The sequence below is a fragment of the Aythya marila genome, assembly GCF_965140915.1.
Source record: "Aythya marila genome assembly, chromosome: 1".
Lineage (NCBI taxonomy): Eukaryota > Metazoa > Chordata > Aves > Anseriformes > Anatidae > Aythya > Aythya marila.
Window position 1 is genome coordinate 147,297,509 of NC_139042.1, and position 71,013 is coordinate 147,368,521.

Below are 71,013 nucleotides of genomic sequence, written 5' to 3' on the forward strand. Positions count from 1 at the left end.
AGGAAAACCCCTAGCTACATGGGTCATTAGGGAGGCTGAGTGGGAAGGGCTGGTTGTTCCCATACATCTTTGTATGGCTCCTAACCCTGGTACGTGCATTGACAGACGGAAACCACCCCCAGGTCCCTTCTGCCATTCAATTCCCCCAGTGCCTCCCCTGCCTCTCTGCAGCCATCAGTTTGTTTCCTGGAAGCAGGAGCAAGAGAGTACACCATGGGGTTGTCCTGCTGCAGTGCATCTCACGGAAAAAGAAGATTAAGGCAAAGCAGACGACAATAATTGCAAAATAACCCTGCTCTGGAATCAGGCAAGCTGCCAGAGAGCTCTTATGCAAAAAAAAAAAAAAAAAAAAAAAAAAAAAAAAAAAAAAAGTTAGGAAAAAAAAAGTTGGAGAATCAGTTCACCCAAACAAACAGCTTCCTTTCAAAGTCAGAGTCTGGTGCACACAGCACAGGCACACATGCAGATAGGTACTGCTCTTCTTGGGCAGGCTTTACAAATCAAATATGTGATACCTGTTTGGTGTTAGCATCGTCCTTGTCACAGTCTCTGGCAGGACCTTAGTATGGTGCAAGCCTGAAATTTGGCACTGTGGAAGAGTGGGAGATGCTCTCGGTTTGGGTCATTACTTTAGTTTCCCAGGGTCTGTCTCCCCAAGCAGGAGGAAAGACAATGTTATCAGAAGGTGCTGCCTGCCGGAGCACAGGGTGCCCTCTGGACGGCAGGGCCTTGGCTCCACCAAACAGCCCCACGCCCTCAGAACACAAAACTCAATGTTCTGTATTCTTATGGCTTGGAACAAGCAAATATTTCATCACAAGCTGTACATTTCTAAACTGATCCGTCTTGCACAACATCACTATGCATTCAGGCAATTCACTCTAATCATCACTTTATGACATTTTGCATCTGCTTCTGTTAAGGCAGTGAAGTTGCTGGTATATTTTCTTTGAGTTGTTTTCTTTTTAAACAAATTGTTTCAGTGTCTGGCTGTCAACAGCTGCATTCTTCATTTTATGTATTTTATGTATACTCATTTTCTGCAGCATGTCCTAATGCTGCAGCTCAGCTTCAAGCTTGAGACCACAGAAACTCTTTGATTAGGTTTGCAGATCATCAGCTGTGCCAGTTCTTTCCCCAGCCTCGTGGAATTTATTCTTGATTAACAAATTAAGCCCTGGCAAAAGTGTGGCAGCTGTTAGGGGGTCTTCTGCAGGGTTTTCTCAGCACGCCCCACAGCTCTGTAGTTGAGCTGGTACTTGGGGGTGAGCTGGTGTCATCTACTCCATCATTCACCCTGGTGGCAGTAGCGGCAGCAGCAGAGCCTGATAGCTCTGGGTGGTTCTGCAGATACCCTTGTCAGCATCCAGCCTCAGCCAGGATCAGCAGCTCAAAGTATGGAACATACACAGTGAGGTGGATGGGGTTTGAACTTACCAGACAGCGACTGAAACGCAGGGTATGGTCTGTAATCACTTTGCTTCTTAGCACAATAATGAAAGATCAAAGAAAACTTAGGATAAGAGTATGGTACTTTTAAAAGCAGCGTTCTTGCAAGCTTATTTTCATAAATCCAGAGAAGATGTATTTTTCTGTGAAAGGTTTCAATCATTTTTTAAGATAATGCTGTTTGTACACAAAGTACCAAACTGTTGTCTAATTATCTCTGTGGAAGTATCTACTGAAACTGCAAAGTTTCTGATGTTGGTGTTGATGGTTTCCTAGTTTCTTTCTTTCTTTCTGTTCTTCATCAGCCCATTTGCTTTAAAAGGAAGTTGTGCTTTCCAGCGTTTATTTTTCTCTCTAAGTTGCACCTATGATAATTTGCCCTGCGCCCTCTTGTACATTGCTGCAGACCTGGGCTTTGAGAGTGGTGTGCAGTGACTGAGCTGTTAAACAGTTGTGGATTCTTCTGTGCTCTGTGTCACTCCTCTGTTGCTATTTAACAACATTCAAGACAGTAATTAATGATTAGATGTATGTTGATATTTGCTTGGTTTAAGCATCCTGCAAAACACGTGGGCAAATATGATCAGTTTGGACGAGCTCAGAGATCTAAATATCTTGAGTGTTAGAACTGGAAATTCATCTGTCTGAAATTCGGAGGTTTTTGCACGTTGCTATGTGTGCCAAAGCTACTGCTGACCCGCTGCTGCCAACAACAGTGATTTTCTTCACCCGCAGCACCAGTATAATGCTCTAAGCAAGGCGTAAGCAAAGCACCAGTAACGTATAAAGTACTCAGCAATTTTCAGTACCAAGGAGGAGATGGGTACCTCAGTTTTAAGATTTGGGTTTGTTAGAGCATCATTTTGAAACTGGAAGCCAACATAGGCAGATGTTGTCACATGAAGGTGGGATCCCGAGTTGTGCATGACTACATGTCACACACTACGTGTGGCTGGTGTGCATCTCTGGGCAGCGTGGGTTACACTCTGGAGGCTTAATGCTGATGTGAACAAAGGCTGGATTCGTGTGTTTTCTTCCTTGAAGGAAGCAAGAGAAAGAAACATAAGTGAGGTATATCAAAAGCTGTTGTGAAACAAGCTTGTCGTTCTCTGAAAAATAAGCATGTGAAGAGGCATTTTGGAGCAACAGGGGAGACAGAAGGGTGGTCACCAGCCCTGTTCCTCCAAGGGCTGTCGCTGCCCCAGGAACACCGCGGACTGAAATCGGCTGCCTTCTGAGAAGAGGACGTGGTGCTGACCGTGTGCCACAAAAAATGGCTGCTGTACAAAACCACAAGTTCTTTCCCACTCTGAAGCAAAATCTTTAATAGTAGCTGTTCTTGCAGTAATTGGAAAAGTTGTTCCGATTCCCTTTTCTTTTCTTTTTTTTTTTTTTCTTTTTTTAATCTGGAAAAAAATATCCCTGCTTGTAACTGATGCTCTTGAAGAGCAGCCTGAAAATCAGGCCAGCTGATCTGAGGGAAGCTCAGAAGCCATTGGAGTAAGAATTCTTCCTTGATTGCTCTGCTGGGGTCAGAATAACATGGTCTATTACTGAGTGCTGTTTAGTGAAAAATCAAGTTATACTAAATTATTCTAATTTATCATATTACACTTCAGATTTTATTGTCAACTTCTATTCCAAAGGCTTCTCCCTCACCAGTTATACTAAGTGAAGCAAACATTTAGACCTCTTAAGGTTGACATGAGGAATATTATAAACTGCTGTGACTAGACAAGAAACATAATGAGATATTGTACTTGTAGTCACAGCGTGAATTAAATTATGGAAACTATGTAGGCTTCCCTACAGCCCAGAAACAGATCCACTGTCATCTGAAGTCTTCTATAGCCATCCACAGAGGAATCCTTCCTGGCAGCATATATAGGTTTGCTGGGTTCTGGAGGGTGCCTACGATCTCAGACATGTGGCCATCTGCAAAAAGGAGCATTCATTTAATGGCCAACAGAAAGGTCAACTTTCTGCCTACAGTGAAAATACAACCAAACAAATCCATCTATAGAAAACAACTGATAATATTTTTCTATGTTTCATAGCAGTGCTGACAAATTTTGCCACAGAGAACAGTTTTGTTGATTTTGGCGGTGCTCCTTGACCATCAAGAAAGTAGCTATTACAGTAATCCTTGGTGATGATTTATTAAAGGGTGGTTGCTTTAATATTTTTACATTCAGTAGTTAAAATAGTGAGAAAAGCAGGGGAGTGCACTCCTTGCAACTGCAGGAATCATATAGGATTGCGGTGCATTGCTCATATCCACCTACATGGTTGTTAATGCAGGCATCTTAGCATAGAGCTCTGACAATTTCTTGAACAAGAAACCAGAACAAGCTCCCAGATGAAAGTCAGGAAGCAATAATTACACATTTCAAATAGTCCTAGGTAAGGTTACAGAAGTAATTTGGAACACACAGAGTTGTGGACTTTGGGTTTTCTTTTATATATTTATTTATAAATATATTTATGCATATGTGTGTGTATATATATGTATTCTATCACATGCATGTGTATAAATGCCTGACAGCTACTCAAGGAAATCTTATTACATTAAGCTGAATTCTGTTAGAACAGGGAGGAATATCAGTCTTTATATTTTACAAAAAAAAATATTTGTAAGACTGCTGCATCACATCTTTAAAAATGACTTTTATTCTGAAAGTGCCAAAACCCATTAACTTTTCATGAGACTTCTCAAAACAGGATTTAAACTTTTCAATCCAATTGCAACATGTTTTATTTGAATGCACACACTGAAACATAAAATGATGAAAAATAATTATTCCTGGAAGGTATTAAAAAGTTGATCCATATGCATAAATTGAATTAAGGCTCTGGCAAAGGTGCATTACAAGCAAACAGATGCAGTATAAACATTTCATACTCCTCTAGCATCCACTGCCAAGGTCTTCTAATGGTTTAAAATCAGTTCAGACTGTTGCTGTAAGATAGCCTGCCTGTACTCGATTACACTCTCACAAATATTGGGAGGTTAAAAAAATTGTTGGGAGTGCAAAAGTGAGTGGTTGAGGAAAGTTAGAAAGAGAAGGTCAGGAGTGAAGGTCGTGAAGACTGCAGGAGCATCAGCCCCAGGGACTGGCTGTTCAAATGCATGAGCAATGAAGAGAAACCTTAGGGGAACTTAGCTGCCAAGAAGTCTAAAGGCATTTCAACAGCACATTTGTGAAGAGTAATTGTGTAAAGACTTATAAACTGACCAAATTGGGCAGGTTTTCTGGGGATTAGCAAAAGACATGGCCTTGCCATGAAAACCATTTCTCTGCCAGGCTTGATGTTCTGCTACAACGCATAGTTTTCCTAATGGAATAAATGTTACAACGTTTCTTGGATATTAATGTTGTTAAATAACAACAACAACCACACGGAAGCAGTTCTCCAACATGGAAAATTTCAATACTTACATAGAGCAAAGCTAGCTGCGGTGAAAATCAAGGTGTCAAACTAGGAGGGATGAGGCAACCCAGTAGTGGTTGGTGTTACATCCTCCACCCACAGCATGGACATGTAAGTGTGTATGTGTTTTCTTGCTGCGCCAGCTACAAATCAGCACTGACACCTCACTTCCCAGGGAGAACTGTGCCCTTGCAGTAGATAGCCACAGCAACCAAAAAAAAATAATGGAAAAGCATATCAGAGCAGGAGTTTCCTGGTTAATGCTTCCTTGGAAAGGCAGTCAGAGATTGTGACCGAAAAACAACAAAGCCCTTCTTTGAGGGCTCTGGGTTGCCAGTTCTCCCTCCTGGTGCTCAGCCCAGCAGCACCTGTTCTCCCACCTAAGCCTCTCTGTGGAGGCTGCCTCCCTGGGACACCGCCCTGGCTTCCTCTGGGCAAGAGGACACTAAGAAGACCACAAAGGGGGCATCAAGCAGCAGCCCTGCTGTGGACAGGCACCAAGCCCTCCCCTCCCCATCATCTTCTCCCCTATGATGGACAATGAGCATCTCTGCTCAGATCCCAAGCTGATCTCAGGCTGTCAAGATGTGTGAGCTGGGCCTCAGCATGATATGTAGGAGGGGATGCCCATCTTGTGGCTAGGGGTGAGGTCTTGATGTGGATAGTGGTGATATGGCTGTGCCAAGAAGCTCCCAAACACTGAATTTAAGTAAAGTGATGGTCTGTTTGTGAAGAACATGTTAAAGAATCCAATGTAACTTTTTACCTTCAGTCTGAGATTTGTATAGGGTGCATGTAGCTCCTAGTAGTAAATGCAGGAGGAGTTTGATGCTCCTAAGATAAGGAGATCTATCCACATTTTGCTCAATTGGCAAAATGGCTAATTTTGGCATCTTTGGCGTCCTTCTCTCTAGCACATCCTCTACAAATCATGTCTGGAGTGGCAACTGAGTGAAGAAGAAGAAGAAGGATGCCTGGAAACCATATGCAGCTATGGACTGAATCAATAAGGAAAAAGGAGAGAAAAAGCATGGACAGCCTAGGTAGCTGATGGATCACATGCTCTGCAAATCCTGACTAGCTTGAGTGAAAGCAACCAAAGAAAGCTAAGGAAACTCACAATGTTTTAGATTTTCTAAATACAACATTTTTATTTTGTTTTATTTGAAACAATTTTCCCTTAAGGAGTGTCCTTTCATTTTAATTTGCAGAAGGCTGACTACTCATCCCATTAAAATTTTTTCCTTTTGCTGGAAAGAATTTATTTTTTTTGGCTAGTCCAAACCAATCTTTTCCCCTCTCAACCATGCTTTAGTATAACTTTCCCTCACCGTTTCAGGGCATGACCCACCCCAATACCTGATGGGTGTTTAGAATAAGATTTCTCCAATGGACAGATTTTCCCATAGTTGTTCTCTTTTATTATTTTTGCTGGATGACCTGATCCGATCTGACACGGTGGTTTGTGTGCTTTGGGAACATAGGCGTCATGTTCTCTCAAGTGCCCAGGCTGTGCCCTCAGATGACACGAAGCAGAATTGGTGGCTAACTTGAGCAAAAGCTCCACCACCATGAGGTCCTGCTGCAGTGAGCCAGGTGAGTCACGAGGCTGGTTCCCCGGTACTAGCAGGCAACGCCTCCCACAGATGGTTAGTTCAAAGGACTTGGTAGACTATGTATGTATTCCAGGTGGCTCAGAAATCTTTCTAAGGGCTTCATGACAACCTGGAGGTCTGTGGTAAAAGACACAGCCTTGCAGCTGCTGTGTGCTATTTGAGGGGGATTTCAGAGCACGAGGAGGGCAGAGCCTGTGCTGGGCAGAGGAAGAGGCAGAGGTTGTGAGTGTCAGCAAGGGAAGATTTGGGTTAGACTTCAGCAAAACACTTTGTACCAATTCAGTCCTGCTACAGATCGCTGAGGAAGGTGAGGATCCCTTTCAGGACAGTCTTTAAGAATGTCTGTCAGATGATGCAGTTGCTTCGCCTTGGAGTTGGATGGCCTCCTACAGTCCTGACCAGACTATTTTCTGTATTTTTACCATAGATCACAAAACATTTATTAGGTGTTTCTTCCTCTACTACCATGATTTATTGACAGAAAGCACTTCCGAGACAATTTTCAACCATTTCCTTTAAAACAGCATTCCCTGGCTGTTGCACAAAGCACTCTTAGCCTCCCGATGGAGGAAAAAAAATAGCAGCTGGCACAGCAATCTGGAAAACCTAATTACACATCCAAGATATCATCCACAGGCACTAGAGACTCTAGGAAATTATAGGGACTATGGACATCTTCTGAAACAATGACTTTCGAAGTGTTTGGCTGGATCATGATTTTACACCTCATCTTTCTAACCACCACAGACTAGTCTGGGGGCCACTTTACCAGTTTTTGGGAGCACATCTGTCCCACCCAAGCTCAACTCTAACCTGCTGTCTACATAGAGATGCTACAAAAGCTTGCATTTATTAGCAGATCTTGGAAACCCATGGGGACCTGTGAGTGCCAGCGATGCAGAAGTGGCTGAAGAGGGGACAGATATTACGCAGTGGTTGGTGCAGGCAGAGCACTGCTGTTGGCTGCAGCCCTGAGAGCCTTGCAGGGGCGTGACAGTGTTTGGCTATTCTCACACTGGCAAAATGAATCACTCACAGTTAGCAATACATTTGTATGTATGGCTGGGATCAGGAAAAGAAGCTAGTAAATAAGACTGGATGTGTTATGGCTAGCTGTCTTTTGTTCCATTTGATTACTTGAGCAGATAGATGACTGCTTACTTTATGCTGTTAGGCATGTTTGTTATACATAAGGATTCATGGACTTTTAGATGTTATCTGTTTTTTTTTTTTTTTTTTTTTTAACTTGCTAGAATTGTACTATTAATTAATATCCTGACAATCTGCTTAATGGGGAATGAAAATATTAGAGAATACCAAGACTCCAGGCAAATGCATTGCCCTTTCTATTCAAAGGCAACATAAACTCCCAGAGGAGAAATATGGATAAATGAAGTGATAAACAGAATGGTAAATCTAAGTATAAGACCATACATAAAGAAATAAACTTTTATAACTTTATTGTACATGTATTACCAAAGCTGAAAATTTTCCATAGCAGTAATTTTCCTCTGGAGGAAAAAAAAGTCTTCTGTGGAGCTGTAACAACATAACAACGGCCTCTACACCTTGTTTGGAAAAGGAAAGTTTTATTGAAGTACAGAAGGACAAGTAATTTTATTCCGTGAATTACTAGAAATGCAGAAAAGTAACTATAGGCAAGTCGTGAGAACTAGCTCTTCTCAGAGCTTGTTCAGAGATATGATCTGCAGTATTTTATTCACAGAAGTCTCATACTGAACATTGCACTCAGAAACTAGCAAAATTCAGCTTTTAATGATGAGTGCTTAAGGTACTGGAAAAGAAAAAAAAAAATATCAGTGGAATGAAAGAAAAAAAAAATGAGGTCACTTTGCACATAAATCTCTTCTGCTCTGTCAAGGGCTTTCAACAAAGGGGCAGCTTGGAAGGGGGACTAATCCCAGAAGAGAAGATAGTCTTCGGGAAATTAGAGTGCAGTTTGGTGTTCCCCAGGTGGGTGGAAAGTCCCATCTTCATGTACCGTAGTAGTGATAAATAGGCAAGAGCAATTGCACATAGGATCCTGGGAGTGCTCTTTAGGTTTCCTGTTATAAACAGTAGGCAGTTAAAGACAAGCAAACTTTAACCCTGAGAGTGAATTGAAGCGCTGAATGCAATTGCTAAGAAGGCTGTGAGAGTTGTCCAGCAGAGACTGTTGTCTAAACACACTGCACAACCTAGAGAAGCTATAGGAACACGGATTTAGCAGATCTGAAATATTGAGCTAGGACACTTCCCTCAAAAACATGAAGGAGATCAAATCTTTTATAGAATCATTTAGGTTGGAAAAGACCTCTAAGATCATCTAGTCCAACCTTTAACCTAGCACTGCCAAGACCACCATAAAACCACGTCACTAAGCTCTACCCCTACACATTTTTTTAAGACCTCCAGGGATGGTAATTCAACTACTTCCTAAGGCAGCCTGTTTCAATGCTTCACAACTCTTTCAGTGAAGAAATTTTTCCTAATACCCAAATTATACCTTCCCTGGTGCAACTTAAGGCCATTTTTTCTTGTCTTATCACTTGCTACTTGGGAGAAGAGATGGATCCTTACCTTGTTATAGCCTTCTTTAGGGAGGAAAGAAATGAAAAGCAAGGGTTTCCATGGTCTTGTCTAATGCTCTGCTTAATGACTGCAGAGAAGGGAGTTGGTTAAAGGGTAGTGGAAATTACTTTTGTTCTTTTCACTGTTTCAAAAGACCAAATGCCCACCCTCCACATTTTCAGAAGGAAAACCTCCATGCTTTTCTCAAGGAGAGAGGTAAATTGGAAACAAGAACCTTCCTACAACCAAAACTTTGGTGTTTAATTCATGGTGGAAATAGACTGAGGCTTACATCTCTCTGAGCTTTCTTCTGACTCTTCTGCCCTTTGCAGGCCCTCTGAGGTCCTGTTGCCTACCAGAGCCCCAGCTGCAATCTTAGAGACACAAATGTTGCTGGACCAAAGGCTGGTGTTGTGGTGGTTGGCACCATACCATCCAAAGCCTCCACCCTGCAAATCAGGCCACATGTAATGCACCTCCTTCTGCCTATTGCTCTCTACATTGGGTGGGGTGATTTCCAAAATCACACCTAAGCAGCCCAGTGCAAACCATGGGTTCAAGTCCCTCAGGTCCATATACGGAAGGAATTTGTAATGTTAAATTATTTATCTCAAACTTCTCTTTTTGCCTTTTCTTATTCGCCTGCTTTCATTCTGAAGATCTAAGAAAGTTGCAAATGCAAATACATCCCATACCCAGAAGCAGGGAAAGTGTGTGAGGTGTGCCTCCTCTGTGCCACCCCTATGGGCATGGATTTGTCCTCTGTCTCCTGGTGCCACAGGGACACATCCAGGGCCCTGGCCAAGCACTGAGGCCAATGCAGACCCCCAGAGTGAGCTACCCCAAGGCGCTGGCAGCAGCACAGCTGTGCAGAACAAAGCTGCCCTGGGAAATGCTCAGTGACCAAAGCACGCTGTTTCAGCTTCCTCCACTTGGGAAGGATGGGAAAGTAGGGAAGGAGAATTATTTCACAGCAATGCCTGCACAGAGCGTGATTCATTTATTTATTCTTCTGTGAACACCCCTGCTGGATGACTAAGGTAGATCTGCAGACTGATGACCCAGAAACGGTTGAGATAAATTTCATACGTAAGGAAAATAAAAAAGTAAGTCAAAAGACAATAACGCATATATGGTCTTTTACTTTCCCAGGTTCACTGGTTTACCTCACAGCTTGAGCCCCAGCCAACACCGAGGATTTGCTCTGGGGCTTTTTCCTACCTCTTCCCCTGTCAGGTCAGGGTAACTGAGAATAGCTGCACCTGTGACTTCTTAAATTAGCAGCACATAAGCTCTCTGTAGCCTCTGGGTCTCCTAAATGCAGGGGCCTGGGAAGCCTGTTTGTTTCCTAGTTTTTTGTCCTGGTTCCAGTTCAAGCTGCTGAGACTGAGGGCTGATGGTTTCACTGCACCTTTTCGTTCCCTCAGGTAAACTGTTTGCACCTTGCACTTGTAGGGACATGGGGATGGAAGGAGGAAGGGAAAGTGTTGGATGGAGCAAACCTGCTGCAGTGGTGTGGGCCTGCTCAGCACATCCAGCAGCCCTTTTGCTCCTTGCTTGAAGGTTGGCCTGCGAGGCAGGGTGCTGTGGTGGTTTCTGAGGAAGGACTGGGTGTGTGCTGGAGGAAAAATATCTCTGGGTTTTGAAATAATCTACTTGACGCCAACCAATTAGGCTGTGGTAATACCGAGCTGATGCCCAGTTAATGCAGAGGGCTTAGGTGTTTTGTTTTACTGTTTAGACCCCGGTGACTCCCTGCCAGGCCATGTCTGCTGTGCGTGTGTTGGGTTTAGGCTGCTGTGCTGCTCTCTGCCTGTGAGCCCTGGGTGTCAGCGAGGTGCTGAGTGTGTGTGCCTGTGGTGGAGGCACTCCGGACACTTGGGGAAGCTGATGTGCCCCATGCCAGCACCATGCAGCGGGCAGGATTTTGCAGTCATAAGTACACTCAGCCTCCTGGCTGCAAAGCTCCAAATACCTCTGTTTTCTGGTATTCCTCTTGGAGCACTGGGGTTACCTTTGTTAAACAGGCGCTTTTCTTGGATGTAACTGGGCAATATTAAGCCTCAAACAGTCTGTGGCCCTGGCCCCAGACAAATTCCTTTGAGTCTTCAGTCATATAATCCTACGTACAGCATGTAGCGCGAGGTGGGAAAGTTCTCCTCTTCCCACAGCGTGCCTGTCCAGCTGGCTAGGCAGTATCTGATACAGTGGTATCATGCACTGGCCATAATACAAACAGCTAGGTTAAAACTCCAACAACCTTATCTGACCCTTTAACGGTTGTAGCCACGAGTTCCAGAGAGTAGCCCTGCATAGCTAAAAAGTCATATCTTGACTGATCTTATGCCCTTTGATTTCTCTGAATAGTTCCTCATTCCTGTACCATGATACAAGATGTAAATACAGAGGTGAATGCATATCCCTTATTATGTAGTTGGCAATATGAGAAATATTGCTTCTCCTCACCACCCTAAACAAGCCAGTCTCTGTAGCTCTTAGCTGGCTTCTTTAGCTTCCCCACTCCTGTTTTTACCCTTTTTCTGTTTTGATTCTGCCAGAAGCTGTATTCTGTGGGGCAAGTCTTGCCTTTATTCCGTGCAAGGTTCATAATCCTTCACAGGGTCAAAGTGACTGAGACGTACAACGTTGTTTCCTCATGCTTTCTCTCTCCTAAATAGTTTTGGTTTGTATGTCTTATTATCTAGCACAACATAGTCATGTTTCCAAGACAAAAGCTACAAGAAATAAATATTTCACTTGCAATGTTCTTTTTAAGTGCTGAGTTTTAACAGAGCTGGGAAAGAGCTTGAGTGAGTGACCTTTTCCTGGAGGTAGACCACGCTAAGGTCTTTTTCTTTGGTGGGTGAGAGGAAACCATAAGAATGGGGACAAGTGGCTGAGAGAGCTTTACAGGGAGTGACAGCATGTGGGGGGAAGTCTTGCTTGGCAATTAAGTTTGATTGAACTTATTACTGGGGCAAAATGTGAATATTGCAAAATGAAACTTGGGAGAGCAGAGTCAGGATGGATGCACTTAGCTGGAAAGAAGGTACAAAGAATTAGGTTTGGAGGAGTCCAAGGTAATTAAACAAGTTCAATAGCCAATGACTATGGAATGCTGGAAGAGACATTTATTTACTAGGTGCAAATTGATGCCTTTAATTCATCTGGATCTGTAGTATCTGTGTTGGGAAGTGATGCTACAGGCTTTGCTTTTGCTGTGGTAATAATCTCTAGATGTGCAGAAAACCAAGACTCATATTTACACATACTGTGATGGAAGGGGTATTTACCTCATCTTTTCCAAGACTCAGAATCCTCTCTGATAATATAACTGGTGCTGTGTCCAAAAGAAACAGAAGAGAGAGAACAACTTGCATAACATAGGAATGAGCCATAGTACAAGGGATTCTTGTTCTGTGGGAGTGCTCTACAGTCAGTAGAGAACTGAGAGAGGATTGCACCGCGAGTTTCCTCCTTCTCAAGAAAACATGTTATGTTTGTTAGCTACCAAGTCTTTCCCACTTTTGCCCTAATGAATTTCTTGTGCAAAGTTGAAAGATTCGGTGGGGTGACTGTAGACAGATCCCTTTCAAAAGGCTGTACAGCTTAGTAACTGTTGAGACATGTAGGTTTAAGCCTCCATAAGGATTAGAACCTGCCTTGCTGCATCACTTATCTGTGCTCTGACTGCTGTGGGAAGGGAGCTATGATGTTCTCCTCCCCTCCTCACCTTCCAGCCATGCTCTCTGAGAGCAGATTTATTGCCTCAAAGTCTTTCATGCCAAACAGCCCCATTCTGTGAACACAGGGGCACGAGCCAAACAGCTTGGTGGTCTCTGAACTGGAGATCTCTGGACTAATCTGAGGGTGCCATCCTGGTAGCTTTGCAGTCTACAGAGCAAAAACTGAGTGCCCCTCTGTGCCATATATACGTGTTCACACACTCATGCATCTTTCTTTCCACCCCTTTCTCTGCCTCCTCTTTTTCCATTTGGTTCTGCTTTGCATTTTATTTGCAATGTGTTGTCCTGTTGTGAGTATTGCTCATGCATGTTGAGTTAAGGTTCCCTGAGGAGTCTGTCTGGCATTGAAAAATTAAAATGAACTTTTTTGTTTTTGCACTCTCAAAGTCCTTTATTATAAGCTGGGGTTTTTGCTCCAGGGTAGTAGGATGTTGGGAAGAGCTGAAATATGGCACTGCTAAGAATCAATTAACAAAAAACTGCACTAGTACCCAACTGTGTGCTGATTGCCCCACCCCAAAAAGCAAATGTGTTTGCAGTTTAGGTCATAAGTGAAATAAGCATGTTGAATCTCATTCCAACATGTCACTCTCTTACTGACTTTCTTCGTCAACTTGGTGCTTTCTTCTAGATTGTGAAATTTGCCCTGTTGAGAACTGGGCAAAATATGTATGGAAACAGCAGCTTCCTCCCTGCCTGAAAATTAGGGGATGAGGGTCTTGGAAGTGCCAAAGCAGTTTATTTCAGTGTTTACATTTGAAGGATGGCAACAAGGGAACTTCAGTGCTACTCACAAGGAGGAAGGTCATGCCTCTTATTAAGGCTATGAGTCAAGTTTATTATAAAATATATGAGGGATTTGAATCTATCCTCTACCTGATATGGAGACCTGAAACATGTCTTGCACATCCCAGGCTTTCTTTTCCTCTACGTGTCTCTATAGCACAAGCTTTGTTTCCATGTTTATTTAAGTGGCTCATGAACTACACTGAAGAATGGACTCTGATTCTGGTTATAGGGTAATGTGAATTTGGGAAAATACCAGCCCCTCTTCTGTTGAATTCCTTTGCAAGTCCAACGGATATGGTAAAGGTTGGATGCGTTGTCAGCCTGGAGGTTAGTAAGCAGCTTCTGAGGTCTGTTGGATTAAAAAAATGAAGTGAGGAATATCATCAAGTGAGGAATCTGCTCTGTGTAACCTAAGGAGTTGTCTTTTGTGACCTCTCCTGATGTTTGCAAGCCATACTTTCTGTCCTTGGTTATCACTACACTTTGGCTGGGAGAAAACAGATCTTGTTTTCACTACAGAGCGTCCATCTCCACAGCACCTAGCCCTTAATGGCAGGTAAGAGATGAAAAGCATGGGAGGTGCTTCCTTCCCTTCTCCCTGAGTCCAATTCTGCTTACCCAAAAGCTGCTCTGATTCTGGCTGATGGCACGGTGTAGGCTTGCAGCACTCACCCTTCCCTCCACAGGGTGAAATTCACACCCTTGTAAAAGTTCTTGATAGCTTTGTGGCACAAAAATATGCGATATAAACACAAAGGGCAGTCTTTAATGTAAAGTTGTAAAACATACACAGGGCCCATCCCACTTTGCCTCTCAGTGTTTTTCCTCTAGCTCCTGGGGGCAGCTGCACAGCATCAGGAAAAAATACATAGAAATCCCTTCTGAAATGGAGCCCTTTTGCAGTTAGTCTGCGGGAAGATGAAGCTCTGTCCCATGAGGAAAGAAGTTCCTATAACTAGGTAGTATAGTTGGGCAGCAACCCCGTGTGACACAGTAACGGCTCAGCAGCATTTTCTTTTTGCCTCACCAATTAAACATGAGCATGCCCATGCCTGAGGAAGGGCCAAGATGCTGCAGCAGCAAAAGCCTTGGGCTCTGCCCTCAGCTTGTGTAACACTAGGGAAAGCTTCCTCCTCTGACAGCCAGGAAAGCCCGGGCTCAGGCACACATTTGTGGCAACTGTTTTTCTGCTGTGGACATGAGTGTACCACTTGGTTTTCTGCTGATCAGACCAGCTCTTGGGTTGCAAAAGTGCAAGACATTGTATGGGTTGTCCTTGTATGTTATAAAGTCACTTGTGCATGGTTGAGGCAAGCTTCTGTGGTCTGTATTTCATTTCACTTTGCAGCGACAGGAAGAGTCACAAACTCCTTGGCTTACCTGTGGCAACTGAGATCTCCCAGTACAGGTCTTGGTCTACTCCTGCCACATGTAGCTGCCATTACAGCAGGAGGTCCTTGAGCCCCCTCTGCCTGCTCCTGGCCCTTCGTGTTGGAGCAGGGCTGCAGGCAGTGCTCAGAGTGACCTGGTTCACACCAGGCAGCCTGCTCAATGTGCCTCTGAAACCTGCCAGATGGGAGCAGATCGGACGTGGGGCTGGGACTTGTTTTTTTCCATCTCTTTGTGCAGCTGCTGGTGGAACGCGTTTCCCAAGCCCCCTATCTGCAGGCCCGTTTGTTTTTCCTCCTCTAAGTCTTTCATTTGTATGGCAAGATGGAGAACAATGGGGAGCAATGGTCTGAAACTGAGCAAAGCGAGGGAAAAACTAGGCTAGACGTCAGTAGCAGTTTCATAACTGATGGAAACAACTATGGGAGCATTTGCCCCTGGGAAGAAGCTGAATCTTTTTCATTGGATTCAAATGAGACAATGCAGAGGAGGAGAGCGCTATTAAAATTAGAGGCAGGGGGAGCGGTGGGGAAAGGGATTTGCTGGCATGTCCTGGGCCAGAGGAGCTCTCACAGTCCATCCTGCCTGTTAACTTGGTACAGATTGAAGACTTGATTATAGGGTATTTCCTGTTAGAGAGGCTTCAGCATATCGTCTTACTCACGTTTACAAGGTCAAATGAAGGGATTCTGATTTATTACAACCTCAGGCTCTGCCTAATGTTTTGGTGGGGGGGGAATGTCTGGAAGGAACAGATTGCTGAGAAGAAGCTGGTATGAGCATTTAAGCTGGGCACTAGTTGACATTTGCAGTGTACAAAATGAGAGCTTTGTCAAAGCTGACCTGAATTTCATCTGTGGCCAGCGACCTGCACCTGGTCAAGTTACAGTGCAAAAGCTTGTACAGTGCTACTGTGTAGCTGCTGAGCCCTGATAGCTCTATTTAAAGCCTGCGCTTATGAAGCTACTGGAATAACACGATGGGTATGGTGGTGACTGTGCCCCTCTCTGGCACCCAGATTTTTAGACTTGGATTTTGTCCAGGTTTTTGGTCTAAATGTGTAATAGAATAAAATGGGAATTGCCCTTGGATAACCTCGGCAAACAGAATGTGTCTTCATGGCCACAGCTTCATTAATGGATTCATAAATGCTGCATTTTGTGGCAGGGCCTGGCTTCTCTAGAGGTGCCCATGGAGCTCATCCAGGGCTGGGATCCACTGAGTCCACCTGGGAGCCTTGCCTGCTTCCTCCTGTGAAGTGGTTACCCCTGTACCTCTTTGCCTCAACTCTGAGGTGCATGCCCTGTCCCAACAGAAGTGTCTCCATGGGTTGTCTGCTCTGGTGCTTTTCTTATTCTAGACACTCCAGGGATAATGAACATCAATAGTAACAAATAAAAGCAGATGCTATAGAGTGAAGATCATTTATGACCTACTTTTCCTGCAACATATAGGTTTTAGTACATGAACTAATCATTCTCTGTATGATTTAGTTTCTTCTCTAGTGTATCTTCTCCTGCAGCAGGAAACTGGAGTGCCTGAGCGTGGGAGGGAGGGAAAGTAGCCTTCTGCAGATGAGGACATGGGCTGACAGATTTATAAGCTGCTAAAGTAGTTTAGCAATACGCTGTGAAAGAGATTCATGCTGTAGGGTTAGTCTTTCTTACACTGGTGTCCGCACTTTTTCCCCTTTTGTTACAGAAAGCTGAGGACAAGATTGAAGGAAATGCTCAAGCTTCAGCCTGGCTTCTTCTGCCTTACTCCTACCCATTTCTTGGACCTGACAGTGCTCTGCAATCTCAAAGCACGGTAGAAAGTGGTATTTAACAAAGACAACTAATTCCTCCTTTAAAACACAGTTCACTAATTAACTTCCGGCCAAGACAATTCTTAATACAAAAGACTGTAAGAACTAAGTGAACAGAAATTTTCTTGGGTGAACCAGTTTGTGGGATAGGAAATTTCAAGGAATTTTTGTTTTCAGGAGATGAGGCTCTTGTTAAGAACCCACAACAGTGCTAGCTCCAGGATGGCTATAATCACACAACACTATTCAATACCATCCTTGCATAGCAGCTCAAAGGTAGAGCGAGAGACTGGCCTGTGCTTCACTGAGGCTGCTCAGCTGAGGCAGAAGGGATGTAAATGTGCTTATGTTGTGTTAGGGCATGAATTAGTTGTACGGGTACCAGCAGATACATTGGTCAGAGAAAAACAGGCTTCACTTCATTCCACAGTAATGGACATTTATATGCACACACTCTTAAAGTCCAGTTAGTTCCCTATTTCTAAATTTCACTTGAGTTGTGAAACAGATCAATACCACTTTACATCTACTGAGGCAAAAAATCTCATTTCAAATTCAATGCTGAATGTGCCATTGAATTAAGATGGTTTGGCTTGCATGAGTGAGCCTGTTTTCAAGAGAAATATTCAATGTTATCAGTTATCAATTTTGGAACTTAGATGCTTACGGAGCTGAAGTCTCTTGAGCCAAAACCCTAGACTCATCAGCTTAAATAGGCATGCTCTTCAGTGGCAATAACAAACTGACAAGACAACAAGAGGTAAATTTCATGTTTTTAATGCTGATTTGAACAGTCTCCCATAAAACCAAAGCACCAAACATTGGGTCTCTTTCAACCAAGTGTAATGACGCTGAGTTAGGAACCTGCCTGGACACACTTTGTTTTCAGTATTCATCGCTGAAGGGGTACTCTGGATGGTCACGCCACCTGTGGAGAGGTCAGATTGAACAAGTAAGTTTCTCAGGTGAAGCAGATTATATCATCACTCAGGCAGTTGTGCTGTGCCAAGCAAACCTCTTCTGTTTCCTGCAGAATATAGGCAGCCTTCACGGAAGGTTATTCTGCTGATTCAGATGCTGTTTGCTCTGCATAATGTTCCCTGCAGGAAGTAAACCCATGCAGCTATGGAGAGGACAGTGAAGGACCACTTTTTTTCAGGTCTACAGATCATGTGCCTTAAGGACAGATGGAGCAAGAAACAACAAGAGTGTGGAGGTTAGTCATTCTTACTCTATTTGTGGATTTAACTCATGTTACTGGAAGTGTTGTAGGGAACGGGTATGTTCCCATTATGTGCATGTTATGGAATGGGAGGATGACTTTGTTTGGATGTCCAGAAATACCCTCAGATAAAATGGCTATAGTTAGAGTGAAGGTGGAGACACCAGACTGTACTGCTTTGGTTTATACACATAGAACTGGCACAAACAGGTCTAGGTCTGGTTGGTCCTTTCTCCAAGTGGCTGCCGTATCCAGCTAAAACCCACTAGCTCAGCCAAGGTGTAGATATGCTGCCAGGTTAATAGCACCAGTGATGTACAGCTTACAAAGAAGCTTTGGGGTGATACAGTTCAGGAAAGAAAGGGATGTTCATAGCTGCATGTTATCAAAGACAGAGATGCTTCAGGCTCTGGTTTTAAAAACTCAAGGAAGATGCATGATTCAGGAGCATTATAAAAGGCAAGAGGCAAATTCCCAGGGTAAACTGCAGGTGAAAAGTAGCACTTGTCCATTAATGGCAGAGTGTTGACTACATGTGGGTTGTGTGGGGTGTGTGTGTGGCGTGTTTTTTTTTTTTTTTTTTTTTTTTTTTTTTTTTTTTGAGAAGATGGTGCTAAACCACAAGTCCTGGCTTGACAAACATTTTCCATTAGCAAAACCAAGAATTTCTGAAGAACTCTCTCAGGTGCACCATGGCAGCTGGCTGCCTTGCCTTACAGCAGAGCACAACAAATACTGGCATTTATCCCAGCTGTGAATCGTTCCAATTTGGGAAGGATACATTTCACAATATTGAAGCTAACTGACTGGAATACATCAAACATTTTGAATTGGTTGTGTCAAAACATTTCATTCTGATATTCAGCCAAGCTGAAGTGTTTACACATTAACAGATTGAGATGGTTCAAAAAAACAAGCCACAACACTTTGGTATGTTTGGTTTTGGTATAATTTGACAATCTCTAAACCATCAGTGTCATAATCTATACTTTCTATCTATGGAGCATGCTTTCTAATCAGATCACACATGTTCAAAGGTCTGAGTCTTCTTGTGTACCAAAATGATTCACCCAAAGGAGATAATGTAGCTTGGAATAAATGGTAAAGAAGAATGTTCATAGCAGAGACTTGGAGTACAAGATAAATCCAGCAGACAGATTACTGTAAAACTTGCCAGAACAGTACTTTTAGATTTCCCAAAAGAAGAAACCATTTCAGACTGAGTTCTTGAAAAAATATGAGTAATCCAGAAAAATAGCAGTTTTGTGCTCAGATGTTTAACTTGCTAGCTCATTCCAATTAATGGAATATTATGTTTCTATGGGCTTATATCATCAGAACAACAGATTCGGATGATGTACTCACAACAACTGATAACTGGAATAACCACAGGAAATCTGGACTTTTCTATTCCCTGACATCTGCATTGCAGCAGTGGAAGGTTTTCCACAAAGTTGGCTAACCACAGAAGTCTCTCTGTATGATGGTTTAACCTTTCAGATACCTGTTGTTGCATAAAATAAGACATCCCTCTAGACTAGTAGATCAGTTCATCTGTTGCAGTGCCAACTCCAGGCACTTCAGTGCAAGAACACACTTGCAGGTAGATATGGGTTTACTTGCTCCTTACATGTCAACATCATTTTTCCAAGAAGTTATTTTTTTAAGTTGAGGCCATACTGTATTTAAGCATTTTCCCCGAACATGGCACTTGTGTAATAAATGGAGCTGTCAATGTCCATCCCATACATCCTGCTTTCCTTGTCCTCAATGGCCTTTTATGACTAAACTTAGTCTAATGAAGCAAAACATTTCATTTATTAGTTTTGGATTAGTAGCCTAGAAAGTTATCCTGTGGGCATTTACATTCGTTAATTTTGCTTCTGGAAAAGGCTCTCACATTTGCACCAAGGTTACTTATGTATATCCTCACTAACAAAGTTTAAATGATGCTATAGCTCAACTTGGCTATGAAAAAACAATTTCCAGTACCAAAACATATGTAAGAATCTGCTAGGCCTCTTGTGAGAAGCCTTCTGGAACTGAGTACTGCTAATTGATGGAAGGCTGTTTTAAGAAACTGAAGCTTCAGAGCACATTGCTGAGCTTAAATGTGAAAGATGAACTCCATTATGATGCTTTTAACTTTGTTCATATTTCCTATCATATTTAGTCAGCACAGTAAGTGGTTTATTTGTTCCTTTGCAAAATTCCCCCGATCTTTTGAGTGATAGTCAACATTTTAGAGTGCTATTGATGCAGCTGTCCTGCTTTTCATTATCATTAGTGCTTGAGCACACTACAGTTTGGCAAGATGCAGATAATCCAAGGTAACAGGAGAAACACATGGAAAAGAATCCCTTTGGCTACACACTGAGTGCCCTGAAAAGGGGAAAGCATAGAGTTTGGCCATAAATTGTAGATGCCCTTGAGTTGAAGGGAAAACAAATGGCCTCATTCTCCAGAGAAGATGTTGGGTCAGCCTGAGCCTTCTTGGGTAGTGCAGCCTTCAGGTGAAGAAAAACTGTGTTGGGTTTTAAGCTTTAGATCCCAAACATCAAGAGACCAAGCTTTGTTAATTCTCAGAAAAGATAAATGAGGAAGTGGTCTAGCAGTCAGATGAGCTGCATGGCTTTCTGCTTTCCATATAAGAAGGTAGAACTCGACATGGCAGCAGGCAAGGGAGGTTGCTGAAGAAGTTGGCCTCAGGGAAGGCCAAAACAATTTCTGATTGTCTGTGGTTTTAATAGGAAGTTGGTTAGGCAAATTATGTTCTGACCAAACCCTATTAAGGGAGATGGAGCAGAGCTCTCCTTAAACTAGTCCTGTGGTTTCTTATAGGATTGCTCTTAATTATTATTCTTCTGCATGTCATTTTGGGACAAATTGCCTCTGGAGATACTAGGGTTGCAATCCATAAGCAGTAGCACTTGAGCAACAACATGACTCACTAAGCACTGAGAGAGAAGGTGTGAAGGAGGGGAAAGACAAGAAAGTGTTCTTATTTGAATTTAAGCTCTGCTATCAACACTGGTATTTAGACATCACAACATATAGTGGAAGGTGCTTAAGGAGGTGGTGCAGAGGTGGAGTAGCCAGATACAGTCATCTTTATCTAGGTGGGCATTTGACATCTGAGTTGTAAGCACATGTTGCACACTTCTTTGCAAATGGCTCATGCGTCTATTTGGGCTGCATGAAATAGCTCCTATATCCAAGTTTTACTTTAATATTCATATTTGTGTAGACAACCTTATCTTAAAAGTGATTTTAAAAAAAATATCTCTGAAAAGACAGGAGCATTCTGGGAGGATATAGGATTCCTCCTGGACTTACATTAAAAGTTCCACATAACGAACGTTTTTGTTCAGTGCTGCAATTTCCTTCATCTCTTCGTCAGTGAGGGAGAAGTCAAAGATCTAATGGAAGGAGAAGTTCGGAGTAAGTTAACAGTTCTTGTCACAGGCAATATTAATATGTTCCATGTTTCAGAAGTCCAGAAAAAATCTTTCCCTTCTTTTCCCCCCCCTGCACAATCTCCTCTCCCCCAAATCTACACTTCCTTGTGTTTATAGGGAAGTCTTGAGGACATGAATAAGTTCAGTCACGTTCAATTACACTCTTCCAAGAAGAGAAAGGCAGTCTGGTAAGTACCAGGCCATTGGCTTTAGAGGTGATACATTCGCAGGGAAAGTGTATAGCAGTGGGGGTACTGAATGCTGCAAGGGATACAGGTAAAAAAATGTTCATCTTATTTAGGGTGGTGGTGGTGGTCAAGCCATCTGCTTTCTGGTGGAGTATTATGAGCATTCCTGGCACACCCATATGCAGCACCTTCTCTTCACCAACAAACTGGGGCAGAAGATGGGGCAGAAAAAATCAGTCATCCCAACACCTACTGCCAGCAATGTTGGTCTGCTGACCTATCAAATTACTTCATCTCCCTTGTGCTGTTCAGTGCAGCAATGGGTACTCTGGGGAACACTGCCAGCTGGAACTTTAGCCACTTCAGAGGATTACAAGGCACCAAAATTTCTTCTCTATTCTTCTGTTATTGCCGTATCTTTGTACCATGAAGTGACGGGGAGAAAAAGAATCGAATGTGGCAAAGCTTGACATTGGTCAAGCTTTGTGTCTATAGAAGAAAATATGAAAACTGCCTTCCTCAGGAGCCAAGACAATGCAAATGGATTCATGTGTGCAGTATTAGAGTGCAAATGTACCTGGAAATTCTCTTTGATGCGTTGTGGATTGAAGCTTTTTGGGATGACCACCACCCCTCGCTGGATGCTGAAACGCAAAGCAACCTGTGCAGCTGTCTTGTTGTACTTTCTGCCAATGGCATTCAGCACAGGGTCCTTCAGTAAAGGAGGGGAGGACACATTTACCCTGGAAAAGAATTGGGAAAAGAAAAAAAAATCTCCCTATTTTTAATGTCAAAACATACAGGACCTACTCATTCATGGACAGAACATTGCAGCTTTTTGGCAAATAGTGTGAAGGACAGCAGAGAAGCTTTGACACTTAGGAAGCTGTCTATGACAGTCCTCTATCCTATGTGATGTCCTAACATTGACTTAGTTTCTACTTCCTCAGCATTCCCAGCTACAGACATTTGCTTTCTGGCAGAGGAGACCTCCCACACAGACCAACTGGCACTTCTTGATGACAGCATGCAGCAGGAGTGTTGCAAGTTTACATTCACAACTGCGATATTTAGACACTCAAGTTCAAAACTACTGTGAAAAGTGGGGACACGCATTTTACACAGAATGAGCAGTGGAGACCTCTTATTCTTTTTCTGGACAATGGCTCTGCTATTTGAGGCTAGCAGGGGACTTACCATGTCTCATCCCTTGAGGTTCCCAGTGGGCTGTACCCAACAATAACAATGTCATGTTGCCTGCAAAATTCTAAGAGTTTGGGTTGGGTGAAATAGGGATGGCATTCGACCTACAAGAGTAAGATAGAAAGAATGATTAATCAATAGGACCAGATATGGAACCAAACAGTGTCCTAATATTTGTAAGTGTTGCAGACTAGGGATGACTTCTCAGCTTTCAGGAAAGGATACATATTAAAGAATAGGGAAATTCAGTCTGTGGTTACAGTTCTAATGGTATGCTGCTGGGTGGTGATGGATTTTTATTTATGTATTTATTTATTGGTGGGCAGCAGATCAATGTCTATGATTGCGGTTTGGCTGTAGAGCATTTGTATTGGTCCCAGTGGAAAGGTGGCAACAAGTAGGGGATGGAGGTGAGGGAGGCTGACTAGAGATTTAGGCTGAGAAGGCAACTCATCTCCTGTGGGTCAGATCATTGCTTCTCTGCCTTTTGCATTCAGGACAACTTCAACTTGCATTTAGGCTGTAAATGTCTTTTTTAGGGGAAGTGTTGGCATGAGCTTTTCCAGGAAGAAAGGTGAGGGGGAATATGTAAAAGGTGAGATCTCAACAACGGTTATGACCTTGTTATGAGTTCTGCCCTCCCACACTGCAAATACTGTGCCTCGTTCCCTTACAGGCAGGAATATTCTGGCTATGTTTTTGGACTCTGGGAAAGGGATGTCTACAAGGTGATGGAGCAACCTCTGTATACAGTTTGAAGCTAACTGGCACACCTACGCTTGCTGGCCGGCTGCCCTAAGCTGGGCTTAATCTTTTGTACAATTTCCCTTGACCCATAAGGCAGCAATGCACAGTGCAGTCCTAGGGGCACTCCACAACCTGCAGCTGCATTTTGTATTCACTGGGAATGTTAGTACCAGTGAAGGGTGCTGGAATCTCCTCTCTCAGGCTGTTCTGCTGTGCAGGCCAAAGGCAGAAATGAAGGCTATGGCCAGCTTCTGTGCTGTGTCCTGTGCCAATCCCAGTCCTCCAGACCACGTGCGGAGGGTGAGAAGTTGGGCCCAGATGGTTTCTGGCCTCTTCTCTGATACCGCTAACATAGATGTTCATCTGTGCCAGATGAGTCAGAAGAGTTTCCCAGTGACTTCTAGGAAATGCAGTGAGCTGCCAAATGCCAGTCAAAGATACTGGGCGATTGAATGGGTCACTGCTGCCTACCACCATCTCTGAGCCTAGCTACTGTGACTTAACCCAGATATCCCTATCAACCTCGTGGGCTTGTTCAGCTCCAGTTGGTTGCTTATCTGTGTTTTCCTTTCATTTTTTTTTTTTTTTTTTTTCTCCAACTCTTCCTGAAAGCCTTAGGGGAAAGGCAGAAGAGACAATCTATGGGAAACTTAGAAGTTACCTCTAATGGCTGTAAATCTCAGGAAGCTTAGAGTGACTCAGGATCTCTGATGCTTAGGGTTATTTAGGTTTGGTGTCAACTGATGTAGATGTAGCTTCTTTGAGGACTGGTTAGCCCTGAATGATTTGTCTTGCGAACTTTTTGGATGTGAAGTAAGGTACGTGGCAGAGATTTAAAATCTGCCTTGACTCAGCATTCAACCTTGTCAAGGAGCTTGGCACAGAGGGGTGTTTTATAGTCCTGGAGCAGGAACTGAGAAGAGCGATAGTTCCAGCACCTTCAAGTGTTTATCTTTAGCTTAGATAGGATGAACAGTATTTTGAAGCTAGAAATATGTGACAGTATAGAGGGCAGCAGCTATGGCAAAGCATGTATCACCCTTCTGCACGTGCCATCTTAAGCCACGTCTTGCCTCCGTGTTCCCTGCTGGACAGTGGTGCTGCGGTGGGCACTGCCCTCGGCTTGCTGTCATACCTGGTTGCTGACAGGTTTGTGCTTGAGTCCTGGCTTGTTCAGGATCATCTCCAGCTGTCTGCGGTTGAAATTGGATACTCCAATAGACTTTGCCAAGCCTGCATCTTTGCATGCTTCCATAGCCTGCAAAGACAACAAAGGCTGGTTGGAGTACCAAGTGTTGGCTTTGTTTCTTGCAGCACGTGTTTTAGAGAGGTGGAAGCCAGTCAGTTCTTGAGACTGCTGGAAAACCCTTGCAACAGCACAGCTATCAGCTCTGTTACGCAAGGGATGGTGCTATCCTGCTATTTAAACTCCATTCCCATGTAGACCCACTTTTCAGACCAAACACTAATGTTTTCCTCTGAGGGTAGAATTTGTCTGGAAAGCAGACAGATTAATCTGATGTATAGATATTCATGTCACATGTTTGCTTTCAGAGAGTTTTGCTTAGTTGCACTGCTTTAGCACTGTCTCAAAGCTGGAGAAGGGAGAGCAAACAAAACATACTCATTTCCTGATCATTTTATGAGAGTTTTTCATGTAAACTCTCTCTATCCTGTGTAATCACCCAAATACTTAGCAAGGCACATCACAAAAGCAACTCAGAAACCTCGGTACAATACAAAGTAGGAGAAAAAGGTGGGAGAGAGGAACTCCAGAGGTTTTACAATTCAAACAAATCCTAGAAACTGAGAAAGTTTTAATAATGCTGGATATGAACATGTGCTACAGTCCTCTTCATTAAGCTTCATCTGCTGAGCCTTTCTAAGGAAAAAGAGGGCCCTTTCCTGTGGTCTCCCCCCTTTGTTCCCAGAAACTCTGTGCACACAGCTTCAAAGAGGCTCAGACCCCCAGAGGAGCTGGGTGCCCCACTTGCCAGCTTTGTTATTCCTTTCATGTCTCGCAGGAGCTGAAAGCAGGGAGGTAAAGAGGCACCAGGTATTTGGTGACCTCTAGTTGGCCTCATATGCTTTGTATCACCCGGTGACAAGTCGGCAAATATCATCTGGAGCCACTTTTGCTTGCTGGCACCATACTGTGTGAGTGAAATTACATGGATTGAGTTTAGCCAGGTTTATTTAGATTGATGGTATTCTTTCCAGACAGTCACCACTAGTTATTTTTCTCAGCTCTTTAGCTGGAAAGAGAGACCTACTACAGGATATCCTTCAAGATAAAGCACCAGCCTGAAGTGTTCAGACAGCTGTTGCTTTGGGCAACTAGCTTGTGAAACAGAGGAATGAATTGCATGAGTCCAAGATAAGGGAAACATAAACAACTAATGTGGAAGTCCTCAGCCTTATGAGACCTTGCCTGCATGTCTCAGCTGGCAGGAGAAAGCCCTGGCCTGCCCTGGGCTCTTGGCCACTCTGAAGTTTTACTCAGAATTTCTCCCGCTCTCCACCTTCATCTACTAGACCTGGAATAGAGCTTGACTCTCTCTCTCTCTCTCTCTCTCTCTCTCTCTCTCTCTCTCTCACTCTCACTATATATATAGATATATGTGTGTGTATTTTTAATGATGAACTTTAGAGCAAATTCTGTTTTATCTTGAAGGCAAAATGCTTCCTTTTTCGAGGAGGATCAAGTCACTTTCTCCTTCAGGGCTGCAACTTTCTGATGCTATAAGGGTCTGATAAAAAGGACAGACTGGAAAAAAAACACTACGGATATGAGTATTTGCTACAAAAACTAGCAAATATGCATTCTCCAAATGAAGGAATGTAGACATCAGATATCTCAACAGTGTTTTGTTTTGTTATAAAAATAATTAAGTGATGGCAAGAAGCAACATTCCTAGAGACAAGAGTCAAATTTATCCATGGAGCTAGTAGAATCTGATCCATTTGCTCTATCAATACACCTCAAACTTGTTTATGAAGGCTACAAGCAGGACTGAAAATTAGGATTTATTTATTTATTTATTTATTTTAAAGCATATATGGAAGTAGTGTTTGCTTACCTCCCAAGTGGCACATAAGTCTGTCTCATGGTAAATAATTTTTCCATTTTCATCTTTTGGGTAGAGTGCATCTCCAGGCTGAAAAGTAAAACCACATTTTTTCCTATTTTTTAAAGAAAAAAAAAAAAAGAAGAGGAAAGGAAGGGGGGTGGAGAACTCTTGCACCTCGGAACAAAGATTTTTACAGTCTTGGTGTTTCTATTAGCAAATAAACAAACAAACAAAAAAAAAGCTTGTGATTTTTTTTTTTTTTTTCTGAAACACTCAAAGTTCAACAGGGCATTCATGCTGGGCTTACCACATCCTCCAGTGCTCTATAGTCCTTGGATACCCTTCTGAACTGTTACATGAGTGCATACTCAGGAGTTCCAGGATGGCTTTATTTTTCAATAAACTTTTGACCCTTATGGTATGGCAACCAAAGAGCTTATCTGCTTCCAAGAGCTGGGTTAGAATGCCAACCTATATTCTTTTCCCCTTCTTTCCTTCCCTCCTTTCTTCCCAGCCTTCCTCTGACGTTTTTTTGTCCTGGGCACCTGAGATGAGTACCTCAGTCCAGCTCCAGCTGGAGGGACCATTTCCAAGAGTTACATACTACTATTAGAGGTCTAAATGCACAGCCTTAGTGCAGGTTGTGAACCTTCTAAGTGTGTTGTCTTCCTTTCTTGGGGCACTAGGAACTCCTCCTTCCTATCTCTACACTCTACAAACAAGACTTCAGAGATGAGTTCTGAGCTGATATCTCACAAGCACAGCTTTCTTTTATTTGCCAACTGTTTCACTGCTATTGCAGGCAATTTATTAACACCTCCTTCCCTTTTGTCTGATTGTAATTTTATTTTTTATTCATAAAAGCCCCTCAGTGTTATTTGACATTTGATCTGACTGCAAGCTGCTACATTTCAAAGGACCGGGTACAAGATGTTGACATGGTAATTCCTTGTGAACATGCAGCTGTGACTAATATGATCAGTAACCGGCGCCTCTCAATTCTCAAGTTCAAAATCAAGGCATTTCATGGGAAAAGTGAGCCTAGGGAAAACATGGCCTCAGATTTCAGACCCCAAGGTCTAAGTTGCAAGCATAAGCCTGTCTCCTTCATATTTACTGGCTTTCCTCAATGAATTCCACAAAGACAACTTGTTGCCTTTGTTGCTGTGTCTTGCTGGGAGGGGGAAAAAAAAAGGAGTAGAAGGAGGCAGGTGGTCATTAGATACATTTTTGTACTAGAAGTCAAACTATTTGCTATCATAGTTTGAAGTGGGGAGATCCTCTTTACAAAACCACCCTCTGGTATTTGGAACAAACTGTTCATCCCTAGGATATCCCAACAGGCTGTCCAAGGAGTGTGAGCTCAGTGCATGCAAGCATAGCAGATAGATGGCTCTGAATTCAACGCTTTTTACTCTCTGTTCCATTTCTATATTTTTATATTCTGTTATTTTTTATAGTAGCCAATATTCAGCAATTACGTTAGGTAATTTATCATTCTCTTCTGACTTCCTCTATTTCTAGTCCTTGTGTTCTAAAAAGTCAACTAATTCAGGGTGAAAGTGGCTTGAAGATGAACTTCTCTTGACTGAGTTTAGGAGTTCCACAAGGATAAATCCTTCCTTCTGCCTCCAGGGAACTGCACAAGATGTTGAAGTATGGTTGTCTCTGCTCAATAGTCTCCAGGCAGTACTTTCTCTGCCAAGCTACACTTTTTTTAAAATTTAATTTATATATATATATATATATTTTTATGCAGGGAAGTCCCTGAATGAAAGACCTGGGTGCAGATGGATAAAGAGGGATAAAGTCAGTGTTTTGATGGTGATGGGATGGTGGTTACTAGGTCTTTAAAAAGGTCTCAAAAGTTTGTCATGTTTCTCAGCTTGGGTTCCTACGGACTGTACGTCACCAGTCCATTCCCACAAATGCTCTCATCTTCTCTTGCAATTGTCATGGAAATGGCCACACATGTTACACTGAGCATGGTTTATTGGGTAGTATTGGTGGTAGGTGGATGGTTGGACTAGATGATCTTAGAGGTCTTTTCCAACCTTTATGATTCTATGATAAGGTGGCTTTGTGCCACATTGCTGTGTGAGAGCACAAACAGTTGGGACAACGCTGTGCAGCCACTGCTGCTATGCAGGGTTCTGATCATATCACATCGTATTCCAAGTCTGGGGGCACTCCAAAACCTACCAGACAATTTACTTGCATATTTAAAGCACAGCAGCTGGTAATCACTGAGAAGAAAAACCTTCTCCCATGATAATGATTTCCTCACCAACGCAGATGTAGGGGGACAGGTCTGCACGTCCCATTGCTGTCACACAGTGTTCTTTGACAAAGGGGCTTTCTCAAGAAAGCAATGTAACTACTAGTAAATGCCTATTGCATAAACAGAAAGCAATAGGAAGGAATTAATGCCACCCCAGATACCAGCATTCCTGATCCACTCAGGTCATGGCGGGGCTTTCCTGCTCCGAGTGGTGCTCCCAGGAAGCAGGTGCCTTTCAGTCTGCCCAAAAGCCCCTGTGAGAACTTGCACCACTGGGCTGTGCAGAGGCATGTTTCCTTCTGGCTCCAGAGTGGGACTGTGAGCTTTGGCTCAAGATATTCACTGATTTCAAGCAGAAAAGAACTTTTGTTAGGAGGCTTTTGGGGAGACAGCAAAGTGCCAGCTTCTGCAGAGTAGGAGTTTGTCAGTGTGTTGTACCTGTGCGCTCCTCACCAAAGGCAAGCATCACGCGTGGGATGGGTGTATTTGGGAGGGAGGGAGCAAAAAAAGGAAAGCTTTGGCAGAGAAAAATGTGTATTTTTTCAGGCAGAAGGTGATTTCTTTTTTCTCTCCTCTCAAGGGGGACGTGAATGAGTCTCCAGGACTTCTACTCTTTTAACAAGCCAGCTTGTTGATACAAGCCTCGGGGAGTCAGATGTACATTGCTTTAAAGCCAGCTGTCTGTATCTTTATATTGTGAGACAATGACCTTCACTATGTGGGAGAATGAACTAGTAGAGAATACAAACACAAGAAAGGGGAAACAGGAAATCGCAAGTGGTGGGAAATTTTTAAAAATGCACCCAAAAGGATTCCATACGTGGGACCGTATAAATAAAGTTTTAATATCTAAGTACAGTACTCCTAGATAGATCTTAATGGGACACTGCTGACTTAGGGAAAAAGGAACTGCAGGTCTAAAGTGATTGCTCCACTGGTAAATTGTTTCCTACCTGATGATTTACAGCAGTTTGGAGCCATGGTAGAATGTAATTTTAATAATCAGAGAGCTACCTGCCTTGTAAAAAAAAAAAAAAAAAAGTGGAAAAAGTCCAACTGACATCTACTGAAGCTGTCTGAGAGGAGCACTACAGTTAAGGAGATTAAGATCACAGTGATGATTTGCCCATTGTTTTTAGTGCTACTGAGGCTTTTCTGGTTTTGAGACAGAATAATGGAAATCAGCTTGGTGGCTCTTTACACTGCTCTCCCCACCTCCATGATTTTCCCCTTGCCCCTTGTTGCTTTGTAGGGCATGTACAGCTTCAGCTACACAGTTCTTCAGCATATGAAGTGCTCAATCCCAGTTAGGAGTCCTGTCCTTCCTGTGCTAAAGCTGTCAGTAACTATTTTCAAACACTATAAGCCCCTGTTTGTGTGGGTAATGCACAGAAATGTGAGCAAGCAGTGCACACACAACATTGTCTCACCAAAATGCTATCTTCAACATGGACTGGAGGCTACAAGGATGATGTTAAATGGATGCCTTGGTTCAAGCCAACCGTGTACTTTTTAGGGCAATTTTTCTTTTTACCTTGAAAGCCATTGGCAGCTCAATAATGTAGAGGTCCACGTAGTCCAGCTGCAGGATTTTCAGGGTTTTCTCCAGCGTGGGGCGCACCAGCTCTGGGGGGTGGCAGGTATTCCACAGCTGGGGAGGCAAACACAGGCTTTTTTTTTTTGGTGCCAGAGGAATAGTGAGAACCCTTCATCTGATTCCTACCTCCCACGCACACTCCCGTCCTTCTGACAGAGCCCAGCATGCATACTGCAAAGCCATTGTGGTCTACATTACTGCAAGACAAAGAGAAGGCGTCTTATCCTCCTTCTGCCTGAGGGAATTGTAGAGGTTAAGACAGGAATCCTTGCCCAGGACAGCCTGTGTGCTGACACAGTAAAGCCATTAGATATTTGTTTATTACAAGACAGGTTATTTGGAGTTGAGTATATTACAAACTCTTGCTCAATGAATTTAGGCAGATTCCTTTTGTTTTATGAGCTTTCCAAGCATATGCTTTCACTGGAAAACTTTGTTCCCACAAGAAATCTGTGGTCAGGTTTATGCTTGAAGGCAGAAGCTCACATCATGTGAGTTGGCTATTAAATAGCCAGGCACCTGGCACGAAGAGGATCTGTTGGTTTTCTCCTGTGGTCATGGAGCCTGAGTGACTGCCTGACCTAGGGAAGCTTTAACTTACTCCCCTAGCCTCACTAAAAGTATTTTATTGTTCTGTTGCTGTAATGCAGGTGTAACTAGTTAAAGCACAGCCTTTTCATCCTCTTTAATCACAGCCACTTGCCCTCAGGGCTATGCCCCGAGGTTGCCATGGGGTATGCTCAGTTGATTGGCGTGCAGTGCTACCTCTAACAGCAACTCTGCTGATGCAAATCTCTTGCTGCAAGAATGGAGCCAAAGCATGGTAATTAGTAACCAAGAGCTCTTTGCAAACTGGTTGCTGCAGTTAAAATCTACAAAAAGTGGAATTAACACATAATAGAAGGTTAAAAGTGCCATCTGATTGCACAAAATAAACTAGGCTGTTTTATCGCCACCTCTCTGCCCCATCCCCCTAATGCAGAAACCTGACATTTGGAGTCATGTTGAGCTTTTCAGCACCTTTATTGGCTGGGGAAAAAAAAAAAAAAAGTTTAAAAAGATATTTGTCGATATGGTCATTGGCCAATTCTGCCACCAGTGCTGACAGCCATAGCATGCCAAGGTGTAGAATAAATCTATTCTCGAGACACGAAATGCTTGAAATGAGATTATCAGGAGAAGATGGGGATTATAGGCTTCAAAGGACATAGTCTTATGTCCTTTGAAGCCTATAAACTTACCCAAGTTTTTGAAGTGTTTTAGATTGTTATTTAACCAGCAAGTAATTACCTGCTCAGTTGTGCCAGCAAAGGCAAGGACACATTATCTTGAAGCTTAGCTGTACCAAGAGCAGCACGTCTGTCCCTGCCCTGAGCTGACACACCAAAGCAGGCTTTGGCACCTGGAAATTCACACTGGGCCTTACCCCAGCTGTGTGGTGCAAGGCACGAAGGGTTTATGATCAGTGAAGTATTGGTTACTAGTGTTGGGTTGAGGGGTACTATGGTACAGGGACCAAGGTCCTGCACTCAGAGTTTTAAGCTGTTCAGCTGGATTTCCTGAAAGCCTTTGGTTGGGAGGTTTTTTTGAACATTTGCCAATCTCTGATTTTCATTTCTTATGTAAAATGAGGTGTTCTTTTGAGCTTAAATATAGGTAAGGAAGTGAGTCTGTATACCCTCCATTTTCAGTTTGTTTTGTTACTTTGATTTAGAAATTCTGTAACCAGAGGTATGTTGACAGCTTAGGAGCTGTTTTTCCAAGTGCCCTTTCTAGCTTAGTGAGCTAAGTACTAAGCAGTGAATATCCATCCCCTTAAAAAAAAAAATTGCAGAGATTCTAAGGAAAGAGCCTTTAGCAATAGCAAACATTTGTATTACCTTAATACATAGATACCATGGAAACTTAAGAGTTTCACAACTGTTTTCAAGATTTGTACAAGTTATTGTATTATCTACCTAAATAGAACCCATGTAGACATTTGAGCAGTCAAAGCTGCCAGTTGGCTTTGGCATTTCAGGACACCACATTTCCTGGAAATGTTACTTTTAGTTTAATGAAAGAAATATCCTGGGATGAAAGAGGAGACCAAAAAGGTCTTGCTACATAAGCCAAGAAGGCTGTTGGCAATTGATAGAAAACCTCTAAAATTTCTGGATGCTGAGCTGCTGTGCCTGATCAGCCAGCCAGCAGCAAGAGCCAAGTGCAAGTGCTGATGATTTCAGCTGGCAGATGCAGCACGGTTGCACCAACTCACTGTTCCAGTAACACTGCCACTCACTGGGGCTGTTCCTGTTAGTACCCACTGATGGACCTTTGCTTTGCATCATCTTTGTTTAAGGGAAGGTCTGCATGATGGACTTCAGTGTGCAGTCTTCTGCATCTCCAGGACTTATGATTTCAGAGAGGTTGAAAACAAACATAATTTTTGTTGTGCCTGCTGCTTTCAAGAGTGGTCTATCACCATGTTTTCCAGAAGATGCAACAGTTTATTAACAGTTTATTAGTCAGTTACCTGTGAATGGTTGATGTATCTATTGGTGGCTTGATACTTACCTATGGGTTATGCAGTGCATAAGTGCCTAAGGTACACAAAGCTGAAGATATGTAGGCTCCTAAGATAAGGGTTATCCAGTCCCAGTCTTCCTGGGAGGTCAGAATTGCTGTGAAAATGTCTAGGGAAACCTGTGAAAATCCTGGCTTGTGATGGATTGAGTTGGTTGCTGTATGTTTTCCACCTCTGCCCTTGACTACTCTAAAGACTACAGAGAAGCTCTAATGAATGTTAATGAGGTACTTAATGTGACCACCCAAAATTAAACCCTCATTTTGTTGAGCAAAACCAGGACACAATAGAAAGATGTTTGTGTCCTATCATATGTCCATGCATGTCCTATTTCACAGTCACAAGGAAGGCCGGAACTACAGGCACTATTGTGGTACTGCCAGTTGCAACCTAGAGACTAGCAGGACCTGCAGTTTAGGGAACAATTGAACTTACAATCAAGAAACAGAAGATGTGGTTTCACAGATGGTTCAATGTTTAAGCAGTGGGGAAAACCACTGAGTGATTAGAACAGACAACTGAACATAGAAAGCCCTAATAAAGTAAGTTTGGAATCAAGATAAAATTTTACCAAGAGATGCACTTTTGCAGATCCTAAAAATTTATATGGAAAAATAAACTGCAGGGGAAGCAGTTGGGAAAGTTAAAGGCATAATATTGTTAGTACATCTGGTTCTAAACTTTTGGCACAATTTTGTGTTTTTGATTTGAAGTATTACTGGTAATTTGCTGTAATAAAGCTATAAAACAGTTGAAACTAAATATTTCGCCTGACCCAAATCAACTTTTTTGGCATATGGAAGATTGAGAGATTACTCTGATAAAGGTGGAAAATTTGAGGATTTGAAGCTTTTCTCGAGATGGCAAGGTTGTTACCAGCAGAACTGAGCAGGGAACTAGGAAAAGAGTTGCATACTTTACAGACTGGAAATTGCTTTACTTGGAAATTGCTCTGTAGCTGCAGAAAATCCACTTGGTCTGCAAACTACCCAATCCAAAGCTTAGTTTCCCCGATCATAAAGCTTAACCAAATTGCTCATAGTAAAACAGATCTTTTATCCCATCAGATTTTTCACTCTAGGAACCATGATATTTATTTCCAAGGCTGTTGAGTAACGTCTCTGGATTATGTCTTATTTGGGAAAGGAGAAAGGGAAAAAATGAGGCTGATATGTCCAAAGTAGCACTGCCGGAAGGGGAACTCGAGGCCATAAACTCCATTAGAAACTAGGCAGAAACCATGAACTTTCTGGGGGTCATCTGATCTTTATTTAGCAACGTGCAGTGAGCTCTCTCTCTTACACCTGCAATCTAGTCATCGTGGTTATAGCAGCTTCTATCATAGGCTTCTTCAGGCAAGAGATTTAATTCTTCTAGCAGAGAATCGGCTCTTACAGCTAGGGTTTTAAAGCATTAAGTAGCTCATGCACTACTCCAGACTCGCTGTTCTAAAGTGGAAGTGTGATGACCTCTTCTCTCTGAGTTGATACATGATCAGAGAAGTCTTTAATGACAGGTGATACAGTAATTAGGGTGTAGCTTGATGAGTAATTTTCTGGCAGCAGTACCAACACAAGCACTTGCTGTTCTCCCGTACACAGACACTGGCATGCACGTGTTTGCTCCCACACCGTTCATTGTGCAATCCCGTGGCAAACCTGTATGGGGAATTGCTCTAACAGAAAATAACTCATCTGCAAGATCATTGTCCAGGTCTGGCTCAGCGTGCGACTATACAAACGCTTGTGCCAGCACAACACGTGGGACAGTAACAGCCTAGGTAGCAACACTGAGTGTAGCAATGGGCAGAACTTGCAGATGCCTATAGTGCTAGGCAGCGTACATGTTGTGTTGTTCCCACTGCTCACTCAGCATTAAGCTGAGAACAACAGGGATTCCCGTGCTTTATAGCAAATCTAGTGCTGATATTGCCAAGGCATTATGGAAATACTGGGAAAGAAAAAGAAAGGAAGTTGGGTCTGGAAATGTGCCAGATGTTGAGCACTGAAAGCCCATTCACAGAAATCCTGGATTTAGCGTAAATAATTTGAGCACAAGTTTCTCACCTTGCCACAGTAAAAAATGTCTTCTCGCTTGATCCTTCCTTCAGCAATCTTCTCCCGGATGGCTTGTCCCACTTCATGCTCATTGAAATAGACAAAAGCGCCGTCGATGTGGCGATAACCAGTATCAATGGCAATCTTCACTGACTCCAAACAGGAGCCCTTGGGAGTCTAATGGGAAAGAAAAAGAATAAAGGTATGCAAGAGAGCATCCTGCTCCCCACTCTTTAAATATAAAACAGTTGCTGAGATAGCCACAAGGTTCATGATATATTTCACCCAGTTTCACCATCCCCTACCTCTCCAAACACCTGTGTTTCAATTTCTGAACAAAAATGGGCTGCATATTTTTCTTCAAAACTGTCATAAATGTGGAACCAGGCTGGAAAAATGAGCTGGAAAAGCAGAACATTTGTTATGTGTCTAGGAAAGAAAGAGTACGAGAGTCCTCAGAAAATAAGAACTGACTATATTTGAGATGGAAATGATTTCAGGATTTCTCATCTGGAGAGTAAAGGCTGTCCTATAACAGCTGTTCAATAAATTCCCTTCCTCAAATGGAAGAAGGCTTTTTGGCTGAGCAGAGCTGGTCAACATCTGTCTGCTCAGAAGCTCCTTGAATACCTTGTGACTCATCAGGGCTTTCAGCAGGGCAAGAAGGAATTTGGATGTGACTTCTTTCTCCTCAAACTGGCTTACCACTGGGGGGGCATCATGGTCCAAAGGGCAATAGCTCATGGGGGTCTACTGGTATTCCCAGCTGTGGACAGTTGCTTTGCAGCGTGGCTAAGAATCAGCAGGCTTTTAGTGTACGTGTATACACCTCTTACTGCTCTGCTTTAAGATGAGCTCAAAAAAACTCTTAATAAGTTCAAGGCACATTTTTGTACTGTGTGCTGCACTTATGCTTACTCATCTTTGCTGAAATTCAGAGTAAGCATTTTTTGTGTGTGTTTTCTTTCTGGAACAGCCAGATTTTCCATAAGCCAAAGTGGCAAACAAAATACACGCAGGCCAAACCAAGCAAAAAAGCATAAGACTGCTCGCTGGAAGCATTTGCACACTGAAATTGGGCTGAAAAAACATCTCCTTGTTGTCACAGTTTGCATTATGTGTGAGCAGAGCAGCTCTAAGCAGTGGTGGTCAAGGGCTCTCAATAACACGTGGCAACACTTTTCTCCCACTTTTTGTAGGCATAGCTCTGCTAAGACAGGGGCATCTGATTCACTCCAAGGAAAACTGAAATAGGGTGAGTCAACCTGCTGTGCTGCTGTCTGCCAGCAGGCAAATATCAAAAAGTCAATTTTGCTATTTCCAAGCGAGAGACCAAAACCAAACTTCTCCTGTGAAGAAAACAGAAGCCAGAGACATCTGGAATGGGGACGGGATATGAAGAGAGGATGTCGAATTTGTTGGTTTTGCTGACGACAAGGAATGACAAAAAATGGGACTGGCATCAGATTCTGCTAGGGAGGACCACTTTCCCCACAAGGATCACTGTCTGCCTCCAAGCCTTCGGCTTGGCTTTCCAGGAGTTTCCCATAAAATTAGCAGTTGCTCTTCCACCACCCACTGAATTGTGGAAGGTGTGAAATTCATAGCTGCCACAGGATGCTGCAGCCTGCAAGAGCACCGGGCTACTCTTCCAAGTTAATGGAAGAAAGATCTATGAAGGCTTACTGAAGACACACGGGGGTCAACATCTCTGTCTTTAAAATCACAGGGCTGGGGGCTGGCAGCGGGTTATTCTGGAGTAATGGGACTGTATCCCTGCTGGCTCACTCTGCTCCTCAGCATCCCATCGGGGCTGGCTGCTGTCAGACAGGACTGTGCTGGCTTCTGTTCAGATTCAGCAGAGACTTACCGTGCCAGGATGAAGTGCCTAAATGTTACTTAAAAACGTAAAGCCGTTTGTGCTTGCCCTGATTTATTACAGAGGGCCGAGAGGCAGAATGGTGCAATTTGACATGCTCAAGTAATTAGAGCAGTGACGATGCAATATTGTCTGCTTAATTAAGAGAGACAACGAAATGCTTGTTTGAATGCTGCTACTTTCGCTGTGGGAGCCTCCAAAGGGCATGCTCAGCCCCCTCAGGGCCCTCGCCTAGCTGTTGATAGGATGTAACGAGGATCAGGGTGGCTAAAAGCCTTTCAGGAGCAGTCAGTGGCTAGCTTTCACTCGGGGCACGCCGGGCAGCATGACAAGAGCGCGAGGCACGGAGCAGTGACAACCTCCAACACGTTCACTGCTCTGTCCCTGCCTGAACCTGCGAGTGCAGGGTCTGAGGAAGGTGAGAGAGGAAAAGCTCTGGCACGGGCACCGTGAGCCTGTAGGTGCTGCTGACAGTAACCTCAGAGCTCTGATTTCTGTTATATGTGTGTATGCAATCAGAACATTTTGATTACAGTGACATATTACCATAGTACAGGTTTTAAAACTCTTTCTTTTTCTTTCTTTCTTTCTTTCTCTCTTTTTTTTTTTTTTTCTTTCTTTCTTTCTTTTTCTTTTATTTGAAAAGCCTAAAAATGGGTTAAGGACCTGATCCTAAGATTTCTTCACCTCTCTTGCACTCTTGTCATATGGCATGAGCACAGCTCCCAGTTGTTTCCTCAAGCTGTAAACTAAACTCCACAAAGCAAGGATTTCTGAGTTGATTACTGAGTTGCTAATTTTCTCAGTTGTCTGATTTTCTCAGGCACTGGGGCCATTTGGTCAGTAAGAGAAGCAGAAAGAGTAGGTAAAGAAGAGCAGAGTGTCACATACCACAGAAGGGTATCACTGCAGGCTTGGCAGGAGGGTGGAACAGAGGAAAATGAGCAAGCTGCAGCTACTTCAATTGCCTTTGGCTGAATTGGCTAGTTTATGTTAGAGCTGTATGTATTTCTTAATCTTCTGCATGGGACTTATATACATCTGTACAAATAATCTTATGAAAGACTCCTCCATCTCAAGGATTAAAGGATTAATCTTATTCTTTAGGGGCTGGAGGAGACTTTTTTTTTTTTTTTTTTTTGGATCACGCCTTGATTACCATGGGCTGGAGATGGGTTTACATTAAATACAAATGTTTTCATTGCGCTAGTTCATTTCATCTGATGTGGTATATTATGTCTGACAGATTCTGGTTTAAGGTGTTTCAGATGAAAATGCAAGGGAACCTAGGGAATGGTATTTGGAAATTTCTGCCTTTATTGAACCCTCTAAGCTGAAGGCCTGGGACTGGGACATCTGCGAGTCTGGAAACTTTATACTGTATGTTTATTTTCATTCTGATGGAGAAACTATCATCTCTAGCATTTCACATTTCTAATCCTTCCAAAGCCTGCAGTAATGGGCTGTGGTAAACTGCGTTGATGAGTTGCACAGGCTAGTTATGTTGTGGTTTATGCCACTTTTTAGAAGTGCTGCCTTAAGTGTCGTATCTTATTCCATTGTTTTTGACAGACTGTATTAAAGCAGGATGACTCAGATCACCACGGCTCATCTGTCTTTCCAGTAGAGAAGGTGCAAGCCTGGGTCTCTCCTCTCTGCTCACCTGCTTAGCCTGAGACTTCTCAATTTTCAGTCTTTTGTGGAGTAAAGGGTATAGGGGCTAGGCAGTGGTTCACCTCTACCAGGGCAGCCAGACCTCAGCAGCCTCACCGTGGGCTGTGTACCTACGGGTGGTGGTGCATCGCACCAGCAAGTATGGTGCCAATGTGGTTGCCCATGCTGTCTGTTCCCCTCATGCATGCCTCTGTGTGTTCTTGCACCGTTTCCCAAGTAAGTGGGGATTAGGCTTTGAGCAGTATGAATGCCTGACAAGGTACTGAAATGTCTCAGTGCTATAAACCTTCGTGCTTTGTCAGTAGTCATTCAGGAGGCTTTGGCCTTAAGACAAATCTTTACTTCTTTATTACATTTTATTTAGCCATAGATAAGAGGTGTGCTTGATCCTTGGCTGTAATGAATGCTTCAGTTTCTAATCAGTGTGCCCTGCAACCGTGCTACTTTGATCAAGGGCTGTTATTTTAGAACTGGAATTTTATAACCACTTGTACACTGTAAGCCAGATTTTATCTGCAGTGCTGTTACATTCAGTGACTGTGTGCCAGAAAAGTATTAAATTTACTACAACTACTCTGATAAAAGAAAAACTGGTCAGTTAACTAGAACCATTTGCTCTTTCACTAAGAACACCTTTAATAGCATCTAAGTTATTTTAAAGATCATACAGTTTAAAGAAACAACACACGCAGCTTTTTCCCTTTATCAGTCAATAGCCTGTAAACCTACTGATTTACTGGCACGCATGACAGATTAAACCAGCAATCACTTCCTTCAGGTTCTATGGTAAATAAAATCTGGCAGAAGGATGTGGGGAGCAGGCTTAGATCTGCACCTTCACTGAAAGAAAGGAAGAAGCAATTTGGCCCCTTCTCCATAGACGAAGTAGCCAACTGGCCAGTTACCACATTTTATGAGTCTGAAAAAGCAATGTGCTTCATCAGTTCTGCCTGTCTGAAAGGGTATGCTCTCTTTTCCTCTGAGACCATAAATTTTTTTTTAATGTTTATTCCAGACACCTTTCATCACATCCCATTTTGTCAGAAATTATTCTCCCTACCACAGAAAATGTACAGCTTCAGTTTTGCTCAGGATTGCACGTGATCAAGCCACAGGAGAATATATATATATATATATATATACATATATATATATATATATTTATTTATTTATATTTTTGGTGCAGGCATACCCACAAATTTTGCTGTTGTCTCTCAAGTAGGACAATATTTGCTTAGCAGTGTTTGGGGTAGTCCAGCTCATTACTGCGATTTAGTGTTGCATTCCAGCTTCCTGCCAGTCAGTCTGCCTTTTCTGTAGCATCCTTTTCTGGTCAGGAATTTCTACCTACTTTATAGCTGGTAGAGAGGGATTATGGTTACCTCCAAAGACAAAGCTAACAGGACATATCAGTGGTAGATAACAATCTTGCAAGACCACATGAACAGCTCCCATGGCAGTACTTTTCAATGTCTTAACACCGCTATTGTCATTTTTTCCTTATTAGCGCATACGGTAAACAGTCTGACTCAGGTTCCCACGTGCTTCTCTGCCTTATTTCATGCACGCTGATTTACAGTTGCCCTCACCTTGGCAGTGCATGGGAGCTGAGGAAGCAACACTTGATGGGATGAGCAGTTTACCTTAGCCCCGAGCACCTCACGTGGACAGTGAGTGGTATCCAGTACCCTCTCTGGGACTGGTGATCCTGGGAGGAAGAGCTTGAGATGTTGGGAAAGACAGGGCCAACTCCTGGAAAAAAATCTGACTCGAGCTGCAGCTGAATTACACAAGGGATCCAAACTGTGGGCTAAGCGCTCCAGTGCTAACCTATAATTTAAGATGTGGAGCTGCTGTTTAGGAATCTTAGTCAGCTAAATACAGGAAGGAGAAAGTAGGTACATTCCTGGGCTCAGCGCCTCTGTTGCCAGAGCTCGGCACTCACACACAGATTCTTATGCAAGTTTCTAGAAGCCCAATTGCTTATTTCCATTTGCCTGTTTTCTGGACAAACTGACAAAGAGGACTAGCTTAAGATGTCAGGAGCAGAGCACAGAAAACGTGTACTGAAGGCATTACAGGAAAGTGCAGGTTGAGTTTACAAAGCCAGAGGATATAAGCTGCACAAGGGTACATTCTTAGAATTGTTTAATCTTGTAAAGGAGAAGCTGTACCGTACACCTCTTTCTTGGAAAACGCAACCGCCAGCACATCTCTCTCTCTTGTACACAGGAAAATCTGGCTTTCCTCCCCCGGAAGTGTTGGCAGCCACCATCCGGGAAGCAAAACCCGGAGAAGGGATCTCTGCAAAAGCAGGTAGAGCTGAGGTCGGAGGCAGGGAGCACAGCAAGGGGCTGCTGTGCTGGCCTGGGGCTATGCTCCATAGCACACACTGCATTGCCTTAGGAAGTACAGGATGGCAAATGCACCCACAGTAGATGTGGTGAATGGTGATGCGCTCTGCCTCGGGTTGTGCTGCAAATGAGCATGGACAAGGGTTGCCTTTTTGTCTGGTGTGGTGTCCCGTCAGTGGTCCGAAGCCTGAGGCCTGACTGCCTGAACAGCAGCAACCTAGATTGCATAACTGCAGATTTAGCATTTCTAGAATTCCTGTGACACTGTTATTCTAGGATTTAGCCAAAGCTGTGTTCAGGAAAGCCTTATTATTGTAGCTGGCAGAGGCTGCTGGAGTTTTTCTTACCACTTGATTGCAGAATCCTCAGCTTGAGGATCGCTGCAAGTTTTCACTTAAGGCAAGCCTAAGCAAAAGGGCTGCCATGCCCCAGTTTTAAGCAGTTAGAGGATTAAAGCAAACCAAGAAAATGATGTGCACGCTGGGGTCCCATGCTCGCAGTGCCAGCGGGGTGTACTGGGACAGTTTCCTGTAGAGCTGGAGCACACGATGTCCAGCCATCCAGACCTAGAAAGCACACATCTAACTGCAAGGGTGGATGCTAAACATCCTTCAAACAAGAAATGTGATCCCATGGACATGTGAGGTACTAGGGGAGGATGAAGCACCAGCTTGTGCAATAGCAGAGGAGAAAGCAAAGATTGCCAGTAGTTCCTCCACTTCATTCCCTAGAGTTAAAGGGGAGAGGTTTCTGGCACCAGTTGGCAGAAACGTTTGTGAAGGCAGATGTAAAGCTTGGGGAATTCCACCACCTAGTTATCTGAACCAACAAAAGTTGGCTTTGATGAAGCTTAAAGAGGCATTTTCTGCACAGCGTTTTCAAGTTTTGACAAATGTGGCCTCCTGGGTCAACCAAAGACGCAGCCCAGATGTTCACTTCCCGCATGAGCTGTAAGAACATGCTCACGCTGTTCCTTGGGGAACCGCACGGCACCAGGGACACGTGGGAGTGCGCGGCCACGTTTAACGTATGGAGTCACTCAGGGACGTTTCAGAAAATGGAGCAGGTTTGCCTGGAAAATTGGGCTCTAAGTGTTCTTGCCAAAAAGTGTATCTTTCAGTCATGTTAATTCAGATGACTCACTTGTAGGGGTTCAGTTTTTCCACTCTCTTCAACAATGCTGGCGATTCCCTGTCTCCACTTCTGTAAAGCAGTCTGCAGAACTTTTATTTACATAGAAGGGCTTTCCCTATGGCTCTTGGGCAGGGTTAAAAATCCAGCATCTTTACAAAGCCAGAGAAAGAGAAAAAGTAATCTTTTTTTTGGTCAATATTTGGGCTGCATATTCTTGCATTGGTAACAGCTAGCTTTGTAGTTTTTGGAAGAGGGATGTATTGAAACAGCTCGTGCTCGTCACTGCCGTGTGCAGCTATGGAACGGAAAAGGTCTGCTTCCTGTTTGGTTACTTTTCAAACAAGAATCCTTAAGACTGTTTTTGGGTAGTGCTACCGTCCTTAAAAGCTTATCTGGATTAACCTTCTATTAGTTTTGCATCTGGACCGATTAAATGCAGTTCCACCCTCTGTCACAGCCAGACATCTAGCTCAGCGGGTGATGTTAGCATCTGATATCCACCGTCCCAGAGCCATACCAGCTCCCAGCCAAAGCTGTCATCTCCTAAATGTCGCCTTGCTCTGGGAACTTCTCCCCCCGGAGCGCTCCGGCAGTGTGTCGGTGCCGCCTCCAGTAGCCAAGTGAAGCTGTGCCAGGTTGGCTGCAAGAGCCAGCCCCTCCGCTTGGATTACACAGGCAGCGCTGCACCAGGGCCAGGCAATTATCTAGCTGTCAGCGCCTTCATCAGCCTGGGTCATCCGCCCTGCACAAGGGTCTTGGACGCATCTCTTGGTCCCGTAGTTTAAGGCATGTTCATGTTTGAGGGTGGGGGGCTAAGTCATTCTGACTTACCAGTGATGCCATCTGCTCATCAGGGCAAACTAAGAAACCTACCATTTTCTGCAACTACCAATTCTGTGGCCGTTTTGCTCCATAGGTTGATGAACTTTGTAGCTAGAAAGTCAGTCTTTCATTTGCTTTCTTCCTTGAGACTAGGTCTGTTCCCATCAGGCATTTCACATGTTGACCGTTTCAGTGAATGAAGCTTTTAATCTGCCACATATGATTAGACGCTAATCGTGTTCAGAGCTGGAAACACCACAGAAGCCACTGGCATGAAGCAGAGATTAGTCATACTATCAGTTTGTTTTCTTGTAAGCTACGGGATTCATAGAAACTAAGAACCACAGAGATTTCAGCAGAGAAGATAGAGAAAGGCAAACAGGCAATTCTGTGAATTCAGCACTTAGAGCCAATAAAATAGAGCTTTGTGCAAATAAAACTCATAAAAACACAGCTTACATTGTAAAGAAAGCTATGTGCAAGAATCTTTTCTCCAGCTTGACAGAGGGTGATAAGTCATTTTGTCAAATCCAACTTCACCAGTAAAAGGATAGATCTTGCCCAAAAGGTAGCTTTTGAGCTTGCCACATATCAGAAAAAAAATAGGCTGGCTTTTCTGATTAACAGGTCTTTTTTTTTTATTTATATATATATAATTAGATGACTTAATTTTTCTTTCTTAATGAGTTAGAGATGCGATCTTGCATTTATGCGAGCCAAAACTGTTCCATTGTATAACATGAGATTACAGGGAGTTAGCAGGAACTGAGGCGTCAAGAGGTGGTAGCAGGCAGGGGGAGGAGAGGTCACGGCTGAGAAAGCATTGAAGGCATGGGAGTGTAGAAAGATTGTTCCAGCTGCAGAGCAGGAAAGTTGTATGGCAGAATGGAAAAGGCTCTGATTATTTGCAAGATAAATGAACTCTGCTCTTCGTTGGTGGCAAATACGCCATTAAAGTATATATGACAGGGAAATAAAAAATGTGCTATGCAACTTTAAGATTTTTAGCAAAAGTCAGTGATGAAAGCAGGATTTGTTTGAAAACCGTTTGATTTTGTGCATTTTTCTACTCGGTACCCTTATTTATTTGTGATGAGAAGGACAGCCCGTGAAAGCAGGACCTTAAGCGTTCGTCCCTTGTGCTCTGGCATACTCGCCATCTGTGTAGCAAAAAGCAGGGATGGATTAAGGTGGTAACATAGCCCAGAGTCACTGTAGTTTCCTGAAGCCTCGCACGGACTCCTTCTCCTGTCACTTCTTACTTACGGGGCTTTTGATCGTGTTTCCAAACCATTGGCTGCTCTCCTGCCCGAGAGCCATGTTGTTCTGCTGGCGCCTGCTGCTGCCTCATCCCGGCATCTGGGGACCAAATACTAAGAAATGCTGCCTTCATCCGCTCTTGGCAACCAGGTCTTGCCAGTAACTGTGACTTAGTCGAGGAATAAGGAACAAAATCTGAGAGATTAAGCAATGAGGGCATTGCTTAGTCGAGGAATAAGGAACAAAATCTGAGAGATTAAGCAATGAGGGCATTGCCGCCCATAACCGAAGGTGAGGTGTGCCACTTGCATGCTGCAAGCAGAATGGCTAGGGTAGGGTCTAGTTCTGCAAGTGTGAAACCAACTGAGGCATAACTTTGATCTGGCTACAGAAGCATAGTTTGGGGGTAAATATTGTTCAGCCTGAAGGCTAGGCTAATGGTTTATTCATAGGCAAGCAAGGAGCTGTCTTGGTGGATGTGGAGCAGCTCAGGCATGGCTTTCTCCCCGGGCTGCAGTAATGTGCCTCTTTCCTCCCACCTTTGCTTCTAGTGTGTGGGTCTCAGCTTGGGAGTGTGGCTTTAGGATGTCCTTGGAGACTCTGAGAGATGCCTTGGAAATCCCAGCCCTGAGAGGCAGTGTGTCTCTGCTGCTCGCTGGGGATAAGGTCGATTAATACCCACAGGGAAATGCTGCTGCTCAGAAAGCAAATGGCTTGATAAAGACAGTAGTGGTCACCAGCATGGACTGTAAAGGGGCACCATGCCCTCTGGAAATGCTGCTAGGGGAATATGGCCCCACAATTTATCTATCTATTTATTTATTTATTTACTAAGTTTTCTTCTGGGAGCTTATTTTACTGCTTAAGTTCAGGGCATGAATATGACAGTCTGTAGCCAAGTGTGTCAGCTGACTCCCCCGAGCTCTTTTCAAATTGGGTTCCTGATATCTTTTTTTTAAGGCTAAAAAAAGGCAAAATGTATCACTGGCCTACATCTGTGGTGATTTTGTGCAGGTTCATTACAGAGCTAACTTCACACTCCAGGTACTCTGAGTTCACGTACATATTTGCGTGCTACTGTTCATGTTAATAGGACTGTGTTGTTTTTTTTTTTTTTTTTTTTTTTTATTGTTTAATAGTGTGCTGTGAGAAGTAAACTAAGGCTGTAAGGACATGTGCATGTTATGGCAATTCCTGCTTCTACCTCTATTACTTCTTTCAAGTAAAATCTTGTAGCAGAGTGGGAGGTTTGCCTTGGGATGAAGAAGAAAGCTTGGATTTGGAGAAGGAGAAAATAATAGAGAAGAGATCAGGAAGTGGAAGCCTTTAAGCTTCAACCCCAACTGTGAAGATCTTAGATATCGCTCCTGCCTGGGACTTTCAATACCCCATCCATTTCATGGATTTGGGTCAAGCCAGGTGACTCTACAAGTCACCTGCTATCATTGCTGTCGTCATCTGATCATGTTTCAGAAGCTGCTGATGGCCAGGAGGAAAACAAAGAGAATTAAATCATGTGTAATCTCCCTGTACTGCAGCTTAGAGATCCAGGTATCTCACCATGGGGACAAGTTAACTGATACCTCTTTTGGCTTTAAGGTTGCCTGCGGCCAGCCCCAGTGAAGGGCAGCCTGCAGCAGAGATGCAGCCCACACCATGAGGGCTGATTGAAATAATTTGTGTGCGCACCCTCGTGCAAGGAACATTTTTGGCATAAAAGCTCCTACGAGAGCACTAGGGGCTGCTGGGACTATACAGCAAAAATTTACTCTGTTCAGCTTCTAGCTAGGGTGTAGAAAGTAGCTCAGGGTACTAAAAAAGGCTTTTCACTTGGTCACTCAGATCGGATGCGGGAGCCCTGGATGAACTTTTCCTTTCCATGATTCAAACCAGCCATCCCTTTTTAAGCAAAAGCCAGGCTCACGCTCACGAGGGTGACTTTGTGGCAGTTAGGGGTTCAGGCACAGGTCTCTCCTGCCTGGCAAGAAATCACACAGAGCCCTCAAGCAGCCAGAGCCACCGGGCTGTGGGACGGGTGCTCCTCCCTCTCCAACGTGTGCATGGTTCTTCTTGCCCCCCTCAAGCTACCGCATACCCGACGATCACATTATTTCCCTGGGTGGTGTGATAAGAATCTGATCCCTGGAGGTGGTGGGGAGAACTGAATCTGGTTTCCCACCGCCCATGTGGGCTCCCTAACCAGCGGGCTATTCGGGGTAAGGCAACTGCTCCCTCCAACTGCTTTAATAATCCTTTGATTCCTCAGCTTGTACTGCCAGTGCCCAAAATGAAATGCTTTGCCATTTGTTTTGCCTGAAACTATTCCACAAAACTGCTTCCAATTTATGAATGGATTTGGCTACCTCAGAACCTCATTTTTAGCAGAGTCACAACTTGCCAAAAGCCCTCACCCAGTGCTATTCTTGAGCGCTTTGCCCAATCTTATGTTTCAGAAGCAGTGCCTGTGTACAGTGTGGTTGCTACAACCTTCCCTCCGAGCCCTCTCCTCCCTCAGTCAAAACAGGAAGGCAGGAGAGGATGTGCGGCCAAGGCCCCTTGACCTTCCAGGGAGACAGCCAGTATTTATGTGGAGGCACCGGGCTGGTGATCTTAGCCGCGTTGACAGGGATGAGTTATGAAGTGAAGCGGGCGTAAGGGCAGTTTTAACGAGGCATAGGATTTCCAGGATTTAGGAGCGTTTTTAGCACCTTTCCCCTCTGAGCCTGCTCATATCCGCGCCTCATCCACTGCCCGCCAGGTGTGGGTACCACTCACTGGTGGCATGGGAACCAAGCCCCCCGATCCAGCTCTGCACTCACATGGGGTGATGCTACGGGCTCAACATGGGGGCTGTCCTCCTCCTCCACCCTCCCCTCTGGCCCCCCTGGGGCTGCCTTCTCCCACTTTTCCCCCTTTAAGGTGTTTAATACCCCCAAGAATAGGGTCAAAAGCTTGGAGGCCCTCGGGGAGGGAAAGCTGGATGCGCAGCCTTGGCAGAGCCAGTCCCGCACACTCAGGGCTTTGCCAGGAGGATCCATGCAGCCAGACAGAGGCAGAATTGGCCTCGAATTTTAAAGCCATCTGGAGGGCCTCGCTAGTCCCAACACCCTGCTCCTGCTGTGGTTCTCTCCCAGATCCATGAAGGGAAGGGATATTGGGGAGAAGGGAAGAGAGAAAAAGAGAAGGAGACAGCAACTGGGATTTTCAGTGTTTTGCTTGAGTCCATCCTTGCTAGGATAGAGAGACGAATTTATGTCAGGCAAGATTTTACTTGTTTCCTTCCCTGCGCAAGGAGAGCACAAAATCAACTTCAGTGCGCTGGCATCTGCACCAAAAAGCAAACTAAGCTTTTTGGTAAGACAGCTATTAGCATTCCTTGGAAATAAGAATAGGAAACACCACTTAGAGCAGCAGAAGTGTTTTCTAAGTGCTTTTCTAACTATCAGTCCAGATTTATCACTAATTCTATGACCCAATGAGGATTCTTTTCTTTCTGGTAGGAGATGAGCTGATAGCAAGTGGATTCTTTGCATTTTCCTGCTATGCTAGGAGCATAAGACAAAAAGCAACCCCCAACTTTGTGCTATGGGTGGTTTTAGTCTTGAGTAATTAGTTCAACCTGTATCCAGCCAGAAGAGCAGCTCTCCTTTAAGTGAGGGGAAAAAGCTTTCAACAAAGTAACCTGATTGTCAAGCAGCCCTCTTCCCCAGCAGCCAGCTCTGCTCCAGCCGAGCGATGTGCTTCATTGAGTCAGTAAGCTCGTGCACAAGACCAAGCTTCAGCCAACAGATTCTATTTTTCTGTCTGATGTTTCACAACTGCAGGAGCATGACTTATCTTCCGAAGTAGTCTTTAGGAGAACAATTAAGTTATTTAAGCTGAGCTGCTGACACATTTCAATTCTGAACGCGCTGCTGTGCAGCTTACCCAGACAAAGCCCGAAACATGAAAGCTGGCCTCCTGCCTCTGTTTCCTTGTAACCAGCCATCGGAGGAACAGCTTTCCCTGCTCCGTGGCTAGCTAGATATGCCTGGTTTGCTTAACCAGTGGGCGCATTCCTGCACTTCAGGAAGAACGCTCCAGGCTCGTTACGAGCTACTGGGCTACAGTGCCAGATTGAGAAAACAGATTTGTTTTGGACAAGCTGCTCTGACATGGAGGTGCCAGGGTGAATAACCTTTGAGAGAAAAAAAAAAAAAAAAAAAAAAAAAAAAAGTCTGCCTCCAAGAGCAAGATGAATAATCTGACAAGTGAGCAGCTCTGCGTTTCATATCAAAGCGCGAAATGGCTACATGTCGCGGAGATCTGAGTCATGAGCAGAAAGAGCGTGCCTGGGACGGCTGGCACCGCGACTTCCACCAGCCGTCTGCCCCCACCGCTGGTGAACGGGTGGCTCAGATGCAGCTTCTGAAGCAATTCGGCCACAAAAGGCTACAGCTAACTGCTTTAAGGGAAACATGTCAGTGCTAGTTTATAGCCTTGCTCGCTAAGGTAAACCTTGAAACTGTCCCTTGTTGCCACAATCCCTTTCAACTCTCTAGGCAAGTGGAACAGGATGGAAACCTTGCCAGGCATCCCGGTGGAAGGTGCGCCAGGCACAAGTCAGCACTCAGCAGAGCAGCTTGTCCCAGCTCAGCCACACTTCACTGCCATGGCAAGACCTTAACAGAAGCCCCCCATCCTCCCATTGGCAAAGCAGCCTTTTTGGGATGGACAAGCTCTAAGCTATGACCCATTTAACTGCCCTGCCCCATCACCAACCAGCAGCTGCAAACAATCCTGCAACAAATCCAGCAGTGCCCTGCTACCACGTTTCCCCAGCTGCCCTCCCTGGCATGTTCCCCAATTCAAACACACTGTCCTAATCCTAGCACAGGGCTGCAGCGCCTCCGGATCAACACGTAGTGTTTCACCTGGTCTCCTGAGAAAAGGAGACTTTTGCAAGGGACTTCTCAGTGCTTCGTGCTACCTCTTCTCAGCTCCTCCTCCTGCTCACAACTTTTTAACACATTTATCATGTGCAAGGGAGACAGCTCAGAGAATCAAACTCCTACAGACATGTGGGGGGAGTGTGAATGGGTGGCTGGGACACACACTCATCCCCACGGAGGGTGTCCTTACACAGGGGTCCCAATTGCTCTCAATTCGGGTTGCCATAGCAAAGCCCTGTCTGCATTGTCCTGTCCCCAGAAAACAAAGGAGGCACACGCAGAAAGCCAGTTCCCAGAGGCTGATTCGGCTGGAAACCACCAGCACCTAAAAATGATTGATGACTGCTGGACGAGCTCCACGGGGAGGGCTCGCCGTCGCTCTGACCCGCAGGCAGGCAAAGGAGGACATGGGATTTTGCAGGGCTGGGGCAGAAGGAGCGGGACTGCGGCTGTGGTGCTTTCAGGACATCGGACCTTCTGCAGAGTGAACTCTTAGCAGGGTTACTCTTAGCCGAGAAGGCTGCCCCTGGATGGGGAATCCCTTCGCCTCCCCGCTGGGCTGAGGCAGGTTCCTACCGCTCTGAGCAGCCAGCTTTAGCTAAATAATGCCACAGCTCACCCAGGCTGTAGGTGGGAAGCATGGTGAGGCTGGGTCACCCCTTTGTCAGCAACCCAAGGGCTGGGGGCACGGCAGGCAGAACTGCAAAGAGCGGCTCCAAGTTTGCTCAGAACTGTTTTGTCACCGAATTATGCAATGTTCGGCTGTGGTATGTTAAAGCTCCTGTTAGAGAGTTTAATTTTGTTTCGCCAACCCTTATTCAAGGAACATCACTAGCTAAAAATATCTCCAGAAAAACTCTAGTGATGTGGGGGACGGTGCCCAGCCTCTGAAATTGCAGATTCCCACTGATTCTCCCTGCGTGAACTGGCGCTGCTAAGCAAGGATACTGGCAGCTCTGGGGATTTCTCACACCCCTTCTGCATCACTCATCCACTGCCTGCAGCAGCATTTCTTGAGGGTCTTCTTTGACATTAATATGCCGCATTTAGCAGTTGTTAAATGGCTTTAATCAAGAATTTTCTTAGGAAAAAAAAAAAAAAAAGAAAAGGTATTTTTAAATACCTCGTGGTATGCAGAGTCATGCATGCAACATCACATCTCAACTCTGATACTATTACACAAGAAGGGGGCTGGCGACAGTACCTCTTTCGCTTCCCTTCGGACAAACAAACACAAAAGAGCTGCTGAAAGATCAGTCTGCTTAGGAGAACGAAAGGTAGCTGCTAGGGAATTGCCTTCATGTTCCCAGGTGTGTGGAGGGAAGGAGCATCAGGTGTGCTTCCACGGCCTTGACGCAGCAGAAAAGTGCCACAGTTAGCTGGGATGCCTGCCCGGGACGCACAAAACCGAGGGATGCAGAGTATTTGAGAGTGGTTTGGCCGCTGGCAGTCAGCTGTGGGAGCCGCAGGAATCAGGATGCAGGAATTTGGGTCTTTGTTTCAGGAACATTCCTTGGAAAGTGGCGGGGGCCAGCTGCGAGACGGTCCGAAATCCCTTGTCTTATCAGCGCCGGGGGCATCGGGGCCAGCCCGGGGGAGCAGAAACGCGGCGCCCCAGCCTGAGAAAGGGGCTCGGGGACCCCCTACGAGGACCCGATGCTCTCCGGGGGCTGCCCCTCTCCTGCTGCCCGCGGCGCCCCCGGGGGTCCCCGGTCCCCAGCCCCTTCCCCGTGCGCCCCCAAGCGCGGAGCTCGGCGGCGGTGCGGGAGGTGAGGCGCGCGGTGCAAGGATTTTGAGATCAGCAGGATTTTGGGATATTTCTCCCCTTCTTCCCACCTTTCCACCTCTGCGCGCTGCCGGTGCTCTTAACAGAAGTCGGCTTTTTTTTTTTTTTTTTTTTTTTTTCTTTAAAGTTTGCGCGGAAAGAAGCAAAAGGCAAGCCGGGCGCGGGAGGGAGGAGAGGAAAGGAGCAGGAGGGCAGCTCCCCACCTGCCCCGGGACCCGAACTTACTTTCTGGGGGTCGGCGTAGGTGCCCAGCCCCAGCAGCGGGATGCTGTTCCCGTCGCTCAGCGGGACGCGGTGGCTCTCGGCCGTCAGGTTCATCGTGCCGCCAGGTAGGGCTGCCTGCACGGCCGGGCGGCGCCGCTCCGCAGCCAGCCCCCTGCGCCCCGACCCACCTCCGGGGGCCGAGCTCCGAAGTGGCCGCTGCCGCCGGCCGGGAGAAGCCTTTTTGGGGGGCTGAGCCACCACGTGTGCCCGTCGCAGCCCCGCACCGCGCCCCGCTCCGCACCGCCCCGCGCCCCGCCCCGGCTCCGCGGACACCGGCGGCCCCCGCGCACCGCCCCGGCACGGCACGGCTCGGCTCGGCTCGGCTTGGCTTGGCTTGGCACGGCTCGGCAAGGCACGGCTCAGCCCCGCCGGGTCGCGCCGGGCAGCGGCTGCTCCGTGGGAAACTCGGGGCGCGCCTTAGAGCGCGGAGCCGCCCGCGCCCAAGGGGGTCGGGGGCTCCCCGAGGCTTCCCTGGCTTTGGGATCGCGGGTTTGGGGAGTTTTCTCGCGGAGGGGTGAGGCTGGTTTTGAAAGGAGTGGGGCTCGCTTGGTGTCTGCCCCGGGTGGGGGCTCCCCTCCTGCCCGCAGGTTGGTGACTGGTGTTTTAGGGGCAGGGAGGAATGAAGAAAATCTCAGCCGGCAGGGTGGTGAATTGTTCCCCTGCCTCAGTGTGAGTCCCGAATTACAGTTCCTCGCAGTCTAATTCTGCACCACGGTGGAAAAAAAATGTATGTGTTTCCTATTGCTGCTCTCCCTGAAGGGGACAACGCTCCTTGTGAAATCCAACCCACAGCTCTTGCTGTCCTTTCTGACTCCCAATCCACCCGGGGCTCAGCTTTTGCTCCACGCTGCAAAGATGTTCCCTGTCCTGAGCCAGCTACTTTGTGTCCTGCAGCTGTGCTGTGCCGAGCTTTCCCCATCCCGTTTTGAAACGTATGGCTTTCCATATTTTCCTAGTTCCACCTGAAGATAAGCCCTCAGAGAAGATTATACCTTGGCCGTAGCAATATCCTTCACCTGGGAGGTTATTTTCACTCTTGTAATACCACACCTCGCTTTCTGTGCGTGTTCAGCAGGTCTGCAATTCAACGAGGGGTTCATGGATCCATCACATAAGCTATCTTCGCAGGGTTCTTGAAATCAATAGGTAGGTGCTAGTTTGCATTTGTGGAAAAGGTAATGACAGTTAACACTGGAGATCTGCCTGAAGAACACCATGCTAACTAAGAGAGCCTTTTAGATCAGTGTTACAGGTTGGACACCTTCAAGAGTCTCCAGTGGAGATGGAAAAAATGCTGCTTTTGCTGGTAGGAGCCTACCAAGCAGCTTGTGACTAGGTGCAAACCCACTAGATAGCATGTGCAGTGCTGTAGGACAAGGAGAGCACAACGTGGTGTAAAGTGCTCCTTGGGGAGTGAAGTGAGCATGGCCAAGGCTTTTCTGACCACCTGTACAACGTACTGCAAAGATCTAGCTGTACGGTGGCCAAGTTATCATCTTGGGGAGCAAAACTGGGACAAACTACAGCCTGCCTGTGGGCACTGTAGGCAGCTTGGACCTGCTGAACCCCATCCCACGTTATCATAAGCTGCGGGTACCTGGGAGTGCAGGGGTTCCCACGGGATAGGGAGGAAGGGAACCCAGTGACCTCCTCCATGCCTTCCCAGCAAAACTGGCTGCAATTTGCTTGCTGCAGGAGAAGCTCTTATCTCCCCTCTCTGTGACAGCCATGTGTATGTGTACCGTGTGTTTGTGGGAGGACAAGTCGATGCCAGCGTGTGGAACAGTCTGCCACAGCACTTGGCTGTAGACCTACTTCTGCCCTGCTTCCAACAGGGAACAGCATGGAGCAAGATGGAAGTGCTGTGAGTAGAGAAGTCTGAGGTGGCAGAGGGCATCTGGGGACCCCTCCATCCCCACTCCCCAACTGGTATCCCGTGAAGAGGCCCCACTGCCCTGTGGCTGGTTCCTACCCCTGAGCTCCCACACTCCAAGCCAACCCCAGCACTTTTCCAATCATTTCCCCTAATCCAACAATTTGTGGGGGATTTATGGCACCACTTGCTCATTTGCCTTGGGGTGCCTGAGGGCACAACCAGCTGGATCATCTGCTCCGGCATCAGAGCTATGCATGCACTGAGCTGTGTGTGACCCCAAACTGTGCCTGTGGTGCCCGTACATGAAAAAGTGCAAGGAGCACCAACAGCTGGGAAAGGGGGGCTGATGGACTTGCTGTAAATCACAGAAAACTGAGCTGGGGCAGGAGAACAACTCCAGCTTCTAGGAACAGTCAGGAAAAGTGGTCTGCCAGGAGAGCCCGGCAGCCCCAGGGCCCCCTGCGCTGCGAGCCCCCGGCACTCGGTGCGGTGGGGGTTTCCGGCAGCCCTCGGGCAGCAGGCATCAGCTGCCTCTTCTGGTTCACTGCGAGCCCGGTCCTTGTAAAATTCAGCCCATGTGCTGGTTGGAGAAATCGCAGCGAGGTTTATGAGTCCTCCCCCAGCCCTGGCCAATAGCGAGTAGCGTGAATGCTTTTACACATGCAACTTCTTAATTCCCATCGCAGCTCCAGCTCCCTGCCCTACTGTTTTAATGCCTGCACAGATCTTATAATAAAAACCGGCAAACAGATAGGAAAATGTATTTTTTTTTCCCCGTTTACGTCTGAGTTACTAGCTTGAAATAGCCTCGTTGCACAAAACCTAGAAGTACTGGTGGATTTTAGCTCGATGATGAGTATCCTTTAAAGAACAAAGGAAGCTGAACAATGCAGTCCAGAATCCTTTGGATATAATTCTCATTAGTAACAATTAATGCTAGCTGTCCAGGGAAGTATAGTTCTTGGTTTCAGGGCTTAAATGACTTAACCAGACTTTTTACGAGGACACTGTATCTAGCAACTCCAACTGAAAAACAATGCAAGTTTCTGGAGGCAAAGCTTTGGCTGCTGGTTGTTGTTGATCAGCAACTATTCAGGAGCTTTTATAAAACGCAGATGTGATCTTAGCTCTTTCTCTAGGAAACAAAAACAATGAGGTTTCAGCCTGGCTTTAGGAGCAAGTAATGAGAATTACCATCCTATCGGCACAAGTCCGCAGCCTCTAGCAAGGCTTGTAAAGCACACAAAAACACCTTAAAAAGGCAACTAAGGTATATTCATGATTCCTGGATTGATGGTGCAGTTTTATAGCTCCATTAGTCATCTCAGACCAGTAAAGAACGGGGTTTTGAAAAGCAGCAGCTTATACTTAAATGCTTTTGTTCCCCTGTACATACACGCAACAGGTAATGATTTCATACAAGATCTTAAAGGAAAAGTGTATCAGACAGCTGAGGTTTCTTCCTGTTAAAAACGGTAGAAATCTCAGCTAAAGAAAGTGCTTAATGTCCCCTTTAGCCAAACAAAGTTTGTCAGCAGTCTTTTAAAGGAAAGAGATCACCCCTTTTCTCATTTTGCACTGAATTGCTGAGTATCCTGGGAAAAAAAAAAAAAAAAAACAAAAAAAAAACAGCCTCCCTAGATTTCGGAAGATGAAAGACGGAAATGAGAAAGAATTGTTGACTGGAGAGGACGAGCATTTGGGTTTTGTGTTTTTTCTGAGATTTGTGGGCTGCAGTTCCTTTTTCTTTTTTTAGCAAACTGGTGTTTTGGACAAGGGAAGATGTTAAAAATAGCATTCTCTTGGATCTTGTAAATTTGTGTGTGTTTACACACTGCAGATTAGATTAGTGAGTTTCTAGAGGTTAGTGACCTGTAGTGCCTAAAAAGTTAGCTTTCTTAGAAGGAAACTGGGAAGTGTTTTTATAATACATGGGCTTCTCTATTAGACAAAAAACGCATGTTGCTACACCGTTTCTATTTTCTGTATGAGCTGAGCTTCACTCTGTGCAATTATCTGCTACAATGCATACTCTGCATGTGTTTTTGGTTAGAATTTCTTAAAACATGGTCTTAAAGTCTGCATATTTTCAGGCAAGTCCTTTAATAGCTCATATAAAGTAGCATGCATCCATTGTGCTTGTGGGATATCTATTTATAATGTATATTTACAACTATTTAGCTTAGAGGTTTTAGTAGCACGTGTCAAGACCAATATTTCTTTTCCCTTTACCTCACTAAATACGATTAACTAATACATATAAAGAGAAACTTCCAATCTCTCTTATCAACTCTAAGAAATGTCTGTGTAGTGTTTTGTAGGTGAACTAGAAATGAAATGAGATTTTTTTTCTTACCACTTTTTTTTTTTTTTTTAATATGGAAACAAATGGTCTAAACTGAGCTGGAAAATGCTTTCTATCTGGAAAAAAAAAAAAAAAAAAAAAAAAAAAGAGTTTCAGCATCTACTAATTCCATATTCTCAGCTTGTTTTTATCTTCCTGTATGCCATGGTCTAGTTCTCAAGGACAGGCAGCGAGATGAGCGATACCTTATATTGCCCGGGTAATTTCCTTGCTCAGTGGCCAAGGGTTTTCTCGTATGGGAGCGTTCACGATCTTTTCCCTTTGATCGTGTTTGTTGCACAATGAGACTGATTACAGCTGGGATAACAGCCTGGGCTTTGTTGGGAAGTGCCATATAATGGGCCTTCTTAGGAGTTTCTATGCAAACACTTTTCCTCTGCCTCCTACTGTTGCATATAGACTACTTCGCAAACAATGAAATACTTAAGTGACTTGTTCTGGTTTATTTAAATAATTTTTATGTCTGCGAAGGATTTGGTTTGGGTAAGTCCTGCCTTGGAGTCCTGAAGTTTTCTTTCAAATGGTGTCTGACTTACAGCTCTGTAGTACTGGCAGTATAATACACGTGTGCTTTTGCTGAAACTTTTCACTGCAAGACCCAGAAAGCAATGCATAACCTCCAAAAACCTCAGCTGGCCCCATTTTTCCAGCACTGGTACAGCATTTGTGCTGGATCCGCAAGGAGAGCATGAGGAGAGGGAGAAAATGTGCCTACCACTTGTGCTGTGGAGAGAATTAGGAAAATACTTGATGGCTGGGCCACTGATCCCTTCTGCTTCCTATAAACACGCTGTGGCTACAGCTGTGATAAAAGGGAAATTCCTAGGTATCCTTGACGCTGTTCCATTGCTCTCAGTAATGCTGGAAAAGTCAGTCAACTGCTGGGCTTGATTGCGCCCAGGGCACACGAGGAATGCCAGCAGCTGCTATGCATTATCCTCTGGCTGCTCCCAGCGACTGCAGGGCTGTGCTTGCACCCGGCCAGGCACAGGGGCTTCCCAGGGGCTGTTCCCACCATGGCCATCCTGGTTTGTCCCCGTTCCCCTCGGAGCTGGCGTGGAGCCCAGGGGATGCTCTACGGGCGTGAATGAAAGAGTCAGTGGCCGTGCAGGATGGCTTGACATCTCCGCCTGGTCCCCTTTGGGTTGGTTTGACAGAGCATCACCCTCTGGGGTCTGGGAGCTGTCAAGGGAGGGAAAGAGATGCTCTGTTTGCAAAGGTAATCCTTCTGATCCTCTGGAAAGGTAATCCTTCTAGTCCTCCAGCGTCATTTATGTGGAGGCACCGTCTCGTGAGCCTGCAGTCTTTCAGGCTCTGTCCCTGTGCTTGAGTTCAGCTAGCAGGGCTCGCAATGAATCAAGCCAGAGACAGCTTATTTTTTCCCAGGTCTGTTTACTGATGCTATCACTTTCTTTTAGCAACACTATCTCAGTTTCTGCTCCAGACTGTCTCTGCTGCAGCACTTGCATGACCCTGAAGCCGGTGAGCACCATCTCTCAGCTCCCCAGGCAAAGGTCAATATCTGCATGGTGGCCTCTGGATTCTTCAGATACCAGCCCTCGTCATGTGGGGAGGCATTAACCTTTGGCCCTAAGTAAGCGTCCTCATATCTCACCTCATTTAGTCTGGCTGGCTATTTGATCCTGCCCGATATAATGATCTTCCCTTTGGAATCCTGCAAATCCAAGCCCTGTCTTGAGGATTTCCAGTATGCCACCCACCTGATGCTGGTGGAAAATACTTTGTGCATTGCACCCAGCTCTGAATAAGCCTTCATAGAAGGAGCTGCAGGAGAAGATGTGGCAGTGCCTCACAGACCCTCCTGCTGACAAAGGCCAGGGGCTGGGGGAGCAGTGGTAGCTTCTTCCCTGTCAGATCTTTTTATCCAAAAGAGCAATAGCCACAGTGGGAAGAAGTTCATGCCTATATCGAGGAGCTAAAGTTTTTTTTTTTTTTTTTTTGGGGGGGGGGGTTTGTGGTTTTCTTGTTATTTTGTTTGTTTTGCTTTGCTTTGCTCCTGATTCATTGCAGGTGACTCACTGAGAGGACCATGTCTCCACTTGAGTCATTTATTTCAAATCATGCTCTTGGGACAAGCATGAGATCTTACCATCAGATAAGAAGCATCCATCAGATCTTAACATGTTCCCCCAACTTGAGGTTTTCCTTGCCTCCTCTTCATACAGAGCTGGGTTGGGGTCTCCCCTTATCTCTGTGCTGCACTACTCTTCCAGCCGTCTCCTTGGTTTACCTTGCAGGTAACCTAACACATTTCTCTTGGGTCCACCTTAGGGCTGCACGTTAGGTCTTTTCAGTTCAGCTCCGAAGAGCTATCATTTTACTTCCTTGTGATGAACAAACAGATGTTTTCTATGTTACCTTCTTTAAGAGTCTCGCTGGCATGTTGCTTCTTTCCTTGCCTCCAGCAACAAGCAGACACGTCTGACTAATTGCAGCAGAGCCACACAGGCACCTTTGTTGCAACTGGGGCAGCGTGCTAAAATGAACAAAATTTTTCCATGGCATAACACCTGGCAAAAGGTGTCGAGATAAAATAGCAGGATATAAGCACTTGCAGGCTTTTTTTCCCCGTCTTGTGCTGTTCCAAAGGGTGAAAGCAATGCAGGCTTGGAGATGAGGCTGCCAAAGTGTCCAGTCCCCATTGATCATAGCACTTGCAGCCTCAGGTCCCTACGGTGGTGGCTCTCCCTCTGAAGTACATCTCACCTGGGCCAGAGCCAACCTCAGGAGGAGGAAACTGTTAGTTTGGAAAGAGACCCCTGCAGGTAAGGCCTGACAGCCTGCTGGTTTCTTTGCTTGCAGGTATTTCCTGTGAATGCCTTAGGAATAGGCACCATTGCAGGCTTTGTTGGTGCCTCCTGCAAGTGGGAAGAAATGGGGAATTTAGAAGAGTAGGCTTCCAGGCAGCCCACTGATGCATTTCAGTCTACCTGTGTGCTTTTTAAAGTGTGCCAGAGTGCTGTGAAGGACTGGAGAAACTAGGTTTTGTGTGGTCTAGCTTTTTCCTGGAGCTGGCATGCCGGAATAACTTTTGTGTGCTGAAGTGGCCCATCTGGGCAGCTGGGGAAGAGGGTGCCTGTGTGTTATGAGTTTTATCTGGGCTGGCCGGACTTACAGCTGTGTTCACTTTCTCATTCTGTGTTTATCACCAAGGTGCCGCTCACTGACCATAAGGGTTTGTCTTCTCAGCTGAGAACAACCATTTCTTTTGTCTGCTTTGCAGTGCAGGTAAAAACCAAACCAAACCCACTTTTTTTTTTTTTTTTTTTTTTTTTTTTTTTTTAATTTTCTGCTTTTCTTTTCCTGTGTTGCTGTTCAATTTTTGATGTTCACATGTACATTGGAAAATTGGGAAATCTCTAGGTGCATTGTGTAACACGCTTATCATATTCTGCCAAGCACTGCCGGCCTATCGCCAGTCTTCCAGGCTAGCTTGCTCATTTGAACCTCATTGTCAGGTTTATTCAAGCTTAGGCTTGAGTTATCTGCCTTTTATTAAAGGTCTGTCCTTTTGCTCTACCACTTTCCCATGCCTTGTGCCATCTCGTGTGGGGAAGCAGCACGCCGCCCTGGGCTCGAAAGCCTCCTCTCTCCAAGGACTTGTGCAGCATCTCTGCAAGTCGAGTGGTAGCAGTCCAATTTCAGGTTAGGAAATGGAGGCAGGCAAGCAATTCCTCGTTTGCGTAAGAATGGAAAAGCGGGGGGAGGAAAAGCTGGGGATGGAACCCAGAGGAGCTCATGGCCTGCCTGTCATAACAAGAAAGGGGAGCTTGCAGCAACTTATTTTTTCTGAGAAGATCTATTAAATCTTCTGTAATTACTTTAGTAAACATTAATAGGTGGGGAAATAATGGACAAAATGTTCTTTTCTAGATCCCACAAGTTACTTAGTGTCTGTCATAGCCACAATGGATTAACAGTGGCCCTAGGGTAGGACCGTATCATTAACGTTTTATTAAGCGTTTTAAAACCAATTAAAGAAACATTGCCAAATTAAGCTTTTTAAAATTTTGCAAAGTAATTTTCTTCTGTTGTTGGCAAAGCACCTTTGAAGTGTTTGATCCTGAAACTTTTAATCATTTTGAAAAAAAGTAGCTACGTAAGCTCTTCTGATGCTGGCCTTGTACGCTGATAGCAATTCAAGTTGTGCGCATGCTCTTGTGGGAAGGCAACAAAAAATGTTCTAAAATGGAAAGTTATTTTTTCTAGTGTGTTTAATGTATAGGTGTATTTTAAGTCTTACTTGTAGTCTCATTAAGTGACATTTTAGGTAGGAAGTTTTGGGTTCTCCTTCCACTTTGATGATGTGTCTTTCAGATTGTCCTTCCTGAAAACTATCAAGTCTCCAAACTGAGAGTTGAGACAATACCTTTGTCAGTGTAATAATAATCATTGAATAGTCTGTATGTCTGATTTCCACTGAAGTGGCATGAAAAGACAAGGTAACATTTCACATATATTGTTCTGCTTATTGTAGACATGGGTGTAAAATGCTTTTTTTTTTTTTTTTTTTTTTTTTTTTTTTTTTTTGCCCCAGTGGGGCTCATAGTTTAAGGCAGAAAGGAGACAAGTGATGTAGACACTGTTATAGTTGGCTTTCATAGGTAACTGTATACTTGCAACAATATGAGAAATACATACAGAAACTACAGGAAAACATTGATGCTGGGGCATAGGATTTGCTTTGAATTGTATGCAGCTCAGAGAAAGTCAGACTGGGACTAAAAGGCTGGTGGCTGTCAGAGCCTTGGGCTCACCCTCTCTTCCCATGTCACAAACTTGTCCCTTGGGCTACTAACCTGGAAATAAAGCAAGCACCCCTGAGGTTACAGTGTTTGCTCAGTGCAGAATGAATTATGGTAAGGAGTGGCTTTTAGGACTAGATGTCTTCATTCTGATTATTTCCTTCATGTTTTGATTTTGAAACAGGAATTGCTTTTGTTGGGATCAAGCAAAATGGACTGTGTGTGTGTGCTCTTTTTGCTGTCCCTTGTCTCTCTGGGAAGTGGCTGGTTTCATCCACCATTAACCCCCTGCCTGTGCTTGTTCCTTGTCAGATCCATCCATGTCTCTACTTCTATACATTTTTTTTGGTGGTTATTGAAGTTAAAACTGCAGGACCCTTGCTCTTTAAGAAGGAGCCCATCAGGACACCCATTAGGCTGCTTTAGCATCCTTTGAAGGACAGAAACAGCTCCTTGGCACCTGGAGCCCCTTGGATGTGGTTCACCTACTGGCGAGGCGGACACATGCCTGGGGGATGCCACAAGGCTGGACTGAGAGCCTTGGCGTGCCCAGCTGGCACCCAGCAGGACCATTTCTTTGACTCCCTTCAGTATAAATCCTTGTCTCCATAGCACTTCATCTGGTGTGGTGAACACGCATGGTTTTTCTCTCCTCTTTTCCCTGAGGAGGGCGGGGGGGAGCCTGGTGTGGGCAGTGCAGTGTTTCTGCTTTGCTCCGGTTATTTCAGAAACAAACCTAAAAACATATGTTCATTTCAGTTCGTTTATGTGACAGAAGCAAGGCTGAAGAGATAGGCCTGGAAAGGGGAGCTGAAACCTCCCTCAGAGCTGCGCTGTGCTCAGGGATCCTGTTACATGGAGTTTACTGCAGGCTGGTGTTTAAATTTCACTACAGCCTGCCCCACCATTGTATTTTTAAAGGTCCCTTTCTTTAATAAATGTCTTACTTTTCTCTCCTCCTTTCTTCACTTTCTCCTGTTTTTCCCTTCTGGACAGTCTCCAGAACTGGAGATTTTTTTTTGGAAATACCCTCTGTTCTGCAGAAATCATCATATATACACTACAGAAACACATTTGTACAAATACTCACAGTCCAGTTTTTCATCTTATCTAAATTCTTGTTGCGTTGCATGCTGTTCCCTTGCTCCACAATTCTTACCTACACTTCCATGACTCTGAAGGCAGCCTGTGCCCCTGAAATAGGTATGTGTTAATACGGCAACAAGGGGGATTGGCAGGAAATGACAATGGAAGATTTTCTCATGAAAAAGCCAGAATTCACACGTCTGGTTTTCATTCTTCATCAAAGCAAAAAGAGAGTTTTATGGATGCTGGTAGGAAGAAAGCTGGGGAGATTCCAGCAGATAATGTCCTGACTGGTGGGGACAGAGGTGAGGGGACAACCAATTCCGAGTCTCAGCTCAGGCTGCCCCTGGATGCAGAGCTGACCTCCACCTCTGTGAGTTTGTCTGCTCTGCCAGTCTTCAAAGAGCTGGAAAGGGGTTTTTGTTACTGTGGTTGAGCTATTGAAATGTGATTATGGTAGCCAGGGAAGCTCTAGGTTAGCCATCATGGTGTGAAAAAGCTGATATTATTGATAGGAAGTACTCTCTCTTGCTCTTCTTCCTAGTGACGTTGGTGGGAATCCAGCTGTAAATTTCAGTGGGAGCAGGATCCAACACCTAAACCACAATGAGTCCCTCTGGTAGCTGCAGACTGAAAACCATCTCCTCAGCCACTTCTGAAATGTCTGTATGTAAGTAAAAGTGATCAGAGTCCTGTTTGTTTCCCAGCGAATGCATTTGCCATAGTGTACCAATAAACTTTCCCAGATTTTATTTCTTAAAAATTTTAATTAAGAGGTCAGTTCTATTTGTGAACAAAGCTGTCTGAATGTAAAGTTAACAGAAAGCATCAGGGACTTTTACAGTTTTTCCCTGTGGCTGAGTGCTGCTGCTATTGCTTTTTAGAAAATTCTGTGCATATGATTCTTTTTTTATTAGAAAGTAAACAGAAAACACATGCCAAGTAGCCGCTTCAAAAGGTCCTTGCTGCAATACCAGGGCTAGAGCTGCGCAGAAGTCTCCTTATGAAATGGGAAAGCAGGCAAGTTGCTTTCAGGTCTTTTGGTACAAAACCGCAGCTCCAGCCAGCTTAGTGAAAGGTTTATGAACCTTCTGGAGAGCCTCTGCTGCGTGTAATGAACCTACACTGATGTTTTGCTACTCCTCTGAAACTGTGTGAAACCCAAGAGTTTGAGGATTCAAACCAAGCAGAAAAGAAGGGAAGGAGCACTCCTAGGATGGGAAATCCTGGGCAAACATCTGCAGAAATCATGGGTGGCACTAGCAGAAAGGCTCTATGGGGGGATAGCCACCTCCCCAGCTTTTGATGATGACTTTGGCCACAGAACGAGTAAGATGTCCTCAAGTTGACATGATTTACCCAAAACAGAGGTGTGCCAGGAGCCCCCTGCGACACGGCACAAGGTGCCAGCTCTGTGCATGGGGCAGGCTGTGTGGGTTTGGCAGACGCTCCAGGGGGAATTCTTTCTTTTGGGTGTTACTAGGGGCTTTGCCGTGGTCGTGCCGAGGTTAGCCTGGGCTAACATCCTGCTTTTTGAGCAAGATCTGTAGCTGGGGTATGGTCATTTAAGGTAGCGTGGATATCCCTGTGCCTGGAGTGTTTTGCATCTCTCTCCCCGTGCCTGCTCCGCTTCTTGCATAGCGTGGCTTGTGCAGGATATCATCTTACCAGAACAACGCTTCTGAGATGCTGCTGTAACTGGAGATGCCCTGACCTTCCAGTCACACGCTAGCTTTTCTTGTGCCAAAACAAAAAGGTAAGAAAATAGAAACTAAAAGTATAGAGCAACCACTGGGTATGTGTTTGCTTTGCCGATCCTGAGCCTGTAAATAGTCTGGTTCACCAGCAGTGTTTCTGTTTGGGGTTTCTGCCTCATTGCTGCTTGGTAACTGGCTTTGAAGATGCTTGGTGGTTTTCTTTGCTTTTTCAAGGGAGGGAGAAGGAAGATAAGAGTGGGTTGACTGCAGCTGTCGGAGGCCAGTGGGGCAGGAGGCACAGCTCACTCTCCATGTGTGGAGGCAGTGTGGTGCCCAGGCGGGGCTGACAGTGAGCATGGGAGAGGAGCAAAGCACAAAAAATAGCACGCATTCACATAGCCAGGTCTTCCCTAGGCTGGCCTGCAGCACTCTGTTCCCAAAACACATCCTTAGGCAAGGCTGTTTGTCCAGGTGTCTGTGAGAAGAGCTGCACCCTTTTACTTAAAGCTGTGCATTCGAACACGTTTCCAGTGAACTAGTGCAAGTGCCTGTCCTCTTATTTCATTAGGATACTAACTTAATTACTTTTCCCCCACAAAATAATTGGCTTGTGAGTTATTTTAGCTCAGAGCTAAACTAAGATTAATTAAGCTAAACTAAGATTAAACTGAGATTAAGACTGAGATTAATACACCATTTTCACACCTCCTCACACATGTTTTTGATATGGTATTTGAACTTGTAGAAAACTCTGTGTGAACAAAGCTTGGGAAACCATGGTTCCTTTTCAGAGGGGTGAAGAGGAACTGGTTTCCCTTGTACCACTGAGGCTTTTGTGGACTTCTTGCAAAGCGATCCCCAGGCAGTCTCAGCTGTGTCTCACATTTCCCAGGCTCCTTCCCATGGTATCAGCATTGCAGTCTCCTCTAGCGGTTCCCAAGCTTTTTGCTTGCGACCTCTTGGAGAACAAATGCACGCTTCTCTGTTGAAAGAGGCAAGGATGAAGGCATGGAAATTTCTGACGCTTGCAGTTTAAATTCAGAGTTCAAATTTTAGAGGTGTATTTCATGAAATAGGTAGGAGGCTGTTGAAGCCAAAAGGAAATCCCTGGAACATTAGCTTGTATGGGAGGGTGGCTTCTTGCATGCCGCAGCATACGAGGAGCCCTTGTGATAGTCCCACAGCTCTTCTGGAGCTGCCTGCTGGAGAGATGCTGCTTTTGTAACTGCCTTTTGGGTACAAGAGAGCTTATTTCTGTGAGAAGCAGAGCCCTTTTCGTGCCCACCGAGTCTTTGAACCAAGCAGCATGAACCCTAAACGATGCAGCATGACTTCCAGGTTCCGTGATATGCATGGGTGATTTTGCCAGCATTGTTCACATGAAGTGGCCAGAGAAGCGGGGGAACTTCGCATGCAGCAGTTCCCCTCTGAATTGTCCCACGAGTGCCGTCCCACTGGACCACCCCGATGCAGAATACAGCAGCCGTTCATTAACACAGAACAGAGATCCGGGGCTGGCCATAGGAAGCAAAAGCCCAAAAGCACACTGCAGTATCCTTGTTCTCCCTTCACAAAGCTGCTCTGTGTTAAACTATGGTATCGACCCACACTGGCGCACAAATGCCTTTCGTCAGGGGTTTGCACACTGTGTTATACGAGGCTTCAGTTAAAAAACAGCCAGAACCTGATGTGGTGATTTTCTGCTTAATGGTATCAGAAGTGAGTTTTGATCGGGGAATAAATGGGAAGACCGTGCCCCACTGCAGTGCCGGAGGGAGCAGGGTGCTCGGGTGCTACGGCGGTCTCACAGTGGCTGCAGAGGAGATGGGGTATTCCAAAATCTTTCTCTGACGTGGCTCTCCCAGAATGCAGCCCGCAGATCCTTGTATGTTTAATAAGGTGCTAAAGCAGTACTCGAAATGTTCATTCACAGTCTCCTGTTCTGGATCATTTCATTGACCATCTGGTGTTGATTTTTTTTCTTTCTTAAAGATGCTTTGCATCCTGTGCATTACTTTCTGTTTACCCTTTGGGCCCCAGCCTGGCAGAGTGCCTGGGAATGTGCCTGATGTTCTGTCCCTTCCCAGCTCAGCAAAACATTGAAGACGGTGCGTGGTGATAAGCCGTCATCTTCCTGCTCCCACCTCATCCTACCACCTGCTAGGGGAGCCTTTGGGTGGAGGCTGGGAGAAGGATGGAAGAGTTTGTACAAACAGTATTTTTCTTCCCAGGGAGGATTTTAGTGCTTGTTTTTGTGGCTCACTCAGATTTGCATTCTTGAATACTGATAGCAGCTGGGCATTGAAGTGGTAGGAGAGAGAATTGTTCAATGGGAAAAAAAAAAGTCCATTCATGGGTCCAAGCAGAGCTGCACTTTGACACTGAGAGCTGAAAGACTTTCCATCTGAACCTCCTTTTTTCCCCACATGTTAGTGCCACTGGTGCCACTGCTAAAATGCAGTCATGTTGCGCACTGTGATGATTCAGTTCGTTTGCTTAGCTGGAGGAAAAAGGAAAACTCCCCCTTTTCTGTAGTGACCGGAGTGAAAGGGCACATTTAAACCTGAGGAAGAGCTGGCAGCTGCGGAGGAAATCTGCTGGAAGGCAAAACCCAGGGAACTGCAGTGAGGGGACACTGGAGGTTTTCAGTATGCCTGTGTATGCATGCATGGGAAAAAGAGAGTGGTAAGAAGGACCCGATGCCCACCACGTTCAGCTGGGGAGGGAATGCAGACCCGGTCGTCGTGACAGGCAGGTTCAGGAGCAGGTTTTAATCTCTTGAAGGACCTGGTGTCAGTTGCTGTGGGTGGACATTTGTCCCCGGTGCTGGGTGCCCATTGGGGCCACCTCCAAGCCACAGAGCCACGTGCTTCTGTGCCATGGCTGGTCCCCTCAGTTCTGCCCGCAGAGGTACCTCGGGAGGGCATGTGCCTGGGCTTACCCCCCTGCTCTGAGTGGCCTGCACTGTACTGTCACGGCACTGCTGCGTAAGCTATTAAGTTAAATCAGCTTAACTGGTTTTAGTTTGTTTAAATGGCCTTTTACGGTGCTGTGAGTACATTGTTCTTAAACCAAATCTTTTCGTTGCGCTTATCTGGATGTCTTTAGTTTTGTCATGCTGATGAAGTTCTTACTCGATTTATTTAGCCAGTGTGTATGTTGCCTAATGGTATGTTGTCCTCTGCTCTGGGATCTTCTTTGGTTCAGGTGGTACCACAGCTTTTCTAGGAAGGAAGCCAGGATTTCTCTGGTCATCGGGGTGCATTTGCATTTGCTCACTGTTTATCTCTGTTTATCTCTGTTTGTATTACGCTGCCATCCATGGTACTCCTGCACGTGTCCTGTGTTTGTGTGGTGCCCAAACCATGACACCTCTGTAGCTTGTGGTTTGTGTGGGAGATGAAAAGCCCCACAGGGAATGGCTGGAGATTGTTATAAGGATCTCGATGGTGCATTTTGTTCTCCTAAATGAAATTCCTGTCACAGGCCTTTCTATACGCTGAAGCACAGGAATCCTTCTGAAAGTGCCTTCACTCCCTGTGTGTTTATTTTCAAAGTCCTTCAGGTTTTGTTTGTCTATTTTGTCGTGTCCAGTTTCTTATCTGATGCCTTCTGGTTACCTTTCTAATTCAGAGACAAAGTCCAAAGAAAGATTGGCATCTACTTACGGAGGGTGGCGTTGGCAGAGGAATGGATTATCTCTGCCCCCTTTTTGATCTGAATATTGTCCTCATAAAACAACCCCAGCTGAGGTCTGAAAGAGTTGCATTTCCTGCAATGGCTGTTGTCACAGTCCCCAAACGGAATATATGTCATCTAAAATTAAGGGACAAGACTGCGGCCCTGTGGAGCTGTGGCATATCAGGGGTGATAGGGCCGTGAGGCGTATTTAGTAGGAGAATCGATTGCTGGCAAATGTCCCTCAGGGTTGCTTTCAAGGATGCCCAAGGATCAAGGTCCCACGTCATGCCCAGGCACTCTGCCACACTGCTTCATCATCCCTACTACTGGAAAACAGGCCTTCAAGCTTCACATGGATCTTCCCGTCATTTAAAGACTATTTCTTCTTACCCTATCCCCCAAAAATCATTGTGTACACTCTCTGTGTGCTCCATCTGCTTTAACATTGAGTGTTCATGTTTCAGAGAGCACGCAGAAGCAAAGAAAATGAACTCAGGCCTCAGAAGGTGACTTACAAGCCTTTTTGGCTGAGCAGGGGCTTGACTGGAAGACAATTATACCATGCCAATATGGTCTTAAAGCACCTCAGGGCGTCCTGGCTGCTGGTATTTAATGAGTGGCAGTGCATGGACACTGCAAAAGGAGTACAAGATGTGTTACAAAGCAGTTGTTCCCTTATAACACGCTTGTGATCTGCCATGTGGCTGGAGCAAGGCCCAGCAGTGACGGAGACCTCGTTCAGGTGAGGGTGAACAACCTCGAGTGCATAACAGAGAATGTGAAATATGTGAGCACAGCAAGAGATCAGACAATCTTGTGGTGATTGTTAATGGTTGTGTCCAGGTAATTAGCATGGCGAGTTATTTACAATACCCCCTGTTGGTAGAGAGAGTCCCACAGTAATGTTAATGAAGGGGGACAATAAATAGTGGGGAGGCGAATGGTGGTTGCTTTAACTGGAGTCCAGACCAAAATCCTCTCCAGGGCCATTTAGTTGGCTTTCCTGACACTCTATTTGTGCAGAATTTACCTCAGCTATCAGCTGCTTCTTCCATTCCTGCTGTAAGTGACCGAGGTGATGGTGGTGATGTCACTCTAGTGGGCCATGATGCAAGGTGCAAGCATGTTTCAGTCTCGGGACACAAACACACCTCCCAAACAGGGAGGTGTGTCTCCTCAAACACCTTTTCAGGTGTCTGAACAGCCCTCTTCAAGAAGCTGTGCAACTGCAGATTTTTCCATGTTTTACCGAAGCGGCAGGAAAAGCAGTGCTTTCCGACAGCATTCCACAGCCATTGCTTTGATTTTGGAGAATTCATTTCCAAAAAATGTCTAGCGAGCTGAATAAAGCTGAATTAGCAAATCACAGATACCCAGAAGGAACAGTGTCCTGTTTATAAGGAAAGAGTGCGGTTACTGTGGTCAGACAGCCGGGCCGCAGGCCAGGTCATGCCTCCTAAGCATATTTTATCTCGCCTCATGTCACAGGCAGGATGTGGGGGATGTACGAGTTTCTCCTCTGAAAGGTGAGGGTGATTCACAGAGTGCAGGCTGGCGTTACTCCTGTGCCGGCTGCTTTGCCTTACACCAGCTTCTTCATGAAGGTATCGGAGGAAATCACCTCGGTGGCGCTCCCCATGCAGTCGGGGTGGCGAAGGCAGGCTGTGACCAGGCCTGAATGGACCCCTTCTTCTCAGCCAAGTACTACTGCTTAAGGTATGTGTCTGCTGGGTGAGCTGGGGTGTGACCGTCGTGCTTAAACCATTTGTGGAGCTACCATGGGCTGGAAACCACCGGGCTGGAGGCAAGGGCCCTGAGTGTCCTTGCTTGCGCTGCTTGCCCATGCTGCCCTGCCCTCGCTGCTGATGCTGCGTGCAGATGGGAAGAGGCTCCCTGGGCTGCAGAAGCAGCTCTGCTCTGCTGGCTGGAGCTAAGGAGACGTCTAGTGGTGGTATTTCAAGATCCAGATCTCCCCGTAACTACAGGCATCTGTTTTTTCTGCTGTTGCTGCAGCTTCCTCCAGAGTGATTTTGTGGAGGGCACAAGTGAGATTAGAAGTGCCTTGTGTCATGTTTCCCTTGAAAAAGAAACCCCTCAAATTCAATGATAGGATGTGGGTGAACTTCAGCTTTCAGTCTGTGTGGGGATCCCTCTGTGACTGCAGGAGGACTTCCAGCTGCAAGAAAGGTGTTACTGGTACAAAACTGATGCTGTTGTCCTGACTTGGCCTGATGGGCTGTGTATGGCTTCTGCCTTTGTGCACTGAAACCCCAGATTTTAGGATTGATTTGAGCTCCACAGAATATGTAAGACATTTCTGGCTGTGGCAGCGCAGTGAGACCCCACTGCACAGCACAGGCACTGTCAAACTGGCTGCTGGTTTCTCAATTATATGTACTGATTTCTGTGGTCATATCACCTCTCCTCAGGCAGTCGTTGGGGCCTTATCATGGGGTAAAGCTGAAAGAGACAGCACCATATCCCCCTTTTCCACACACATGCTGCCGAGACTATAGCAAATGTATGTAGCTGCACGTATCAGTGCAACACAATACAATAAATAAATAGTGAAAGAAGATTAAGGGGGGATTGTTAATATTATCCTATTTTCTTTTGGGATTTACAAAGATTAGATATTCTGTAGTTGGTGGTAGGTTTGCTCTGAGGGAACGTGCCGGTGGAAAGATTGCTTTTTGGCAAAATGATCTTTGGGGCTGTGCCAATAACTGGTGGAGAAACTCAGGTGCAGCTCCCAAGCGATGGTTCTCCTGCTGAAGACCATTGCAACAGGCAGACACATTAATGTATTGCTGAACCACCTCCTCTTTCTCCCCAGTCCAAGAAATGCATCATGTTTCCTCAATGTAAAGGAACTAATTACTTATTTTTCAGGCTAATAAACCAAATGCAATGTATACATGCCCCCCTGATGTGTTCTGGAATTGCTGCTGCTGCAGTCACAGTAGGGGAGGATTTCGCTGCTGCTGTTGCTGTGTTTTTCTTGTGGCACATTATTTAGACAAAGCTGTCTCTTGTTTTTTTTTTTTTTTTAGGCAGAGGGAAACTTCTGCTGTAGTTTGTTGGACAGTTTTCTTTTCTGAATCCCTTTAACTTATTAATTTCCTTTAATGTTTCTTTCCTATTTCTCAATAATTCTTTTTTTTTTTTTTAATTTCTTTTCCCTTTTTTTTTTTCCTTCCTTGAATGAAGAAACGTCCTCAAAACCAGTGACCAGCAGAAAGACCTTGAGTAATAATCCTTCACTCTTGTCCATCTTCTTTATTTAGCCCAGACTTTTCTCTGACTTTCTGGCTTGTACATGCCTGAAGCCAGTCATTACCTTGATTACAGAACAGCCTTCTATGATGTATCTGCTCTGGTGCGGAACGGGGAGCACAGGCAGAGCTCAGACACCTACCTTTCCTTCAGACAAGCTTATGAAAGCTTGTCTTGTGCTTGGGGCTGGCTGAAATTGCCCACATGATGTACTGAAGTGGTTCCTTTACTGTGGATTCACACTGATTTTTTTCCAATTTAATTCCTTCCTTCTCACCTCCCAGATTTTTCCAATGTGTAATTTTAGTTTTTTTTTTTTTTTTTTTTTTTTTTTTTTTTTTTTTAAGTTAAGATGCTTTTATTTAATTCTTCCCTGTTCTTCCTTGCTTTCATACACTTACAATTTTGCCAAGAAATGTACTAAAGCATGTGAAGAGCAGATTTTTTGGTGGGGGTACTATTCCCCCCCTGTTACCCCAAGACTCTTCCTGCCCTTGCTGCACAAGTGTATGTCATTTTAACTTCATCAATTCAATATCTGAAAAAAAAAAAAAAATGCAGTAGCTTTAAAGTCACAGGATTTTTACTTTTTTGTTGTGCCGTGACTTCTCTAAGGCTTGTGAGGTACTACTGAAGGGCTCTGTGATGGGAAAAGATAGCAAATGCCAATTTCTTTGTATCAGCAGGCTCTGCAAGGATGACTTCCCATAGTAATACCCCCTCTTACATTCTCACCTCACCCTTTAACACCAGCTATTGCTACTTCAGGCTGTGCTGCAAACAGCAAACCCCCAGAGGAGAGGAGAGTCCCTCTCCTTTGGAAGAAAGCTTTCATGTCCTAGCTATCCTTACAGTGAGAACCTCATTGCTTTCATGAGGGATTTTGCCACATGCTGCTTTGCAAGGCACTGCAAATTAACCTGAATCTCCCAATTTTGTTTTGCACTATTTTCCACCCATCTCACTGACCAGG

At 45.0% G+C, this 71,013-nt stretch overlaps 1 protein-coding gene and 1 long non-coding RNA gene across 2 annotated transcripts in view; one reads left to right on the top strand and one right to left on the bottom strand.

Annotated features, from left to right (window-relative positions):
• Positions 1-17,560: 17,560 nt before the first annotated feature.
• Positions 17,561-51,481, bottom strand: AKR1D1 (aldo-keto reductase family 1 member D1). Its single transcript, XM_082751413.1, has 9 exons — positions 51,255-51,481; positions 35,199-35,366; positions 30,504-30,620; positions 26,698-26,775; positions 24,753-24,875; positions 22,865-22,974; positions 22,245-22,410; positions 21,358-21,440; positions 17,561-17,727 (listed from the first exon to the last, which is right to left on the bottom strand). Exons 1-9 carry the CDS (start codon positions 51,345-51,347, stop codon positions 17,685-17,687), a joined length of 981 nt encoding a protein of 326 aa, XP_082607539.1. The 5' UTR covers positions 51,348-51,481; the 3' UTR covers positions 17,561-17,684.
• A 10,447-nt stretch (positions 51,482-61,928) lies between these two features.
• Positions 61,929-71,013, top strand: part of LOC309873731 — a 16,338-nt gene continuing 7,253 nt past the window's right edge. The window contains exon 1 of the long non-coding RNA XR_014316726.1: positions 61,929-62,056. This is a non-coding gene — a long non-coding RNA (uncharacterized lncRNA). The remainder of the gene's footprint in view (positions 62,057-71,013) is intronic.

Bases quoted from the DNA above. Each gene is read 5' to 3' on its own strand.
- AKR1D1 (XM_082751413.1), bottom strand. From the start codon at position 51,347: ATGAACCTGACGGCCGAGAGCCACCGCGTCCCGCTGAGCGACGGGAAC. The intron at 30,621-35,198 runs GTGAGAAACTTG...TTGCCTCCCCAG, and splicing joins ACATTTTTTACTGTGGCAAG to CTGTGGAATACCTGCCACCC. The intron at 17,728-21,357 runs GTAAGTCCAGGA...ACCTCTCCACAG, and splicing joins CGTTATGTGGAACTTTTAAT to GTGGCGTGACCATCCAGAGT.